At 43.3% G+C, this 66,913-nt stretch overlaps 6 protein-coding genes and 1 pseudogene across 6 annotated transcripts; 4 read left to right on the top strand and 3 right to left on the bottom strand.

Annotated features, from left to right (window-relative positions):
* Nucleotides 1–7,819: 7,819 nt before the first annotated feature.
* On the bottom strand, nt 7,820–10,310 carry LOC137144863 (olfactory receptor 2G3-like). The gene is made up of 2 exons (XM_067535349.1): nt 10,227–10,310; nt 7,820–8,794 (listed from the first exon to the last, which is right to left on the bottom strand). Exons 1-2 carry the CDS (start codon nt 10,308–10,310, stop codon nt 7,820–7,822), a joined length of 1,059 nt encoding a protein of 352 aa, XP_067391450.1.
* A 9,269-nt stretch (nt 10,311–19,579) lies between these two features.
* LOC137144890 (olfactory receptor 10A2-like) lies at nt 19,580–20,536 on the top strand. The gene has a single exon (XM_067535373.1). The coding sequence runs from the start codon at nt 19,580–19,582 to the stop codon at nt 20,534–20,536; it is 957 nt and encodes a 318-aa protein (XP_067391474.1).
* A 6,312-nt stretch (nt 20,537–26,848) lies between these two features.
* On the top strand, nt 26,849–27,802 carry LOC137144889 (olfactory receptor 10A4-like). The gene has a single exon (XM_067535372.1). The coding sequence runs from the start codon at nt 26,849–26,851 to the stop codon at nt 27,800–27,802; it is 954 nt and encodes a 317-aa protein (XP_067391473.1).
* Nucleotides 27,803–41,424: 13,622 nt separating this feature from the next.
* On the top strand, nt 41,425–42,357 carry LOC137144862 (olfactory receptor 10C1-like). Its single transcript, XM_067535348.1, has one exon. The coding sequence runs from the start codon at nt 41,425–41,427 to the stop codon at nt 42,355–42,357; it is 933 nt and encodes a 310-aa protein (XP_067391449.1).
* A 4,953-nt stretch (nt 42,358–47,310) lies between these two features.
* On the top strand, nt 47,311–48,255 carry LOC137144861 (olfactory receptor 5AP2-like). The gene has a single exon (XM_067535347.1). It carries the CDS (start codon nt 47,314–47,316, stop codon nt 48,253–48,255), a length of 942 nt encoding a protein of 313 aa, XP_067391448.1. The 5' UTR covers nt 47,311–47,313.
* Nucleotides 48,256–53,202: 4,947 nt separating this feature from the next.
* Nucleotides 53,203–54,180, bottom strand: LOC137144860 (olfactory receptor 5AP2-like; annotated as a pseudogene).
* A 9,243-nt stretch (nt 54,181–63,423) lies between these two features.
* LOC137144859 (olfactory receptor 5AP2-like) lies at nt 63,424–64,401 on the bottom strand. Its single transcript, XM_067535346.1, has one exon. The coding sequence runs from the start codon at nt 64,399–64,401 to the stop codon at nt 63,424–63,426; it is 978 nt and encodes a 325-aa protein (XP_067391447.1).
* Nucleotides 64,402–66,913: the final 2,512 nt, after the last annotated feature.

The raw sequence follows: 66,913 nt of genomic DNA, 5'->3' as shown, positions 1-66,913 counted from the left end.
AAAATATTCCTATAAAAAGGAAAGATAGGAAGAATACAAGAGGCCAACATGGCTCCGTCAGGAGCTCTTTAATGACCTGAAAATCAGAAAGGAAGCCTATAAAAAGTGGAAACATGGACAAATTGCTAAGAAGGAGTACAAAAGAATAGTAGAATCACTTAGGGAGAAAACCAGAAAGTCTATGGTACAAAATGAGTTACACCTAGCAAAGGACATAAAAGGCAATAAGAAATGATTTTTTTAAATACCTTAGGAGCAAAACAAAGGAAAGTAATAGGTCTTCCACTTTGTGGGGAAAGCGGAGTGTTTAATGTCTATTTTGCTTCAGTCTTCACTAAAAAGGTTCAAGGCGACGAGATGTTGCGCACAATTAATATTAACAACAAAGGAGAAGGAACACAAGCCAAAATAGGGAAAGAACTATTAAAGCATAAGAAAATTAGGTGGGATTTTCAAAACTGCCTTGCGGGTTAGACACTGCAAAGCTTACAAAACTTTTTTGAAAGGCCCAGCCATCTTTTGGTTCTCGGTACTTTTGTAAACCTCAGTCTCAATTTTTTCCCAGTTTAATTTATATCACACTGAGCACATTTTGTATCTACTTTAATGTGATATTCACTTATTGTGTAGAACTCGCTGGCGTGGAAAAGCATGTAACAGGATAGGAATGAAAAGGTTTAGAGAATTATTTTGAATAATAAAACTAATGACCACAGCCATAGTAGCTAGGACAGAAAGGTCTAAGGGGAATAAATCCTTTTATTTCAGGTCATAACCAGACACTGGCAACAAGAAGTTATGCAGAAATTTTCATTATCAGAGTATTAATCCCGATTTGTGCATTACATGGATTTTATACTTTCTTAGGATAACAAAATTCATCAACTGAGGATGTAAAGGAATGAACAACCAAATGGAAACCTTGGAAAGTTTCTCCATCTTTAATTTATCTGATAACAACTGATAACATTGAGATTGCTAATACAAGGAGTTATGAAATTACATTTTAATATTCGCAGGCTAGCCTAGTGCTTAGTTACAGTGACCAGTTTCACACGTCTTTTTTATGCTCCTTAGATATGCCCATTTTCTCAGCCAACATGTGAGTCACACGGGTGATACATAAGTGTCTCATTTCTGGGGTCCGTAATGGGTGAAATACTAGCACTGTTGAAGTGCGTGAGCTCTCCCATGCAGTTCAACAGGGCCGAGATTTCACCTGCTATTTCCTACTTATTTCTGCTGTTTACTTTTGAAATCCACAATAAAACTCATAGAGGCATGGACGACGATGCTTACCTGAAATGGGGGTATATTTCAAACTTGGAATGCTGGTCTCTCTTTTCTCTGGGATTCAGGTTCCACTCTCTCCATCAACTATCAAATTTAAAGACTCACTAAAGAGAAATGCCGGTGCTAGAACCACAATCTGTCCTGGAACGTGTTCCTTCTCTGCTGTTACTGAAATGCAGATGCCTCCTTATGTGTATACCATTCACTAAAGAAGCTGGAGTCTCTCCTCATACCACTGAGCGACATTTGGAACAACTGAGCCAAGGGAATTGCTGGGTTTTCCCTACAGACAAAACAAATAACGATCCCGAAGCAATCAGCCTTCCCTCTCAAAGGACGTCTCTCTTCTGATACCTGATCTATTGGGTCATTGCTCAGTGTGATGCGTGTAAAGTCTGGTTCGTCTCAGCCTGACCTGTGGGGGGATTCTCTGGGGCAACATGCATGAGGTCAGAGATGCAGGCAAGGCAGAAAAAAAGGAGAAAGTAGCCATCACGTAAGGAGTCAAAGGGAAAGCAGACACGGGCTGGTCTACTCAACAAAGTGGCCTGCATGATGTAAATAAAGCGACCCAAGCGCTGCTGTAGACACCACTAGTTGATGAAAGAATTCTTCCATCTGCCTAGCTACCGCCTCTTGGAGCGGTGGATTTATGACAGCGACAGAAGAATTCCTTGCTTCGCTGTAATGAATGTCCATATGACAGTGGCGCAGCCGTGCCGCTGTCATGTTTCAACAGTAGCCGTACCCTAAGATGGCCCCACTCAAGACCTAGTGAGAATTCAGGAGTAGCTGCCATCTCTCTGCCCCTGTCTCAAATGAACTCATGCAGGAAATTGACAACAACCAAAACCACTCTCTCCTGCAAGGATCCGTGACAACCGAACCTGGGTTTGTGGGCTTGGGCCAGCTGATGGCTCCTTGTCACCAACAGGGGGCCATGGAGAGCTACAGTCAAGGAGCAATGCAGAGATTAGGCATGGCAGGAAGTACCGCCCTAATGGACTAGAGTGAGAGACCCCTGAGACCCTCGGATTGGCCCATGGTCACTATTTAACCCTGGAGAGTGGCCCAGTGAGAAGTCTAGGTAACCACACGGACTTGAGGCCTGCTTTGATTCCAGACCTCACCTTGATGTCTGATCTCCGGTCTCCGACTCTGACCCCTGCTCCTGTTCATCGATCCCAGCTCTAGCAACTGCTCGTTGACCGCCCCCTCATAGCCATCCTTGACCTGTGGATACAAGCCCTGCCATCACTAGTAGGCCAGGTCACCTCCACCCTGACCCTTTACAATATCACCCATGGGCGAACACTTATCACCAAGGGATCACTCCGTGTCCGATCTCTCAGTCCCCATCCTCAGAGAAAACCTGAGAAACTTTGAGAAAGAACAATGTGGAACAGAACAGATTTGGAAAATATAAAAAGGCATATCAACTGTTTTTAATACCAGGAAAAAGTATTACTGCTGCAGAGGAAAGTGATGGTTTGTCTCAAGAAGAAAGACTTACCATTTTTAATTTTCATGACATTACTTGGGACCATCTATTACAAAAGCAAGCTGGCCTGGGTGGCAAGATAGGCCGGGGTGCCCAAGGGGACAGTCTGTCACTACATGCTAAGGCTGTTATAATGCTTCAGGCATTCACATTTCATACTTGGTTGGTGAAATCTAATTCTAGAACATGCAGCCAGTTTCGGGTTTGTACCTTGGCTGGTAACCATCTGCCCGGAGGTTGGTACCCATGTTCATGTGGCGCTCCAGTCAGCTTGGCCCTGGGCTGGCCCACTATTGTGGGGGGCTGTCTCAGGTCACCCCCAACCAGAACAACCTCCAAGGTCATTTTGCAAAGCAGCTGAGGCTGGGCCAGGCTGCAGGGGCTGTGTCAGGTCACCCTGATGGGCAGAGGGGTGGTGTCCAGGGCGGATCTGGGCTAAAAAGGAGAAAGTGTGAGCGTGTCTCTCTTGTGCTCAGGGAACCAAGAGAGCTGAGGTGCCCAGCTGGGCCTGACCCCTCAGACGAGGCAGAGGACAGAGCCAGGACAGAGGATGAGTGAGGCAGAGGAGACAGTAAAACCTTCTAACCTCAGCCCAGGAGGTGAGTCAAGGACAGAACCGAAGTGTGCACAGGAGATTTGCTATAAACTGGCCCTAGGGCTCCAGGGAAATCAGTGGAGTTGCCCAGTCCAGGGTGTTATAGCCAGGCAGGCCTCTGTCTGGCCAGCTCAGGCAGAAGACTTGAACCCAGCCCTACAGCCAGTCCTGCACCAGTGCATGCCGCTGTTTGCAACCAGATGCCAAGGACATACCAGCGATGTACTGTGTCCTTGGAAAGCTGAGGTCTGACTCACCTTCAGCATCACTGCTCCCTTTGAGGGGGTGCTGGTCCATGACACGGCTCCTTGCGCTATGCTCATAACCATCGTAATAGAATGTATCCAAGGGGTATTTGGAGAAAGATTTTTAAGTTAAGAATAATAATCCCTAGCTCTTAGAGTGCATTTAATGGGCAGGTCTCAGACTGCACTGCAAAGCAGGTGTCATTAGCCCCATTTTACAGATGGGGAACCTGAGGCAGAGCCGAGGGAAGGGGCTTGCGCAAGGTCACCCAGCAGGCCAGTGCTCGCTCCACTAGGGCACATTGCCTCCTGTTGCCCCACCCTGTTCATCACTCTAAGTGTGGCAGCTTTTTCCCCCTAATTTAATATTGGGTTTCCTCTCCGGAAGGGGAATCAGTACAAACTCCTGGGGATGCTGCTGACAGTGGCTGATTTACAGAAGGTCTGACCCTATGTTTTCATGTTTGAAATACCAGATACCTGCCAAAAAGATTTTTTCTCAGCTATCTGTCACCCAAACACCTATATTAAAAAACCCAATAACTGAAGCAAAGGCACAAATAACACTCTCAAAAATGGGGCTGTGACCAGCAATTGAAAATGTCTGTTCACAAGGAAATAAGTGAGATGGTCAAAGACACCTCCAAAAAATGTTTGAAATGATTTCCTTTTTTCTACCATAAGGGTAATGTCAATGAACCCACAGCCATGACATCTGACGCTTCCAGGCAACGTCAGGTGTGGAAATGAGATCCTCATGCCCTAACTGTGTAAATCTTTTCTGGAACTCAAGAAAATCAGTATCAGCTATTAGGAGCAGAGAGGCTACAATAAAAAATGGGGAAGGCATAACCCCAACCAGTAGATGGCATCCTAAGGGTGCAAATTAAGGCTAAGTGGGACCACAGGCAAATCCCACATTGGGGCCTGACCCCCGTACTGTGACCCTCCCCCCATGTCATGGCTCCGCACCTAAAACGTAGGCCATGCTTACATATTGGGGGACTCTATCTCAGGAAGCACTGATTCAGAAAATGATTTGGGGGGTCACGGTGGATAATCAGATGAACATGATCACCCCAGTGAGACACTGGGGCCAAAAGGACTAATCTGATCTTGAGATGCATAAACAGGGAGATCTCGAGTAGCATTTGAGAGGTTCTTTTCTCTCTGTATTTGGCAGTGTTGCCAAATTCTGGTGTCCACCATTCAGGAAGCGTGTGGGTATAGCCACGAGAATGATTGTTTTTCTGTGCCAAGCAGTGGGATACCTCAATAAATGAAACAATGACCAGAGCTGTCTTTACAGGTGGTGGGTTTGTGCATCAATAGATATTTTCCTTGGTTGAAGGGTTAATGAAATATCAGGCTGTGATTTGAAAAGGGCTTAAGAGATTTAGGCACTGCCATCTTTCAATGTTCTGTGCTGCCCACTGAACCTTGCAAGCTCATATTTCTATGGTTTTATTATAACCATAGTCCTACAATTTTATTGTATCTTCCATCCTGGGAATTCCTTCTACCACTAGGGTGCAAAAGGCATTTTTCACCTGCTCTTCTTCCCTCATTGTGAGTACAGTATTTTGGGGGACCATAATGATGGTCTATATATTACCAAACATCATCGCACTGCGACAGCTGAACAACGTGTTCTCTGTCTTCGACACGGTCTTGATGCTTGCGGTCAAGCCTTTCATATACAGCCTGAGGAAGAAAGAGGCGAAGGAGGTCCTGAGAAAAATTGTCAGAAAATGTCTGCCTTTCACAAAACTCCAGAACGTGTTTCCTTAACTTTTGTTTCAGTTAGACTGAACCAGAGCTACAAATTCTCTCTCTGTCTCTAGTATGTGGCTAATCCTGGGAGAAAGTGCAGAGGCACCAAGGAGTTTTGAGAGCTGTCTGTCACTTTACAATGCTGCTCTTGACGTAGATCGTTCCCACTTAATTTTTTATGCTATTCCCTGCCCCACAGAGACATGTTTTGGTGGCATGGAATAAGTTTTTATTTAACCCTTTAATGTTACAGAGCAGAAGTGTCTTCTGTGGCTTGTGTATTTGTCGGTAAATGTATCAAAGGGTGGGATAAGGGTAGATCCAGTCCATGGTCAAAGATCCTTAACTACAGAGCAAAACTCAACTGCAGTTGACCTGTTGCCTCTTTGCTAGGTGAAAGCAGATTGCAGAGTCTTGTGAATGGGTTTTCTCTTCAAAGCAGGAGTTGGTGTTGTGGGAAGAGATACAGATACAGAAAAAGAAAACAAGAGAGTGAGAATCCACATTGTTTTAACCCAAGAAAAAAGGAAATCAATTAAATTAAATTAACCACATTGCTTGGAAATTTCACCCAGTATTTATTTTTTACATTTACATTTTCTGCTGTAACAAATACTAGGACTGGACTGGACTGACTTTCTTTCTATCTTTCTTTCTTTCTCTGACGAGATAACCATGTTATTACTAACTATATTTTCAACCTTCTAAAGATTTTCAAACTTCTTTATTTTTTTTGCATAAAATTGTCACCTGGCTGGGTCTCTCCCTCTCTCTTTACATACGCGTGTGGGTGTGTTTTCCTATGTTGAAAAGTAGGAAATCCAACAGCTCATAGGTGACTTTCTCCATGGAGCAGAAATGGTGCTTTGGAGTCAGGATGTTTTCTAATGTGATTTGTTTCTTTACCGAATAAACACAGGGCTGGTTTCCTTGAACAGAACTGGGTCACAAAATGCAGACAGGCATCTCCCTTTCCCAGAAACCTCAGCTAAAGCCCCACAGTCCTGTCCAAGAGGGAGTTCCCCAGCACCTCCTGTTTAACACGTTATTGCTTGCTCCTGCCGCAGGCTGGACCTGGCGGGACTCTTTCTCCAATCCTGCAGGCCTGTCCTCATGAGTGATTTAACACAGGTCTGAGATCCCGTGGCTCTGTCAACCTGGCCCCCTTTCAAGCCCTCCTGTGCAGTGGTGGTAATCAGACAGGTTAGCTTTTCTACAGGGCCGCTTATTCAAGCCATTGTTAGTGTATACACAGCTGTGTGCCGCAACACAACAACTGAGGACCACCAACCCTCCAACACCTTTCCACAGTCCCCAAGGACCCCCCAACACAACCGCCCTTTCTTGCCATCTACCCCTCAGTCCTAAAGTGATGTCCCACTGCACATAGTTTTGCTGAGCAGTCTGTCCCTACACACAGCTTCCAGCACCAGCAACTGCCCAGTATCTCCAGCCCGGCTCACTCAGGGCAGTTCTGTAGTCTGGGTCAGCTGGCCTAGCCAGGAATCCTTCTTTTTGTGCACCCCCGGGATGTCAGCAAAGGTGACATCAGGCAATGGAAAAGGAGGGGTGGCAATGAGGACTGGGCATCTAGGTGTGCCGGTGATAACCGGACTGGCGCTCTCCCTGCACTACGTTACAGGAGACCCCAGGCGTCTCTCCATGCCGGGCCAGGAGGCAGTACCCCCGGATGTGCCCCATCGCCCAGCAGAGTTAGCACCAATTCTCCCCCATGGAATAGGGGACCCAGTACTGGGCCCCTTGGTAGGGCACCAGAAACAACCCCTTGAGTGTCTCCCCAACACGCGCCACCAGCAGCAGCTGGAGCTGCACCTGCTGGTGGAAAGACAGGACATGGCAGAGGGCAGGGTCCTTGCAGCTAATGGAATGAGGCTGATGATGGACAGGGACTTCCCCAGGGTAGAGAGGAGTGGCAGACAGTCGGCATTGGGGAGGAAGGGTGGGACAGAGGTGACCACCACCCATACGCCCAGGTCCTCTAGAGGGACATAGATGCCCCCCACCGCCAGGCCCTTCTCCTCCTCAAAGAAGGACCAACCCCAACTAAATCATCCCAGCCAGGGCTTTGTCAAGCCGGGCCTTAAAAACCTCTGAGAATGGAGACTCCACCACCTCCCTAGGTGACCCATTCCAGTGCTTCACCACCCTCCTAGTGAAAAAGGTTTTCCTAATATCCAACCTAGACCTCCCCCACTGCAACTTGAGACCATTGCTCCTTGTTCTGTCATCTGCCACCACTGAGAACAGCCTAGCTCCATCCTTCCTGGAACCCCCTTTCAGGTAGTTAAAGGCTGCTATCAAATCCCCCCTCATTCTTCTCTTCTGCAGAATAAAGAAACCTCACCACAGCAGTGTTCAATCAAAATACCTGACATCAGAATCAGGCCCCAGCTAAGCAGTGGCTGGTTGCTTGCAGTTTGAGGTTAAAGACTTTTGAAATATCAGACTCCTCAGGGCTTTCTTGATATCTTTGCTTCTCAGGCTGTAGATGATGGGGTTCAGTGTTGGGGTCACCACAGAGTAAAAGAGGGCCAGGAATTTATCCCTTTCGGGGGCGTAGCTGGATGTGGGTCGCAGATACATGGCAGTGGCAGAGCCATAGAACAGCACGATGACAATGAGGTGGGACGAACAGGTGGAGAACGCTTTGTGTCTCTGCTGGGCTGATGTGATTTTCAGGATGGTGCAAATGATTTTACTGTAAGACACGAGGATCAGCGTAGAAGGGATGATCATGATTAAGAAGCCGGCAGCGAATAAAGCGATCTCATTCCTGGAGGTGTCTCCGCAGGCCAGGCTCAAGAGGGGAGTCACGTCACAGAAGAAATGGTTGATCCGGTTGTCCTCACAGAAGGTCTGGGTGACTATCAGTAAGGTCTGACCCAAGGAGAGCAGCAAACCACTGACCCATGAGCTGGCCACCAGCTGGACGCACCGTTGCTTGTTCATGACAGAGATATAGCGCAAGGGATTGCAGATGGCTGTGAAGCGGTCGTACGCCATGGCGGCAAGAAGGAAGCATTCAGTTGGACCCAGGGCAATAAGGAAATAAAGTTGAGCAGCACAGGCAGTGAATGAGATGGTTCTGTCCTCTGAAAGCAGGATCGCCAGCATCTTGGGGATGGTGACAGAGGTGTAGCAGATATCGACCAAAGACAGATTGGAGATGAAATAGTACATGGGGACGTGAAGGGCAGGGTTGATCTTAATTATTATGCCAATGAGGATATTCCCCATCAGAGATGTAATGTATAAAATTAAAATCACTGTGAAGAGCAAGGCCTGTAGCCTGGGATGGTTGGAAATGATCACAAAGACAAACTCAGTGGTTTGGTTTTTATCTCCCACATGCACAGGATTCTTCACCTGCAGAGATAACAAACAATGAGTGCAGAGGTGTGGTCATACCGCCAGACTGGATTAGAACCAAAGTCCATCTAATCCCGCATCCAGCCTTTGACAGTGGCTTGCACCAGACACTTCAGAGGAAAGTGTAATAAACTCTAAGGCAGAAAATCATGAAATAATCTGTTCAGAGGGAAATTTCTTCCTAACCTACCCATGAGTTAGCATTTGGCTCATACACTGAAACATTTATGGATTTACGGACTCTAACCAATCACAAATATCACAAATGAAATCAATGGAAAGATGTGGGGTCTGTCCTTATTTCCACTCTGGATCTACCTGTTGTAAATGGGGTGTTCTCATTGTGCATATCCATGTCTAATGGTTTTTGAATTCCTACTGAGCTTTTAATCACATGGATATAGAATCATAGAATAATATAAATATCATTATTTGAATCATTGATTGAATTGTCAGGGTTATAAAAAATACTAACAACAATTATACACTCGGTCAAGCTTCTGCATGACCCACCAAATAATGTACAGATTACAATCTGAGAACCACAGCTGTATAGATGGAAGAAGAAAATAAAAAAGGAGGAAAAAGAGGAGGAGGAAGAGAAGAATTCAGACTTATTTTCTTTCACAAATTGTGGAAGGGGTGGCACACAAAGAAAGTTCTGGGATTGTTCACCTATAAATTGTCTAAGTAAATAGGAGCTCAGATTATAATTCCTCAAAGAAGATCTCTTCAGCAGTCTAGGCACTTTTGATAAATGTTAAAGACAAAACACACACAAATATCTACTTATTCTATAGCCTGTCATCACCCACACCATTTACACTAATGATGCAGAGGGCTAAAGAACTGACAATGCTCCGCATATACAACCTTGATGGCCAACTCCCTCCTTCATTTTCATCGCCTTTCATCACTCAGCACACACTCCACTGTCTTGGGAAAATAGATTTGCCTCTGGCAGGGGGCCTAAAGATGTGACCAAGAGCTTAATCTGGCACGATGCTGAAAATCCAGGCCCTGACCTATCAAACACACACAACCTTCAAGTACCGGAATAGCCCCACTGACGTCAGAATGGAGTCCCAAGTGTGGGTAATGAGTTCTAAAGGCGAGGACATCTCAAGAAGAATTGTCTCTCTTGATTCAGCTTGATTTTTGTAAAATGTTTTTGAAAGTTGATATTAGTCCCAAATTTAAATTCTGAATTCTAAAAAAACGACCATCTCTATCCACAGCCCCCCGTGCAGTATTTGTTATCAACTGACTTCACCTCAGCTGGCCTGAGTTTTATATCTGAGGAAGACAGAAAACATTCTGACAAGAATTTGACCCGGAGAGCTACTGCAAACTGGAAACCCCATTATTGGTCATGATATCGAAAAAATTATGACCCTACAGCACTGAAGTCAGTGGGTATTTTGCTCACCGTGGAAAAAATGGTCAAGAATCGGATATCAATCAAAATGACACTGCTATTCCTTACATCGTATTCTGGTTCAAAGTTTGTCATATTTGTGTGACACAAAGAATACTGATGGGCACCAGTTTCTTGCATTAGTTTGCTAAAGTCATGCAGAAAATCCAGTGCATTTGGTAAAATTTACTCCTCTGGTTGCAGCTACCTGCTTTTATGATGTGGGCTGAGAATTACCTAATTGTACACATGTAGCAAAAAGGTGTTTGCTTGTCACACTAATGGCAAGAAAGCAATGCAAGGGGATGATTTTACTGTCAATTACACTGATCTCACAATTGAGATAGATAGATAGATAGATAGATAGATAGATAGATCACGACTTTAAGATAACATATTGAACACATTAGACTAATCTAGAAAGTGGTTAAATCACATTGCTTGAATATGAATTACTATAACTGATGACTTCATTTTTGATAATATAGATGCAATATGTTTTTGTAATTTACCCAGTTAGGCATACTGGTCCTATAGTTTCATATTATTACGGGATGGATTTCAGAAGGAAAATGAAATTTTATATATTTTGTTGCATGAACTTAGAAGCCAAAAGATTCTATCTGTCCGCCCCAGCATTCTTAATATTGTTTCTCTACCTCTCCATTCACTCATCAATCTATCCACCTCTCCATAGATATCTGCCATTATTAATATATTTATATCGAGAGAGGAGGGTTAATGAATGGTGGTAGATAGGTAGACAGATATGGACAAAAAACATAGAGATAGATATACCTGTGGAAAATCTCAATATTCAGTTTTCTGCTAATAATCCTTTCCCATAATAAGGTTAATTTATGGGATCTAAATATCTGGCCAAGGAATTTCCATGAAGTGCTTTGAACCAGACACGGCGGCTCTTTTTAACTTAGAGCTATGTTTAGTGATGTATTGGAGATATTTTTCACCTACCTTCTCAGTTTCCAAGAGGGTCAGCATCTCACTCTTTTACTGAAGGCAGCTCGTGCAAGCAGAATATACCTTCAGGTCTCTTTAATGACACCAAAGGGAAAATCCTTTAAATATACGTCTTTGAATATTCATCAGGGGAAGGTAACAATTCAGGCAGCTCAGATGATGAGTTACAGCACAGGGAGACACCGAGGGGAACAGCTTTCAAGTCTATTGCATGATGTCTGTTGCTGGGTTTTTTTGTGCAAAGATCCGGTGATACATGCACCGTTAACTTTATGCAGCATAGCAAGGAAAGTCACTGTTCTGTTACCCTGGGGATGACGACTGAAGGGATTAAGGGAAAGCATTCCACACTCCGATAGTGATCACTTGATCTAAGGGGAGAATTTGAAGAGCACAAATGGCACGTACGCTGTGTCTACACTGCAAAGAAAAAACCTGCCGTGCTGAGTCCCAGAGCCTGGGTCAGTTGACTTGGCATGGGCTGCGGGGATAAGAGCAGCCGTGCAGATGTTCCCACGTGGGCTGGACCCCGGGGTTTGAAACCCAGCAAGAGGGGAGGCTCTTGGACCCTGGCTTCACTCTGAACAGAAACATCAGCACAGTAGTAAGCCCAGTGACCATGAGTCAATTGTCCTGGGCTCTAACACTCATGCCCTGAGTGTTTCTTGGCCATGTAGACACACCCTATAACATATGTAGGGCTGGATTCACGAAGACTAGAGCAGTAGGAGGGGATCTCGGCTTTCTCACATATGTGCTCTAATCACCAGGCTATACAGTCACTCTCATAATGGCTCTGTCTCACCCAAGGATTCTTTCATTGCATATCAACTCAACAGCTTCAGCAGGAGAGAAGGACAGACTCCCTGTACCAGAACATCCCTCCCCAGCGTTTACCTGAGAACTGGCAGATATGAATTCAAATCTCTGCCGCCCTTCAGATGCAAAGTGGGTGGGGAACTGCAACCCTTGGTCTCCCACGTCCCAGGGGAGCACCCTGACACCCCGGCTGAAATTACAACAGTGCTTGTTTTCTTTTCCCTCCCAGCCACTGTCTGTTAAAATGTGGTCAAACCCCAGTCGAGGGTCCCAGCTGTAAACCCCAAGCAGAGCTCTCTCAGAGCCGTGGGACTTAGGACACCCCCTCTGCTCAGTACCTTCCACTGGTGAGCTTAGGGGCTCCCCGGCTGGCAGTCTGGCTGTGGTGTGTCCTATTCTACGAGGCCTACTTCCCTGTTCATTGTCTAGGGACCCCGAGCACCTAACTCAGGCTTTGTGGACCTCAGTGTTTTTTCTGAAAGTTAGATGTGGTGACACTGAGGGTAGATCTTTCCTCCTGATGATCACAAGGTCTAATTGGTGTCAGTGGACTGATTGTGGATGTCGCCATGACACTCTGTGGCAATCTTTTCCTGCAGAATATGAATTGGTAATTCACATTTGATTTTCGGTGCAGAATACAAGAAGTCATTGGCTATTCTCATTCATCTTGCCAATGCCAAAATGTCCTAAGAAATCTGGATGTGAGTTGTTGTCTACGCCGACTCTTGCACTGAAGACACCGAGGAGGAAAAGTTGCTCAGTGGATGGTATTCTTTTGACGACTTGATACAAAGAGTCGTAAAATAAATCCTTCTCCTCGGGGCTAGATTTGATGTTGGTGCATAAGGGCTAATGATGTTCACAAAGCTGATGATCATCTGAAATTTAAGTGAGGTAATGCATTCTGACTTCCCAATGGGTGTTTCAAGGAGCTTTGCCCACTTACTTCTCACAGCAAAACCGACACCATGCAGATGATTTTCTTCACTGCTTTTACCATTCCAAAAGAAGGCATAATTGGCCTCTTAGAGAGAATCAGCATCTGCAAGTCTTGTTTCCTGAAGTGCGACAATGTCAATGTTGAGTATGTACAGCTCTTGGTCTATCAAAGGTGACCTCGGTATGCTGTTTGTGCAAAGTCGCCGCTGTCAGATCGATTTCTCTGGATCAACTAAGCGGTCAGTGAAGGCCCGCTCAGTAGATCCAGAAATCGACGTACTAAGACCATCTTCACAAGTGGCGTAGCGCTGCCTCAATGAGAACGCGGTTTCCGTCTGCGCAGTGCAGTGAAGACGCCATGCAGAGGGGAAGTACAGCAGTTGATGGGAGTTACGCAAGTTTTTTGCATAGCTTGCGTAACTCCTGTCGATTGCTGCCGAATCTCGGAGGTAAGAGTAGACAGGGTCTTAGAGCCATCTGAAAACTCCCAGCCTATGCTGCTGAAAAGTATGGTTTCTCCAAGCACCTCCCCCTGATGATGTGGGGAAAGCACTGGATGTGATATACCTTGACTTTACCAAAAATTTTGATATGGTCTCCTACAATATTCTTATCAGCAAGTTAAAGAAGTATGGGTTGGATGAATGGACTATATGATAGATAGAAAGCTGGCTAGATCATCGGGCTCAATGGCTAGTGATCAATGACTCGATGTCTAGTTGGCAGCCGTAATGAGTGGAGTGCCCCAGAGGTTGGTGCTGGGACCAGTTTTGTTCAACACTTTCATTAATGATCTGGAGGATGGGGTAGATTGCACCCACAGCAAGTTGTCAGATGAAACTAAACTGGGGTAGTGGTAGACATGCTGGAGGGCAAAGATAGGAAACAGAGTGATCTAGACAAATTAGAGGACTGGGCCAAAATAAATCTGATGGGAGTCCTGCACGTAGGGCGGAAGAATCCCATGCACTGCCACAGACTGGGGACCGACGGGCTAGGCAGCAGTTCTGCAGAAAAAAACCTGGGGGTAACAGTGGATAAGAAGCTGGATATGAGTCAGCAGTATGCCCTTACTGCCAAGAAGGCAAACGGCATATTGGGCTGCATTAGTAGGAGAATTGCCAGTGGATCGTGGGAAGTGATTATTCCCCACTATTCGGCACTGGTGAGGCCACATTTGGTATTGTGTCCAGTTTTGGGCCCCTGACTACAGAAAGGATGTTGACAAATTGGAAAGAGTTCAGCGGAGGGCAACAAAATGATTAGGGGGCTGAAGCACAGGACTTATGAGGAGAGGATGAGGGAACTAGGTTTGTTTAGTCTGCAGAAGAGAAGAATGAGGGGGGATTTCATAGCAGCCTTTAACTACCTGAAAGGGGGTTCCAGGAAGCATGGGGCTAGGCTGTTCTCGGTGGTGGCAGATGACGGAACAAGTAGCAACAGTCTCAAATTGCAGTGGGAGAGGTCTAGGTTGGACATTAGGAAAAAAAATGTCACTAGGAGGGTGGTGAAGCACTGGAATGGGTTACCTAGGAAGGTGGTGGAATCTCCATCTTTAGAGGTTTTTAAGCTGCGGCTTGACAAAACCCTGGCTGGGATTATTTAGCTGAGGTTAGTCCTGCTCTGAGCAGGGGGTTGGACTAGATGACCTCCTGAGGTCCCTTCCAACTCTATGATTCTGTGATTTAATAGCAGCTTTAACTACCTGATGGAGGGTTCCAGAGATAGGCTTTTCTCAGTGGTAGTAAATGACAGAACAAATAGCAATGATCTTCAGGTTTCAGTGGGGAAGGTTTAACTTGGATATTAAGAAAAAGTTTTTTTACTAGGAAGGTGGTGAAGCACTAGAATGGGTTACCTAGGGAGGTGATGGAATCTCCATCCTTAGAGATTTTTAAGGTGTGGCTTGACATAGCCCTGGATGGGATGATTTAGTTGGGATTGGTCCTGCTTTGAGCAGGAGATTGTACTAGATGACCTCCTGAGGTCCCTTTCAACCCTCATCTTCTATGATTCTATGAGCAATAGACCCCAAAAGCACGTGATCAAAAAGATATCATGAGGAAAGTCAAGAGTTGTTTGTGTTAATCTAGTAGTGACCTATGAAATACAGCAGTATCTTATTTAAGGTTTGGGTTGAGGTAATGAAAATAAAGCAAACATGGTTAATTGGGTACCAGGGGCAATAAATAAATAATTCTAAATGGTTTGTTTAAAAAGAACTGCTTAGTCCAGTTGCTGGGAAGAAATATGGCAAAATAAGTTAAGAAGAAAACATTGAAGGGAGAAGCCCAGTCATTAATCTTGTCTGGACTGGGGCAGAAGGCAGGATTCAGCCCTAACTGCCTCTTCTGAATTTAGCAAAGTTTCGAGCACCAGCAAGGACATCACTTCTTTCTTAAAGTGTATAAAAGACAAGGTTTGTGGAGGTTTCTTTGTCAGACCCACATCATGATTGGAAATGATCTCCCACGCTTGATACTGTTACGGGTTCTTGCCCAATGCTTATAACTCTATTTTTGCTAGGAGGTAGAATAATAGAATCATAGAAGATTAGGGTTGGACGGGACCCCAGGAGGTCATCTAGTCCTAACCCCTACTCAAAACAGGACCAACCCCAACTAAATCATCCCAACCAGGGCTGTGTCAAGCCAGGTCTTAAAAACCTCTAAAGATGGAGATTCCAGCACCTCCCTAGGTAACCCATTCCAGTGCTTAGCGTACAAGCTTGTATTTGCATTTTGGATGTAATCAAAACTGTGTGACCTTTGGATCAATCAATGAATACGTGTCTGGAAACTGAGTCAATGTTAACTTTAATAAATGCATTAGGAAATTTTTCCCAACAGGCTGCCTTGTGCTACTTTGCACAGGAGAGCCGTGAAATGTGCAGCTTCATCATTTCCTGAATGCTAAGGGCCTAACTCTGCAATTTCCCACACTCGGGAAGTTTATCTTTTGTTGTGGAATTGACAGTTACATCATCAGATGAGATCACCTACCATAAAAAACAGATTAAAAATTATATTTGAGTCACAAAAAACCCAGCTTCTTGGGATGGCCTTGTAGTGACCCCTGTTGCTAGTTAGGTTTACACTCTGAACGTGGGCAAAGGGAGACTATTGGGATTGCTGCCAATATTATATACCTCTCACAGGAGGTCTGGGTGTAGATATATGAGGGGGAAAACCATCTTATGTAGCTGCATAACAGGGATACAGTGGTAGAGCTTTGAACAGAACCAAGCCCCAAATGCTGAGAGTCCAGTGTCTCACCCCATGCTGCCTATCAACGTTTTCCTGGTCGCTAGATAGCGTGGCTCGAAGGTAGGACACGCGGTTCTGTTCTTGACTCAACCACTCACCTACTGGCTGACCTTGGAACAAGTCATTTCCCCTCTTTGGGCCTCTGTTTCACCAACCCCCACCCCACCTGTGTCTATCTTGCATATTTAGGCTTTAAACCTCTGAAGACTGCAAGCATCTCTTCCTATGCATCTTTACAGCACCTAGCACAATGGGACCCTAATCTTGGCGTCCTTCACCTTCACACTGATGTAAATCAGGAGCAAAGGAGTCAATGTACTGTTCTACAGTAGGTTAAATGAAAAGAAAATAAGGCCCCTGAAAAGACAAACAAAGTTATCTGCACATTTCCAAACTGACCAGCAGTGGGATTTGGGGTCTGTTCTTATCTCAATCCCTAGCACTTCATAGAAAACGAACTGAGTTCTGATCTCATTTTTTTTGTGGCAATCAGGAATAGTTAATGATTAAAAAGCAAGTTGAATGAACAATGGGTACTTAGTAGTGGTACATGCAAGCTCTACTGTGAGAGTTCCCTTGCATACGGAATCACGGTAGATCAATCTTATACTCACACGTTACTGAGATTGTAAGAGCTTTGGGGCAGGGACTGGCTTTTTGTTATTTGTTTATACAGTGTCTAGCACAATGGAGGCATGGTACATGATTGCAGCTTCTAGGTGCTACTGCAAAACAAATAATAGAACCATAGAAGATGAGGGCTGGAAGGGACCTCAGGAGGTCATCTCCTCCAATCCCCTGCTCAAAGCAGCACCAACCCTGACTAAATCATCATCCTCACCATGGAGCTACGGAACGGTTGGGAGATCAGCTCCCAGAGGGGACAGTGCAGAAAAATAATAAAATCTGCCCTCCTGCCTGATGGAGCCATGCATCTTTCAGAGTGTGAGCCGAGGTCACCGCCCTCCATTCCAGCTGGGAGGCAGTGCTCCTTGTTGCAGCTGGTTGGTGAGCATTGTGTAGAGACATGCGCACATTTCAGTAAGTACGAAACTCTCCAGTTTTAAGTGCGTGGCTCTTCTTCCAATTGTTTAATTCCACTTAGGAGCATTTAAGCATCAAGTCCTGCAACCGCTTACTTCAGAGGGCAGTACTTACTACCACAAGAAGCCTGCAGTGAGATTATTCATCCGCCCGCTCCCATAAAGATTTACTCTGTTGCATATGGGGAGGGTTATTCTGGAAAAAAAAGTGTCTTTGTTTTTATCTAAATTTTCAAAAGGGGGAAAAAAAATAAATATTTACTTTGATTTAGAATATGATCTGCTGTGTGCGTTTCGCATAATCATCTGCTTTGGACCCACTGCTGGCTGGGTAGGTGGATTGGTGTTGTTTCTGCTTTTCTCCCAGAGTTTGGGAAAACTTTTTCCACCTTGCTTTTGGTAGGACGTTTTTTATTATTCTTGATAGTTTGCGGAATCCACCTCTTGCTCTTGGCGCATAGGAGATGAAAGTGTCTCTCCATCACAATCTCTCTTCTGTGACATTGGCTGTATAATCACTGCCAGATCTGGGTGAATTTTTTATTTTTTAGATGAAACTTGTTTCCACTAAAAACTGTGTATTTGGGGCAAGCAAAATAGTTCATGAATTCCTGGTGAAATCAGCAAATTGTTGTAGCTGAAAAAAAATCCTGGAGAAGTGAAAACATTTTGTTTTGACATTTTCCACATGGCACGTTTTGATTTTTCACTTTGAAATGGCTTTTAATTTCCAATTTGGCTTCCATTTTGTGTTTTAAAAATGGTAAAGAAGACCTGTCAAAAACTAAATGAAATGTTTCATTTTGGGTGAAATGAAATGTTTTGTTTGACGTCAAATGATAGTTTTTGACTTTCATTTCACTGAAAAATTTGGAATTTTTTTGTGTTGTGTCAATCAATTATTTTTTCGATTTTTCATCATTATTCTCTGGGTTTAAACTTTCTTGTGCCTCCCAGTTTCCACTTCTAGTTTGTGATCTCCAAATCTGTATTTGCTAAGACTTTACACATCACTGTAGTGAAGTGTTGGTAAATGTGATCATTCCATGCACAGATCTGCTGTCAGTTCGCTTGCTGGTATTTTTGAGCTGTTCTTCCAGTGATTTATATATTGATCATTTAGTTCTGCACAGAACCAAGCACATTGTTGGTACTTAATAAATATATAACTAAAGAAGAAGAAGATCTACAGTAGCAGGTCATTTTCCCATAACAAAATTGCTCCTTTTTCAGTCATTTAAAGGGCAGAGTGCAGTTACAAAATTTTGATCTTAAGTTGGATTTGAATTTCAGACACCTCAAATATGGAGGTGGTAGGATCTCAAGTGTAGATTGAGACAGTATGATTTAGAGCTCATTTAAAAATTCCAACTTGATTACAGGACCAAATTTTAAATTTTGAGCTTTTTGCAGTTAAGGATTTGATTCACATCCTTTTCTATTCAGGTCAGTGGTAAATGCCCTTTAACTTATATCACTTACTGTGCATTGTATAATCCATGTTCTATTTGCTCTGGCCCAAATTACTGCAGATACTGATTGCCTCCATTTTTGGATGACCAATTTGGTACAATTTAGCTTGATTTTCAGACATCCTCCTTGATTACTTGTACTCTACACACCACTTTTAGGATACATCAGATGATTCTGGCCCATTTGACCTACACAGAAATTATAGAAACTCAGTGTGACTCAGACCCCCAGCTATTACATTTGCAAAGATACCGTGACAGAGTGAAGAGTCACACAAAATCACTGGTCACTTTTGCTCGTATGGGACTGCAGTAAAGTTAACATTACACAGAGCTGTCTGTTTAAAGGATGAATTTAAAAAAAGTCCACAGTCCACATGTATAGGCAGACCCACCTGAAAATTGGAGGGACAAGATTAGAACTAGTTGTAAATCTAGAGTCATTTGATTAAGATACTGCCGCGCCTATCCCAAATTGACCTCGTTTTAACGTTTGTCAGCTCTTTTTAATCACAAAACTGGGGGCAACAGCATTCATGGGTAAAAGACACATAAAACACACATCGCCGAACTGCGGGTGAACTGCTCTAAGATCCAGCATGGGGTACCCAGTAATTCAAACTTTATGACATATTCATTCGAGTTCTAAGAAGTGGAGCAGAGCATTGAGCATTAGGGAATTAGAGCCAGAAGTTGCAGCAAATTGTAAAAGGACAAAATTCTTAGCTTCCTAACATTCCCAGGAAGACTCAGATTGCCTGGAGAAATTGTACGACAGTGGAGGATGGTGCAGTGGGGGAAAGTATTCTGTGACAAACTATTGTTTCCTTTTCTTCTTCAGGATGAAAAATAGCCAAGAAATAAGAGTGGGAAGAAACATCACGCCAGTCACTGGATTCATTCTCCTAGGTTTTTCTAACATCCCCAGAATGCAACATTTCTTCTTTTCAGTGTTTCTGGTCACCTACATAGTCACCTTAGCTGGAAACCTTCTAATCATTGTCCTCACACTGGCTGACCCTGCCCTTCACATCCCCATGTATTTCTTCCTCAGAAACCTGTCCTTCCTGGAGATCTGCTATACATCAGTCAATGTCCCCAAGATGCTTGGGAATCTGCTCTCTGGGGATCAGACCATCTCTTTCATCAGCTGTGCTGTGCAAACTTATTTCACCTTTTTCCTTGGTGGCTCAGAGTGTCTTCTCCTGGCCTCCATGGCCTACGATCGCTATGTGGCAGTATGCAAGCCTCTGCATTACCCAGTGGTTATGAGCAGGAAGGTGTCCACTGGGCTGGCTGCCGGATCCTGGCTCAGTGGTCTCCTCATGTCCTTTGGTCACACCAGCATGGTGTTCACCCTCCCCTTCTGCCGATCCCATGACATTAACCATTTCTTCTGTGATATCCCCCCACTGCTGAAGATGGCCTGTGGGGACACCTCCCGCCATGAAACGGCCGTCTTCGTGATAGCTCTGCTGTTTGTCACCTTCCCCTTTGTGCTGATCCTCTTGTCCTACGTCTGTATCATTTCCGCCATCCTGAGGATGCCCTCAGGGGAGGGCAGAAGGAAGTCTTTCTCCACCTGCTCCTCGCACCTGCTGGTGGTAATGCTGTTCTATGGCTCCGCTTGCATTATGTATCTGAAGCCCAATTCATCCTACTCTGCAAATACAGACAAGTTCCTCTCTCTGTTTTACACTGTTATCACGCCCATGCTAAACCCCATCATCTACAGCCTGAGGAACAAAGAGGTGAAGGGCGCCTTCTGGAGAATGGTGGGGAGAAGAAGGTACCATTGAATAAAGGAAATTGATTTTTTGTAAATTTCTCTAGCTCAATTTTTTTTACCTTAAGGGCTATATATCTTATCTGGCCCCATTTCCCATGGTATCTAAGCACCTCACAATACTATATAGTGTTGGAACCCATTGAAAATGAAGCAGGAGAGGCAGAAAGAGGGAATGGATTAATTTCTGGAGATGCAGCATTGTATACATCACTGGAAGTCTCTCTTTCCCATGAATACTTACTCCATCCCAAGATTCAAGGAGATCCTATGGGTTGAAATGTGGCTGCACAGATTTTGTGAGTCAGTCTGGAACCTGGAAAGCCTGAGAGAACCACAGCATCCATCCATGTCCAGCAGGAAGGCTAAATATTCAGTTTTATATCCATTATTCCTCATTCCTCTCTCTTCTCTATTAGCAACGTGAGTCAAGAGTTAAGGTTGCACATACTGTATTTCCTAAGAAGTCAGAATTAAGGCTACCTATTCCTTATCACAGAATGGATTAGAGTTAAGGTTGCACATGCTCTATAATAGAAAATTTCAACCAGTCCGGGTTTATATGTTTTTATATTTGTTGTCAGTTGTTGGCTGCATGTGTGTTCTTCAGTGTATATGCTGTCCCAGCTCTACAGACAACCAATACAGCAAACCACAATTGGATTACCCAATAAAACCAGAGACCTATTTTAGTAACGAAGGCACCTGGCCAGATTTATTGCTGATGAAGCATGGTGAAAAGTGCCCTATACGTACCACAAGTACACTTAATACATGTATGCCCGTAACAATGGACCAACTCAGTAAACGGCGGGACTTTCCGTTTCTCACTCAGCCATACAAAAACACTCCCTTTAAGACCCTCTTTTATACACTGATACAAACAAGTTGCGTGTTGCCCCTCTGACATGTGTGGTTGCCACCCTCTGACGTGGTAAGATACCAACCTTTGTCTTGTACCGAATGGTTCAGTCAAAACATCTCTATCCATCATATTATTATTCTAAGTGGTCAGTAAGCCCTTGTTCTCTTTGGGCTATTGAGATGTTCTGGTACCTTTCTGGAATTTGCTTGCATAAGTGCTCTGTACCTAGTCTGCCAGAATTCAGGGCCAGACTTCTGCTAACTTTGCTTTATAAAGCGGGGCTTACCTATGGGTATGTCTACACTGCGGGTGCTGCATTGGGTTCCACGGATCGATACAGCAGGATCAATTGAGCGGGCAGTGGAGACCCACCCAGTCAATCCCAGAAGTGCTCTCCGGCTGATGCAGTAAATCCGGCCCCCCGACAAGAGTAATGCTGCGTCGACCAATGCAGTGCAGTGGAGACGCCGCAGTAAGGGAATGTTAGTAATTTGACCGGAGATATGCAAGTTTCAGTATGTAGCTTGCGTATCTCCCATCGACACCTCTGACAGTGTAAACCAGGCCTATTACTTTAGCTCACACCTCATATCTGGTCTGTTATACTAGGCCTCATGTCTCAGGTTCTCACTTTCTACTACAATATTATGTGTTTACCTTCTACCCAAAAACAGCAAAAGCAAAACAACAGTCTCAGAAAGAGTAACCATCTCCCATAATTCCCCTTTCCCACTGTTCTCTAGAACCAATTTTTATACATCAGGAGGACCACTTGGTCAAACAAGGAAAAAGTAACAATCTACTTCCTAGCAAAGAGAAAATTTCTCCCACAACTGCATGCAAAGGGCCCAAGACTGCAAGAAGCTGACTGTTCTGGCTTCCTATTGATCTAAATAGCCCTGACCTTTGATAAATTGGCCTAGACCCAAACCAAAACTCCAATATCTCAACATTCCTACCCATTAACTGCTTTGGAACCCTTTCCTGGGCTTTAAGCCACAATAAGTGAGGCAGTGTTCTTCATTCATTCCTCACGGTGAAACTGAGGATCTGGCCCCAGCAAAATCGGTGTTGTAAACCAGGGTAACTCTACTCGGGTCAATGGAGCTAAGTTCTCTCTCGTTCATCCCAGTGTAAATCAGGAGTAACTCCGTTGCAGTAAATGGGCCTGAGTCTGCTCTTACTCACTCTAATGTAAATCAGGAATAACTCTACAGGAGTCTGATTTGGGACTCACTCATCCCAGGGTAAATCAGGAGTAAGTACAATGAAATCAATGGACCTCATTCGTCTCCCGCTCACTTGGGTGTGAATCAGGAATAACTTAATTAACGTTAAAAGGCTTCTACCTTCCTTCATCCCAAAGTGAATCAATTCAATAACTCAAACGAAAGCAATAGTCCTGATTCTTTCCTCAGTTGCTCTGGTTTTTAATAAAGCTAAATCTGCTAAAGTCAGTGGCCTAGTTTATCTGTTATATCCATGCTGTACCTAGCATGAATCTTCTACTTCACCTTTCATATGACTTGCATAGGTAGCAATGATTACAAATTTCTATCTAGGTTTTATAGCCAGCACGTTGTCACAGCAGTGAGCTCGTGAATGTCCTTCAGCCTCCTGCAAAAGAATGAAGGGGACCCTCAGATATGATGTGCTCCATTGTTTGTGACTGTTGACCACAGTTGCATACAGATGTTTGCCTCATTTTCCATTTAAAGAGGGTTTGTCCACATCTTCCATGAGATGTCCTGATGGGATTCAATCTGCATCAGTCTTTCTTATATAAATCAAAATATGATGGTTCCCCGGCAGGGTTAATGAGGAGCTGTTCGTTTGGAGTGGTTGAAACACTCCATGTGGCTGTCCATTGAGCCTCAGCTGGGCTTTCCTAAATTGCACTGACGTTCTAATCATGTCAAGAGGCCATTCAAACAAGCAGGGATCATGGGGGTAAGAAAAACTTATGGCCTAGCCATTTTTCTCTAGATTCCCCTACACCAGGGTGTGGAATTCATCCTATGCAGGAGGTATACACCGCAGTCTGATTAAACTCCTTTAAAGGGCCCTTTGCACTGCTGGAATGGTGAAACAGGGCTGGAGTGAGACTAAAAGTATGTCCAAATTGAATTACCCTGATTTAAATCTGGTGTAAATGAGAGAAGACTCGTGCCTAATGAAAAGTACAAAAACCCTCCTGCCATCCCAAGTTTCGAACCTGACCTCAGTTTGCAATGTGGTTTGAAGACTGGTCTTATCTCATCCCTCCCACATCACACACACAAAGACAAGGCTAATTAATTCTAGATCTTGTTCACTTCGCGGCAATTGGTAACAGTTACTAATGAATTAAAACACTCTGCTACCAGATGCCTCCCACACTCTGCATTCAAGCAGAATAATCACAGAACTGCCTATTATGTCAATTCCTAGTCACAATACTAAATGCTTCAGTGACCGTCTCCCAAGGGATACAACGCAGATAAATAAAACACTCTCATCCTGCTAGATAGACACATGCACCCTTTGGAGTCAATGAAGATGTTCCAGATATAGGTATGGAATCTCTGGTCTACAGTGAAATTTGAAAGCATTCAATCTCTGTGTGGCTATAGCCTGATATTTCAGTAAGTACCACTCTGTAGTTAATTGCCTTCTTCCCATTTGTTAGTAGTGTGAGCATACATCTAAGAAGATTTGAAGGGTTCAATCCTGAAAATGTTTATGGGTGTGCCTATACAGGAGCAAGAGGTGAAATTTTCAGCTAGGGGAGACGTCTCCACTTTGATCAACCTAGTGCGCAAAAAATAGCAGTGTGGTGGCAGCTGCATGCTTGGCAGGATGGGCTCGCTTCCTGAGAAAGTACCTTGGGTTTCAGATGGGATAGCACTCTGGGTGGGTAGCTCATTTCAATGCTTCTGCAGCTATGGCTAAAATGTTATTTACAACTTGTTAGCTTTGTCACCGTTAGAGCAGGTACATCTACCCGAGCTGCAAATTACTGTAGTGTAGACATACTTCTAGGTATGCAACATTAGGGGTGTTCTTAACTCAGGCTAGCCTAAACCATAACTAACTTGGTTTAAAATAGCAGTGAAGACACAGCAACTTGGTATTTGACACAAGTTAGAAGCTTGAGTTAAATCCTATGGGGGAGCCTGGGGTAGGGTGACCAGATGTCCCGATTTTATAGGGACAGTCCTGATATTCAGGGCTTTTTCTTATATGGGCACCTTCACCCCATCCCAATGTTTCACATCTGCTATCTGGTCATCCTAACCTGGGGTTGGATTTGAATCGCTAACTCAAGTTAAAAATGGCTGTTGCATTATTTCTTGGAGTAGTCTATAAAACGCAAAGTTCCTCATGTGGATAGGTAACAATTCCATTTTGTGACATGTTTGTTTGTGTCCAACACCGGAATAAGAACAAAACATTCCTAACGCTTTCACTAAATGGAATTGTGTTGAAACAGCTGTTTTCAGAATGAAACGATCAGGTTTTGGATTCTGGTCCTGCTCTCTTATACCAGAGGTGACCAAAGTACCCTGTTCCTCAAAACCCAGGCTAATGTAAACTCTGTCAACATCTATATGCCAGTGTGAATTGGCTTTGACAAAACACCATGTTTTGATTACATTTCATTTAGTAAAGAATGCTCCGACCAGCTCTAGTTTGTCAAATTATGCCCCATAATGTAAGTTACTCACAAGCATAAATGGTGTCAGGATTGGGCTCAAAAACTGGGCCATAGCATGGCATTATTAATTATTCTTATTATTATTTACCAGGCATGAGAAGCAGCATTTTTCTCATTGAAATCATTGGCAGAGACCTGCTAAAAACAGATTCTGTCTGAAACATCCTGAAAACATTTACTTACGTAGCTTAATTCATATCAGCAGCCTTTGGAAACCAGGGCCAGATTTTCAAAGATACCCAGATATCTCCGATAACGAGTGTAGGTAACATTATTTAAGCATTTGCAGGGACAAAAATACAAGTCAGAACCTGATTAGAGTATGGCATCTACACAGCTCTGTGTTAAAGTTGTCTGAGTGCTCTAATTGTATTTCCATGCCTTCGCATATTTGGATTCGTTTTAAATGTCATCTCAATTTCCTAGGTTTGCAATGCTTTTTTGCAGGGAGGAGAGATAATTATAATATATTAGTGATGTTTGTTACACTTAAAGTGGCACCTCCATATTATATTATTATTCTTTAAAATATTTGTTTTTGAAATAGTGAGAAAATCTGCACCATCATTCATATTTTTACCCTTTCACCTCCTTTTATTCCATGGGAAAAAAGAGGGTTACTTAAATATCTTCAGAAAGTGATAGAAAATAAATCTTTTCTCTATTAACCTATTTTTTGCCCCCACTGGAAAAAACTGGGGAAAAAACAGATTAATAAAAGAAAAGGTGGGGGGAGTAGTTGGTTTGGGTTTTTTTTGCTTTTCTCTTCAGGAAAGATGTGAAAAAAGCTTTAAAATGGGAGGGTAAATATTTTTCCCTACCACTTTCTCTACTTTCAATTTCCCTCAGCTTTCTAACTGAAAAAAAAGAAAAAGAAAAGTAAAAATACACAGAAAAAAGAGGGTGAGAAATATGGAAATTTGAAATGAATATTTTTGCATAGAAAAACAAGGTAGGTGAAGAATTTTGAATGAAGTGAAAACTGCGTATTTTATTTCTAATGTATTTGGAGGGGAAATAAGTGAAACCCCAGTGGATGAAAGCCACACTTTTTTCCCTAGATTTCTTTTTTTATACATCTCCTTGAATAGTTGGTAGATTCTCTCTCTTTTCTTCCTCTTTTTGGCATTCCAAGTAACTTGTCATCATGTGTAGGATTCTGGAAAGAATTACTGAACATCTTCACATACATTTTTCATGAGAGAGTAAAGTTTATGATTATGATTATTGCTGTTGGTGTTGATTTCATTATAATACAATACTAATAACTATTATATACTCAGAGGATAAATTGTCCCAGCAACTTTACAAGTCATAAAAGGAACAAAGAATCATCTACTCAGTTGGTGTAAATTGAAATCAATAAACCAAGTTCCTATTTCATGCAAAATCAGCCATAGTTCCATTGGAGTCAATGGGGCCAGATCCCCAGTTGGTGTAAATCAGAGTAGCTCCATTGGAGTCAATGGGGCACATCCGCAGCTGGCGTAAAGTAGCCATGGCTCCTTTTGAGTCAATGAGAGAGATGACTAGTTGGTGTACATCAGCATTGTCATTCAACTCAATTCACAGCAGCTGAGTATCTGGGCCATTTAAAAGCATGCACAGTTCATGACCTAGTCAATAGGAAAGGGAGAGTCAGGAAGAACCGAATCAAAACCAAGGACTCAAACTTCGGAGTGTTTAAAACATGAACTGGAATTCAGATCAGTATTTTTTAACGTTTTGCCCTCTGGGGTTGTTTCCTCCTTTTTTCCTGCAGGATGGAGTATGAAAAAGGAATGGCAGGAGGAAACCACACAATACAGACCAAGTTCATTCTCTTGGGATTTTCCAACCTTCCCAGACTGCAGCACTTACTATTCTCTGTGTTTCTATCTATCTACTTGATCACCATGATCGGAAATCTCCTCATCATTCTCCTCACGTTGGCTGACCCCGCCCTTCACATCCCCATGTATTTCTTCCTCAGGAACCTGTCATTCCTGGAGATCTGCTATACATCAGTTACTGTCCCTAAAATGTTGGCCAACCTCCTCTCGGAAGATCAGACCATCACTTTCACTGGCTGTGCTGTGCAAACATATTTCTCTTTTTTCCTTGGTGGGTCAGAGTGTCTTCTCCTGGCTTCCATGGCCTATGATCGATACGTGGCAGTATGCAAGCCTCTGCATTACCCAGTGGTTATGAGCAGGAAGGTGTCCACTGGGCTGGCTGCCGGATCCTGGCTCAGTGGTCTCCTCATGTCCTTTGGTCACACCAGCATGGTGTTCACCCTCCCCTTCTGCCGATCCCATGACATTAACCATTTCTTCTGTGATATCCCCCCACTGCTGAAGATGGCCTGTGGGGACACCTCCCGCCATGAAACGGCCGTCTTCGTGATGGCTCTGCTGTTTGTCACCTTCCCCTTTGTGCTGATCCTCATGTCCTACGTCTGTATCATCTCCGCCATCCTGAGGATGCCCTCGGGGGAGGGCAGAAGGAAGTCTTTCTCCACCTGCTCCTCGCACCTGCTGGTGGTAATGCTGTTTTATGGCTCCGCTTGCATTATGTATCTGAAGCCCAATTCATCCTACTCTGCAGACACAGACAAGTTCCTCTCTCTGTTTTACACTGTCATCACGCCCATGCTAAACCCCATCATCTACAGCCTGAGGAACAAAGAGGTGAAGAGCGCCTTCTGGAGAATCTTGGGGAGAAAAAGGTTTTATTGAATCATAGAAATGTAGGCCTGGAAAGGACCTTGATAGATCATCTAGTCCAGTCCCCTGCACTGAGACAGGACTAAGCATTATCTAGACCATCCCTGACACGTGTGTCTCTAACCTGTTCTTAAAAACCTCCCAAGATGGAGATTCCACAACCTCCCTAGATAACTTGTTCCAGTGCTTAACTACCCTTGCAATCAGGAAGTTTTTCCTAGTGTCCGACCTCGATCTCCCTTGCTGCAATTTAAGCACATTACATCTTGTCCTGTGCTCAGTGATTAAGAAGAACAATTTATTACCCCTTTCTTTATAAAAACCTTTTACATACTTGAAGACTATTATCATGTCACCCATCCATCCTCTCTTCTGCAGATTAAACAAACCCAGTTTTTTCAATCTTTCCTTTCAGGCTGTATTTTCTAGAACTGTAATAATTTTTGTTGCTCTCCTCTGGATTTTCTCCAATTTTCCACATCTTTCTTGAAGTGTGGTGCCCAAAACTGGACACAATACTCCAGGTGAGGCCTTATCAGTGCTCAGTGGAGTGAAAAAATAAGTTCTTCTGTCTTGCTTACATCACTCTTGCTAATACATCCTAGAATGACGTTTGCTTTTTTTTGCGACAGTATTACATAAATAAATTTATTGTATATGTGTCTGGCTCAATTCCTTCTCTTTAGAAATGAAACACATTAAGGACCAGCTTCTGACCTCATGTAAATTAGTTTAATTCTGAAGCAATACCACAAAAGTCAATGTAGTTATTAGAGCTGGGTGGGAAATCCTTTTCCCATCCGAAAAAAGTTTTTGAGATTTAAAAAAAAAAATCCATCCTAAATTGGGATGAAAAATTGAAACCACAAAATTTTTGTGAACTGATAACAATAATATTAAAAAAATTGTGTTAGTTGAAACATTTCATTTTAATAACTTCAAAAATGTGTGTTTTGATTTTGACCTTTTGATTTTTTTAAACTATTTTTTTGGTTTAAATTAACTAAATTTTCTAAATGAGAAAAAAAAATAATTTTGAAGCAGAAAATGTAGCTTTTTGTTTTAAAAAATGTGAAAATGGGACATTCTGACAATGTTTAAACTTTATTTTCAACTTCATTTTGAATCAGGAGGTCAGTCAAAACTAGCCCTTCCCTGAAAACAATTTTAGTTTTAACAAATAGGCATCTTCAGAAAGAAATTTTGACAGATTCCTGATCAGTTCTAGGAGTTATGCTAGGGTAAATTCGGAGGGACAGTAATAACAGAAATGCACTTGAAAGTCTCCCCACAGGCTTTAGATAAAGGCTGTAGGGAGACTTTCAGGTGCTTTCCTGTAACTGGGAAAGTCAAGTCAAGTTAATGTCACTGCTTCAAGGGCTCTTTCATTATTTATACTTACTGGAACAACTTCAACATGAGAGATTGAAAGGCCCTGTTGTCTGGATATTGACCATAAAGGTCCAAAGACCTAACAGTGTTTATAAAATCTTTCACTGTCCAACATCAAACAGTAATAGACAAGTTTGGGGTTATTTTTAAACAGAGGCCTCGGTTTTACTTGTTATGTGGCAAGCCCCCAAAAGTATTCATTCAAATTGAAAGTTTCTTGATTAAACATGAGAAAGAACAAGATATTAAAACTTGCATTTACATTGAAATTGTGGTTGAGTCAGAACTACCAGCAGATGGAGGAAAGTGATTATTCCCCTCTATTCGGCATGGGTGAGGCCTCATTTGGAGTATTGGGCCCAGTTTTGGGCTCCCAACTACAGAAAGGATGTGGACAAATTGGAGAGAGTCCAGTGGAGGGCAACAAAAATGATTAGGGGCTGGAGCACATGACTTAGGAGGAGAGACTGCGGGAACTAGGCTTGTTTAGTCCTAAGTGGCAAAGCCGTAAGAGAGGAATGAGGGGGGATTTGATGGCAGCCTTTAACTATCAGAAAGGGGGTTCCTGGGAGGATGGACCTAGGCTGTTTTCAGTGGTAGTAGATGACAGAACAAGGAGCAGTGGTCTCATGCTGCAGTGGGGAAGGTGTAGGTTGGATATTAGGAAAAAGTTGTTCACTAGAAGGGTGGTGAAGCAGTGAAATGTGTTATCTAGGGAGGTGGTGGAATCTCCATCCTTAGAGGTTTTTAAGCTGAGGCTTGACAAAGCCCTGAGTGGGATGGTTTAGTTGGGGTTGGGCCTGTTTTGAGCAGGGGGTTGAACTAGATGACTTCCTGAGGTCCATTCCAATCCTAGTCTTCTATGATTCTATGAAAGTCTTTCTCCTTTTGGATTCAAAATATCAGTGTTCCTTATTTTCAGAACAACATTTCTTTGATGAAAAGGAAAAGTTTAACTTTACTACCAGTACTGACGTGAAAAGCATTCACTGAATCTCTTCTTAACAGACAGAAACAAGGTGGAGGAGAAATGGGATGGAATAGAAGGGTGAAATGTGGCTTTTGTTGATGTTTTTTGTGACACAGGACCTCTAGTTAGTTACAAATGGATGCTTTGGACAACAAGTTGCCCACGACATCTGCTACTTAGACCCATTTTAGTTGCGATCTAGTCAGGGCCACCAACTTGTTCGATCTTTTCTCTTTAGACAAGGCAGGTTTGGATGGATGCAAAATGTTTTATGTCAGGATTCAATTAAAAGCCAAGAGAATGAGACATGATAAGAGGAAACAAACAGTGGGGCAGAAAATAACACAAGGGAAGGGAATACAGTACAGGATCTCACATGCCTTTGTGGTGCTGGTAATTAGACACCCCCACTGGTGGGCTGAGGACTAATTATCATGATAATGTGACGACTTTCAGCACCCACAGCTGAAAACAAAGGCCAACCAGCTTTCCTCTCAGGAAGAAAGCCCTTTGGATGAGTCGAGATGAACCAGATGAAGTGGGATGCAGAGTGGAATGGAGATGATAGAGAGAAGTGAACTAACAACTTTATTTTTTCAGTCTTTTTTCAAGAAATCCCCAAAAGGAGAGAAACGGGTGGCATAGTTCATTACTTTGCCGCCGCATAATTTTGTCTGCCAGTTTTGGTCTATGAACTTCTGGCTCCACGTCATCTGTTTTTAGCAAACATAATTTCAGTAGTCCTCGGATTATAAGTCCATGGCCTTTTTGATTTAGACCCTGTCTACACTTACCTCCGAGATTCAGCAGCAGTCAACGGGAGTTACGCAATCTACGAAAAAATGTGCGTAACTTCCATCGACTTCTCTGCTTCTCTTCTGCATGCCGTCTTCACTGCACTGCGCCAACGGGAACCGCGTTCCTGTTGATGCAGCACTATGCCACTTGTGAAGGTGGTCTTAGTATGTCAAATTCTGGATTGACTGATTCACTGATCGCTCAGTCGATCCAGAGACATCGATCTGACAGTGTCGACTTTGCCACCATCAGTGTAGCCGTAGCCTCAGACTAATCCAGTTTTTCTGTCTCGTTCTCTTGCACCTGTTTATAACATTCAGAGTCATAAACAACTTGACCTTTTTTCAATAGTCATTGTAATATCTTATGAACTTTCACATAGTTTTTACATCAGAATTCACAATAAAGGTATATTTTGTAGGCTTAATAGTCACAACCAGCCCCCAGTAGGGTATTCTGTAGTCCTGTGGCTAGGTCACTTTTCTTGAGTCACTGAAGTTCAAACCCCTGCTTCCCATTAGGCAGAGGGGAACATGAACACAGGTCTCCCATATCTCAGGTTAGTGCTCTAAACATGGGCTAAACGTTATGCACATGGCATGCTCTATCCAGTTTGTGAATCTAGCTCTTCGTTTCCTTGGCTTTTATGCAAAAAGGTGCCAAAACAATATTGTTTTGGGTTGAATGAAATATTTTGCCAACTTTTAAAAGTTGCATTAAGTTTTCAAACTTTTGACATAAACCACTTTTTTTTTTAATTGGAGTTGCCAGGGAACTGAAAAATTGGCTATTCACCCCATTCGATTTATTATCTCTTGATCCTTTCATGTTGTTTTCTTTGTCCTTTCTTGCCTTCTCCTTCTTAATCTTATCCCTGCCTTTCCAGGAATACATTACTTGTCCTTATCTGTTGGTCCTTGATTTCCTGTAATGGCCTAGATGTCATAGGGGACCAGCCACCAAGTGGAGGTATCAAGCACAAAAAACTAGGCCTCATTGTTACTAAGGTGGGTCACCAAGTCCGTAAAGAAGAAGAAATAAGGATTCCAGCCACCCTTTGGAATCAGATTGCCCCAAGAAAAGATACATTTTAATTGAATCAAAACTTTATTTTCCACCAAAAAGAAAAATGTTTTCAGCCTGTCCTAATCATGAGTCAAATTATCTGCAGACTTCCTCTGGTTTTTGACCAGTATAACTCCAATGACTTCTCTGGAGTTTCTAATGAACTCTGGGTTTCTCCCCAACTTTCTTACTGTGCCTCAACTGGCAAAAGTTGAAAATAGTCAGACAACGGTGTAAAAAACTATTTTCTTCCACTTTCTGTCTGCGTCTGTTTCTCAACAGCTAGCTGGAAAATAATCAGTGTGTAAAAAGTGTGACTCTCGATAAGAAAGCAACACTTTTGGCTTCAAAAGTAACACTTTCTACTCTTAACCCTGTTTCTCACATTTTCTTATAATTTCTCACTAGTTTTCAGTTGGGAATTAGTGAAAAAATGATTAAAACCCAACCTATTTTTCTCCATTTATTTAAATTTTCCACAGGAAAACAGGAAATTCCAAATGGAAAACTTTTGAAGGGGGATTTTTCTAGAGAAGATAGTGCTCAGTGTGAGTAAGGGTGGAGAATCTGGCCCTAGAACTGAGATTTTCAAAGGAATTTGAGACAGTTAAGCAACCATTGCCAGTGAATTGGGTTTGGGTGCCTGACTCTTCAAATTCCTTTTTATTTGCAGTGTTGTGGTAGGTGGGAGGGTCCCAGGATATCAGCGAGACAAGGTGGGTGAGGTAATATCTATTTCTGGACCAACTTCTGTTGGTGAAAGAGACAAACTCTTTAGCTACACAGAACTCTTCTTCACATCTGGGAAAGGTACTAAGGGCTCATCTACACTTAAAATGCTACAGCTGCATCTTTGTAGCACATCAGCTTAGGCACTACCTATGCCAATAGGAGAATCCCTTCTGTCGGCACGGGTAATCCACCTCCCTGAACGGCAGTAGTTATGTCAACAGAAGAATTCTTCCATCAATTTAGCACTGTCTACATAAGGTCTTAGGTTGGTTTAACTACACCATGTAGGAGCGTGGAATTTTCACACCCCTGATGGATATAGTTAAACTGACCAACTTTTCTAGTGCAGATCAAGCCTCAGAGTTTCATAACTAAATACACAGATTGTTTAGCATAAGTAGTTAACTCATACTGTATGAGACCGTTAACTTGCCTGTGCGCATAGGACAAAAAAAGGGGGGTGAATGCATTACAGGTTGTAGTCATAAGCCAGAAGTTTTTTTTTGAAAACCCCCTCCTTTGTTTTCAGTACATCCCATGCAGAATTATTTGAAATTCCCCCATCTCATATCCTCCAGCACTGCCCGTCAGTGGGTCAGATTGTACAGGGTTCATACTATTCAACCTGGGGAGCAGTTACGCAGGTGAGCACACTCGTTGACTTCTTTGGGACTGTTTGCATCCACGATCATCCACATGAGTGGAATACGATGCTGTGCTGACATCTTCCCAAGTCCTCCTTACAAATATTCATCCTGTAATGTTATGTTGTTGACTCCAGCAGTGCTCCACCAAATGGACCCACTGAATTCTAACAATCCCCTCTGCACCCTGTTTGAAGTTGAAACTCTTTTTTATGATCATGGCAAAAACTTTTTAATAATGCCCAGTGAGACCCATTAAGATTCACATCCGTTCATTTTCACTACTCAGCAGAGCTTAATTTTGAAGGGATAAATAGACACAAGTTACAGATCAATAATATTATTATAATAAAAGCCCTATGGGTACAAGATCAAGTAGCTATCAAGATGCTTAGATGCCTAAGTGTTGTGCACCAGAGATACAGCTAAGGTGAATAGAAATGAATAATTTTTTCCCCAATATGTTGATCTCAGTTTGAAGCTGACTGCAAAGCTAAATTTGATATCTTCTATTGTCGTTTGCAATATTGTTGTGGCAGTATTTGTCCCAGGATATTAGAAAGACCAGGTGGGTGAGGTAATATTTTGTATTGGGTCAACTTCTATTGGTGACAGACAAGCTTTCGGGCTACACAGAGCTCTTTTTCAGGACTGGGATAGGTTATACAAAGTGTCAAAGCTAAATGCAAGGTGTAACAGATTGTTTAGCTTAAGTAGTTAACACATATTCAAAGAATCATTCAAGGTAAAGTGGCCCATTAACAGTTCTGCAGTCATAGGACAAGTAAGGGGGGTTAGTGTGTTGTAGATTTTTGTAATAAGCCTGAATCCAGTGTCTTTATTGAGACTATGGTTTTTAGTGTCTAGGAAACTAAGAATTTAAGCTTCCAGGCCTGTATTTTGAAGGTATTGTGAAGCTTTCCTTTGAGGATGAGGACTGAAATGTCAGATATGGAGTGATCGTTGTGTGAAAAGCGTTCTCTGATGGGTGATACGGTGTTTTTGTCTTTAGTGATTTAATCAACAGTGAGATGGCAAAATTTGCAGATGATACAAAAATACTCAGGTTAGTTAAGATCAAAGCTGACTGCCAAGGGATTTCACTAAACCGGGTGAGAAAATGGCAGAAGAAATTCAATGTTGATAAATGCCAAGTAATGCACTTTGGAAAAATAATCCCAACAATACTTTCAAAATGATGAGAGATACATTAGCTGTTACCCCTCAAGAAAGAGATCTTGGAGTCATTGTGGAGAGTTCTCTGAAAATATCCACTTCATGTGCGGTGTCAGTCAAAAAAGTTAACAGAATGTTGTGAATCATTAGGAAAGGGAAGGATATCATAATGCCACTATATAAATCCATGATATGCCCACATCTTGAATTCTCCATCTTGAAGTTCTGGTTGTCTCATGTCAAAAAAGATATATTAGAATTGAAAAAGGTGCAGAGAAGGGTAACAAAAAATTATTAGGGATATGGAACAGCTTCCATACAACAGATTTAAAAGACTGGGACTGGTCAGCTTAGAAAAGAGACGACTAAAGGGGGATATGATAGAGGTCTATAAAATCAAGAATGGTATGGAGAAAGTGACTAGGGAAGTGTTATTTACCGTGTCATATAACACAAGGACTGTGGATCACCCAATGAAGTTAAAAGGCAGTAGGTTTATACAAACAAAAGGAAGTACTTTTCCACGGAATGTGGAGTCATCCTGTGGAACTCATTGCCAGGGGATGTTGTGAAGCCAAAAATATAACTTGTTTAAAAAAAGAGTTGGATACATTCATGGAGGATAGATCCATCAAAGCTATTAACCGGGATGGTGAGTATTGCAACCCCATGCTCTGGTTGTCCATAAATCTCCAACTGCCAAAAGCTGAGAATGGAAGACAGGGGATGGCTCACTCAAAATTGTCCTATTCTGTTCATTCCCTCTGAAGGCCTTGAAGACAAAGCCTGATTTGTTTGGGGCTGGTCCTGCTTTGAGCAGGGGATCGGACTAGATGACCTCCTGTGGTCCCTTCCAACCCTAATCTTCTATGATTCTAAGAAGAATCGGGCATTGGTGATTGTCAGAGACAGACTATGGGGGTAAATGAAGCATTGCTCAGATTCAGTATGGGCATTCTTATCTTCTTATCTCTACCATTCTCGTGCATAGATTCATAGAGTCTAAGCCCAGAAGGGACCATTGTGATCATCTAGTCTGACCTCCTGTATAACACAGTATACTCATAAAATTTATGGATGACACCAAGCTGAGAGAGTTTGCTCGCACTTCAGAGCCCAGGATTATCATTCAAAATGTTCTTGACAAATTGCAGAATTGGTCTGAAATCAATAACATGAAACTGAATAAACAGAAGTTCAAAGTACTACACTTAGGAAGGAAAAATCAAATGCGCAAATTCAGATAAGGAAATAATTGGCCAAGGAGCAATACTGCAGAAAAGAATAGAATCATAGGGCTGGAATGGACCTCAAGAGGTCATCTGGTCCAGTCCTCTTCACTCAAGGCAGGACTAAGTAATATCTAGATCATCCCTGACAGGTGTTTGTCTAACCTGTTCTTAAAAATCTCCAATGATGGAGATTCCACAAAATCCTTAGGCAATTTATTCCAGTGTTTAACCACCCTGACAGTTAGGAAGTTTTTCCTAACGTCCAACCTAAACCTCTCTTGTTGCAGTTTAAGCCCATTGCTTCTTGTCCTGTCCTCAGTGGTTAAGAAGAACAATTTTTCTCCCTCCTCCTTGTAACAACCTTTTATGTACTTAAAATCTGTTATCATGTCCCCTCTCAGTCTTCTATTCTCAAGGCTAAACAAACCCAGTTATTTCAGTCTTACCTTATAGGTCATGTTTTTCAGACGTTTAATCATCTGGGGGTTTTCAGAACATCAGACACTGAACACGAACCAGCAATGTGAGGTTGTTGCGAAAAAGACAAATGTCATTTGGGGATGTATTAACAGGAGTGTCAGATGTAAGACACACAAAGTAAGTGTCGCTCTCTAGTAAGCATTGGTGAGTCCTTCGCTAGAGTACAGTGTCCAGTCTGGGGCTCCACACTTTAAGAAAGATGTGCACGAATCAGAAAAAGCCCAGAGGACAGCAACAAAAAGAAGAGGTGTAGAAGTCATGTTCTTTGAGGAAAGGTTGAAAGAATCAGACATATTGAATCTAAAGAAGAGAGGCTAAAGAGGGACATGATAATCTTCAAATATGTAAACGGTTTTTATAAAGAGACTGGTGATCATTTTTCTCCATGTCGATCCAGAGTAGTACAAGAAGGTGTCAGCTTAGTTTGAAGCAGGGGAGATTCAGGTTACATATCAGGAAAACATTTCTAACTCTAAGGAGAGTTAAGCACTGGAACAGGATACCTAGGTAGGTTGTGGAATCATTGCATCGTTGCAGGTTTGTAAGAATAGGTTGGGACAAACATCTGACAAAGATGGTTCTGCCTCAGTGTGGTGGGATGGACTAGATGACCTCTAGAAGTCCCTTCCAGCCCTATTTATATGATATTTTCATTGTTAGTCAATAGGAGTTTTGTCTTTGACTTTAATAGTTTTGGGATTTAGTCGGCGTGATAATACTTCTCATAATTAGGCCCGAGGTGTCTGAAGTTCTGCAGTTTCTGCAGTTCTGCAGAAAAGGACCTAGGGGTTACAGTGGATAAGAAACTGGATATGAGTCAGCAGTGTGCCCTGGTTGTCAAGAAGGCTAATAGCATATTGGGCTGCATTAGGAGGAGCATTGCCAGCAGGTCGCGGGAAGTGATTATTCCCTTCTATTCAGCATTGGTGAGGCCGCATTTAGAGTATTGTGTCCAGTTTTGGGCCCCCCACTACAAAAAGAATGTACACAAGTTGGAGAGAGTACAGCGGAGGGCAACAAAAATGGTTAGGGGGCTGGAGCACAGGACTTATGAGGAGACGCTAAGGGAACTGGGCTTGTTTAGTCTGCAAAAGAGAAGAATGAGGGGGGATTTGATAGCAGCCTTTAACTACCTGAAAGGGGGTTCCAGGGAAGATGGGGCTAGGCTGTTCTCGGTGGTGGCAGTTCAAGGAGCAATGGTCTCAAGTTGCAGATGGGGAGGTCTAGGTTGGAATTTGGAAAAAGTTTTTCACTAGGAGGGTGGCGAAGCACTGGAATGGGTTACCTAGAGAGGTGGTAGAATCTCCATCTTTAGAGGTTTTTAAGCAGAGGCTTGACAAAGCCCTGGCTGGGATGATATAGCTGAGGTTAATCCTGCTTTGAGCAGGGGTTGGACTAGATGACCTCCTGAGGTCCCTTCCAACTCTAATATTCTATGATTCTAAGTTGGGTGTTGGCCACCAATAAACATTACAACCGACTGAAGAAATTGCTCCTTTTATTGTTGTGAAGAATTTATTTGGTATTTACCTTATTGTTTTGGGTATTGTCTCATCTTAGACTTCGAACAGTGAAACCAATATCACCCCAGGTCAGAGAGGTATAAACAGAAGCTGCACAGTTATCTCAGCATGCATCTGTGTGGACCCACAAAAAGCTTATTGGTACATGGCAGTGTGGCTATAGCACTGGCCTGACACTCAGGTTCTAGTCTTGGGTTTGCCCTGGCTTACCTTGTACCAGTCTCTATGCCTTAGTTTCTGCATCTGTGAAATAGGGGAAGTTACTGATTTCCTTTGTAAAACATTTACGATCCATGGGTAGGCATGGAAAGGTTGGTTTTCTGTCGGTAAACATCAATTTCAATGTACACAGGCAAAGCAGTGAAAAATATTTCCATTGATAACAGTTCAACAGTTCAGGTAGGCAAAGTAAGAAAAAAACGCAGCTTGAAAACTTAGTTGAGTTTGACTTCAGGATATTTACTTTGGCTATTTTTACATATGATGTTGACAATTTGTGTTTTAACGGTTACACATTTTAATTTTTTTGAATCTATCTGCACCCCCCTTGTCTGATTTTTCCATAATTTCCCAAAACTGTGAAAATCTAAATTGATGAAAATAAAAAAAAATCTTAAAACATCTGTCAAATTTATAATAAATAAAATAAAAAACAAATTCTTCCAAGCCTATTTTTGGGTATCAGCTAGATGGAACCAATATCTTTATTTTACACCAGTAGCCGTTCAACAACAGAAACATGTGGGATTCTGCCTTAGGAAGCCTGGCGAAGTTGGGCATCCTGAAATACAAGTTACCCTTGCTCAGTTAATGTTATTAGCTACTTGCCGAAGGGCACACCAAAAGTTTCTAACTGAACAGGGAATTAAACTCAGATCAAATGATCTTCAATTCAGATTGTTAGCCACAAAAATAGTCTTCTTTTTCATTAAGATGGACCATATGGAGTGTACGGAAAGCCAAACACCTCACCTCGCCAGGGCAACACACTGACTGAAAAAAGGGGTGAAGTGAAGTTGCAAATGGGGTATAATTTTGGACTACTGCAAAAATGACATCTTTGAACTTGCTCCTACTAGTGTGGAGGAGAGGAAGCGTTTCAGGGATGCGGAAGAATATAATAACTCCTCTTAGTTAATCTGGATTTGTACCTTTATGATTACATTATTTTAAACGGAAGTACTCCTGATTCCCATCAGGGCTCTTAAAGCAGAATGTGACCCAGAGGTTATCTAATTAGACCAACTAAGGTAATAAGCTGTGATTTTCACAGCTGCCTAGGGGATTTAGATACTCAATTAGTAGGATTTGTGTGTTCAAATCATCTAGTCCTTTTTGAAAACACCATCCTCAATGTTTTGATGAAAGGCTGCAAAAATGAGATATAAATGTAAAAGCCCATTGGGGCAAATAGCAGAGAGAGAAGGCTAATGCAAATCAAGGTTCCTGGGATCTTTTCTCTATCGCTAACTTGTGTATTCTTAGGGAAACCAATTCAATTTGTTAATTCCTCTGAGAACCTTAACCTGTCTGTATAATGGAGAGAATAAAGCTTGCCAGCCTACCACGGGAAGTGATTATTTCCCTGTATTTGGCACTGGTGAGGCCTCATTTGGACTAGTGTCCAGTTTTGGGCCCCCCGTTACAGAAAGAATGTGGACAAATTGGAGAGAGTCCAGCGGAGGGCAACGAAAATGATGAGGGGGCTGGAGCACATGACTTATGAGGAGAGGCTGAGGGAACTGGGCTTGTTTAGTCTGCAGAAGAGAAGAATGAGGGGGGATTTGATAACAGCCTTTAACTACCAGAAAGAGGGTTCCAGGGAGGATGGAGCTAGGCTGTTCTCAGTGGTGGCAGTTGACAGAACTAGGAGCAACGGTCTCAAGTTGCAGTGGGGGAGGCCTAGGTTAGATATTAGCAAAAAACATTTTCCCTAGGAGGGTGGTGAAGCACTGGAATGGGTTACCTAGGGAGGTGGTGGAATCTCCATCCTGAGAGGTTTTTAAGGTGTGGCTTGGCAAAGCCCTGGCTGGGATGATTTAGTGAGGGTTGGTCCTGCTTTGAGCTCGGGGTCAGACTAGATGGCCTGCTGAGGTCCCTTCCAACTCTAATATTCTATGATTCTATGTCTCTACCTCACATGCATGATGTGAATCTTGATTAATTCGGATGAGATTGTGCCACCGTGACTTGCATTGAAACTAAGGTGGCTCCTGAATGTGAGTAATGATAAGAGACTCTTACCTTACAGGATAGGATTCTGAAAGGTCACATCTGAGGTAGGCACATAACTCCCATTAAAGTAAAAGAGGATCTGGGCATCAAACTCCCTTAAGATTCTTTGAAAATCCTGGTTGCTGAATGTCCCACCGATTTCACTGATCAAGTGCTGATTTGTACAGCTGGGAATCTGGCCCATTGATATCAATGGAGATACAGCTGATTTACACAAGTGGGGGGATTAGGCCCACTGACTCTAGTGAAGCCATGCTGATTCACACTGCCTGGGGATCTAGCCCATTCCTTTTTTTTCCCCTCCCTAAAGCATTGCTGTCTTTGTGCATGTCAAAAATGGGTTTAGCAAGTGACTACCACTTAACGAAAACCAAAAAATGCAAACACGTATTTCTCTTGTTCTACAGACTCAAACGCTTATTTGAGAGGCTGAAGAAAGCAATTACTGCTACAACATTGAAAAACACTGAAGGGGAAGAGGATGGAAAGTCTGCAACATCTGACTACATGGCTGACAGTGTAAAGTGTTCTTTAGAATATCTGTTGACCTGCTCAGATCATCTATATATAGAGAAACATCTGGAAATCCTCTATACTCTTCAGAATTATCTATCTATCTATCTATCTATCTATCTATCTATCCATCTATCATAGTATTTGTAATGCAACTATTAACATCTTGTCCAGGTGCACCAAACAAAATTAAGAGTTGCCACCCAATACCTATCTCCCATTGCTTTAGCTGCGGCTACATATTTACTTTTATTTTACTTCTTTTGTTCCTGCTGGTCATTTTTTCCTTCTTTACCCATCCTACAGAATATCATCTGGTGAACTGAAAATCACTGCAGTGTGTTTCTCAGAGATCCAAATATTTTGTGTGATGAGTCATGGCTCTTAGGTAGAGACACCATTGTTAAGGAGACATAAAATATTTTCATTTAGGACCAAAATCCAATGCTCCACAACTTATGGTAAAGGAGTAAATCCACCATCCCTGTAGTGGGCTGTAGTGGGCTGTCCTATTAGCTGGAGACATTTACTAGAAGAAGACATGTTTTACTTAATTTACTAGAATTAAGCCAGTTTATTATATGTAAATGGGTATTATTAATAAACAGTCATGATAGAATTTAAACACTTGATAATTCTAGGATACAATAATCATGGGGACCATATAAGTAGATAGATATTTCAGTGCAACTGTCATACTGAATAGATAGATAGATAGATAGATAGATAGATAGATAGATAGATAGATGAGGGGGTGTCTAGGGATGGATGGATGGATGGATGGATGAGGGGGTGTATAGGGATGGATAGATAGATAGATGATGAGTTGTATGAGAATAGATACATAGATAGATAGATAGATAGATAGATAGATATGGCTCTAGAGAACCACACTGCTGTGAGTGGATTCATACTCTTGGGGTTTTCTGAGTTTCATGACCTCCATCTTTTGCTCTTCACAGTGTTGTTGTCTCTCTATATCCTCACCTTGATGGCAAACACCCTGATTATTGTGATAATAAACGCCGATCACACCCTTCACACCCCCATGTATTTCTTCCTTACTCAGTTGTCCTGCTTGGAGGTCTGCTACATGTCAGTCATCATCCCAAAGATGCTGGAGAACATGCTGGTGGGAAAGTTGGGCATTTCTTTTGTTGGATGCGCCATGCAGATGTTCTTCTTTCTTTTCTTTGGGGTCGCGGAGTGCTTCCTCCTGGCTGCAATGGCATTTGATCGGTACGTGGCGATATGTAACCCCTTGCGCTATACGGCCATTATGAGCAGAAGTGTTTGCGGGAAACTGGTAGTGGGATCATATGCATGTGGGACTGTCGTGGGTCTGGTTCACACCATCATTACATTCAGCTCTCCATTCTGTGGCCTACTCATCAACCACTTCTTCTGTGAGATCCAGCCACTCCTAGAGCTGCTCTGTGGAGATACTTTCCTAAATGAGGTTCAGGTCATTGTGGTGGCCATGTTCGCCATCATGGTCCCATTCCTCCTGGTCCTTTTATCTTACGTCTGCATCCTGTCCACCATCCTCAAGATTCCATCAGCTGAGGGTCGTCTTAAAGCCTTTTCTACTTGTTCCTCACACCTAGCAGTGGTGACTCTCTTCTATGGCACCGGAAGCTTCACGTACTTACGACCCAAATCCACCTACTCTCCACCCATTGACAAACTGTTCTCCCTGTCTTATACCATTGTGACTCCATTTTTGAACCCCCTGATCTACAGCTTGAGGAATGAGGAGGTGAAAGGAGCCATAAGGAAACTGTGGAGGAAAATGCTTCATGCGTGAATATCAAGTAGAACTAGTCAAAATGTTCTATAGTCTGATGTTTTCATGGCATTTTTTTAGTTGTAAATTACAAATTTCCATGAAAATAAAATTTCAAAGAATTTTCATAAACATATTTGGGATTTGCACCAACTACAGTGGTGGTCACTTCCTCCCCCCTTCTCCATGATAGTACAGTTTCATTGAACCATTCGAACAGTTTTTTAAAATTTTGAAAAACCTTGAATTTCAACAGAATCCACTGAATTCTTGTTCTGCTTCTTGCTTCATTCTAATTTGTTTTTAACAATTTTAATGTAAACCATCTAATAAAGATGACTGGTTAGATTATGATTATTGCGTTCACAATGGAGTTACTCCTGATTTGGAATGGTCCCGATGGCTTCAACAAAGCTGCTCCTTATTTACACGGGTGTGAATGAGAGGAGAATTTGGCCTGAATTTTCACCATCCTACATGTATTTTATTATATTAATAGGGAAAATGAATATAAAGTTCTACTGGATTTTATTACATTAATTGAGAAAATGTAATTTCTGCTTGAGGCCACTATGCAGACTTTAGTAAAGATCCCAGGAAGCAGTTGGTTAATGACTTCGCGTTCCTCATCTGATTAGTGATATAGTAGTGTAAAGTACTAAAGGCTAGATTCCATACTCAGATGTACAGATGTCATTCCAGAGTTACTTCATTAAAACTAATGGAATTACTCTGATTTACACTGGTTTAACTGAAAGTAGAATCTGTCCCAATGGAGATCCACTAGATTTACACCTGCATAATTGAGATAATATCATCATCATTATTGCTGTAACAATTTTGTATATATTGCATCTGTTTTCCTTTGCTTAATTTCATTGTACATTAAAATAATAAAATATACAGTAGTAAAAATGCTAAAATATGTCTTATTTTGTTTACAACACTCTTACATTTTTATAAAGATCCCTAACTCAGATATTACCAGTGGGCTTTCTTTGGTTTAGGGAGAGTTGAGGATGGTTTGCTCATGACCCAAAGGACAGGGAGAACTTAAGAGCTGGTCAAAATTCTTTGGAGTCCAAAATATTAATTTTTCCATCAAATTACAAATTGCAATTAAAAATAAAAGAGAAAATATTTTGATCCATCTTTTCTCCTCTGTGCCACCCATTTTAGCAATGGTATATTATGACCATGATAATAAGAGATGGACTTATTCCATTCAGTGGTGAGAGTAATGGTGCTCTAACACAAGTGTATATACACACACAAATCAGTTACAGAATTAAGAAGTGGCACCCTTAGCCGAGAGCAATAGTAGGTTATTATCCTACATGTGAAGTAGCCAGTAGAAAGGGAAATATAATATTTAGCTAGCATTTACTTTGGTAGTGAGCAAGAATTGGGTGCTTAACTACACTTATGAAAATGTCCTCCTCAGTAAAAACAAAACAAAAAAATCATATCACCAAATTATCACTCCATATCCGACCTCTCAGTCTTCATCCTCAAAGGAAACCCATACAACATCTTCAAGATGAGCCTGGGAGCTTAAATTCATACCTTTTCAAGAGGCTAAAAATCAAAATGCTGGCTTTATGGCTTATTACAACAATCTGAGCAAGGAATACAGGAAATATCTCCTGTTCTCTAGTGTTCCAAATGATCAGCTAATAATATTTCCAAGCACTCATCCCATATTAAACCAAATTCTGGCTGTATGAGACGAATGGGGATTTTCTGCATGGACATGCTATTCCACAATTGCCTTCTGCAGTTTTGTTTGTAGAGCTGGTTGGAAACATTTTTTCCCCAGTGGAAAATTTTGTCTTTCTGGTGAAAAAACAGAAACTGAAATATTTTGGCTGAAAACCAAACCAGTTCTGTTCAGAAATGCGGCCATAGTGCCTCATGGGATTGGAGGCTCAGGTACTTTGTGCACCCATTCTAAGGCACGGGTTACATTCCCTGGACAGACTACATCTCCCACAATACACCATGGCCTCTCTCTTCTTGAGAGGAACTGGTGCAGCATGGCAGTTGGAGCTGAAAACTTAGAGAGGAATGGGGTCATAAGGCAGCTCAACTACAGCTCCCATGAGGCATCCTGGTAGCATTTCCAAATTAAAATATTTTTGGTTTCAACCATTTTTGGTGGGGGAGGGGAAGGAGAGGGGTGTTCCGGTTTTTGATGAAAAATCACATTTTTCCTTGGAAAGCGGGCACTTTTCATTAAAAAAAAAGTCATTGAATTTAAAACCCAATTTTCCATTGAAAATGAGTTTTGTAGGAAAGTTTTCGACCAACCCTACTTGAATGCATCTTCTTCTGAATCAGCTACGTTGTTCGAGACAGGATACTGGACAAGAAAGCACAGTGATTTCATGTAATAGGGTAATTCCTATGTTTAATATTCCTGGTAAACAGAGACATTTCCTTGAAGGTTATTCATTCTCCTCACTCCTTCAATTTCCATTCAGGTTAGAAGCTTGGCTCTCTTTAACACCATTGTTTGTATGGTCTAAAAATAAATATGCTATTAACTTTCCCTTCTGATTAATTTACAATGCCAATCAGCAGAGGTGCCTAGGGAGATTCACTTTCTCCCCTAAATGATAAATAATGACCCAGGAGAGACGTTCACTTTCTGGAAGCAGACAAATGACAGAAAAGCACCAGGCTAGGAAGTAAATCTGGTGCACTTGGTCCAGAACAACCAGGGCTGTTTACTGAAAGTTCAGACACACATGGGGAAGACAGCCAGAAGGGCACATTTCCTGATCCCCGAAATCCTGACGACGAGGACACACCAGAGACTCCAATTTGCCATTGCTCACCTCAGAGGTAAACTCATATTTTCTATCAGTTATAGAGGTGCCAAATGGCATCAGAGGACATCTTATCCAAACCCCTCTGTCCAATGCAAGATTTTTTGCCTTCAGGCTGGTACATAGTCTTGTGAAAGAAGTACAGCAGTGATATATAAGACCCTACCCTTAGAAGGATGCGGCAGATGTATGTGGGGCCCTCTCTTTTTCTGAATCTGTGCCAGCCACATTGGAGGTGGAAGAAGTTCTTGCTGGGGTGTGTTTGGGGGGGGGGGCGGTATATCCAATCATTATCATTCTAACCCATGTCTGGGGTTGAATTTGGACCAGTGCTATCCATTTGGGAAAAGGAAATAAACCTGATTATTAGGGTCTAGCGGGGTCTAGCACTACCGGAGTAAGATAAAGGGTGGGTTCAAGTCTGCCGCTGACCTGGTACAAGTTGTTTCTCCTTCAGGTGCCTTCTTTCTCCATCTCGCCTCTGTAGGCTGTAAGATCTTTGGGGGAGGGAGCAGTGTCTCTCCCTCTGTGTACATGTAGCACCCAGCACAATGGGATCCCGATCTCAGATGAAGCCACTAGGTGCTACAGTAATATAAATAATTCCTGGAGGCTGGCTCACGATATCCCTTTTCATGTTAAATAGCTCCATGACCAGTCCCATTGCAGCATGCGTGCAATGGTATCACAAGGCTGCTGGTGATGTTGGGGGGCAATTCTCCATTGCCCTGGGGTTCTCTTCTGGTTTATAGCATATAGTCCTAACAGCTCATGCTTCAGGGTTTCAACCAGCCGCCTGCAGGGGTCAGGAAGGGTTTCATTCCCTCTCCCCACAGCCGGGTGTTCTGTAAGTTTGTTTTTATTTCCTTCCTCTGAGCATCAGGGCTGGCCATGGCTGGAGATGGGACAAAGGACGAGGAGAGCCAGGGCTCTTAGGTGGCACTGGGCATCCTCTGTCTTGGGTGCTCACCTGGCTGGTTCTTGCTCACAAGCCCAGGAACTAACTGGTCACCGTATGTGGGGTGGGAAAGGAATTTTCCCCCAGCTCAGGTTTGCAGGGACCTTGGGGATTTGTCATCTTCCCCTGAAGCAGATAGGTGTGGATCAATTGCCAGGATTATCTGGGTGTATTTTGCTTAATCATTTCCCTGACATGGCAGGAGCCTCAGGCACTGGTGCACCTCGGCCCCTCCTATTCTCTGCCCATGGCACAGCTTCGGCTAATCTCCTGGGGGCTGTCATACTTTGGTCCCATGCAGCTGTTCGGTTTAGTGTGCGGGTGCTGAGTGGTGCCGGGGAATTGATTTGGTGGTCCCCTCTGCCTTAAACTCTATGACTTTATGTGTTTTTAAAGGTCATTGCAATTATCCCCATTTTACAGAGGAGAAAACTGAGGCACTGAGAGGGGGATTGGCTTATTCAATGTCACACAGAATCAAGAATAAACTTCACAGATCCTGATTCCCCCCACAGTGGTGCTCCATCATTGGGATGTAATGCAACCTGAGAAGATACATCCAGAGCTGCGTGAACCACCAATTTTTTCAGTTCCCTGGCCAACCTGGAAAATGAAAACCAAAAACTGTTTTCGGTCACACAAAATGTTTCACGTGACCAACATAAAACGTTGTGTTTTCTTTTCAAGCTTGGGTTTATTTGACCTTTTTTAAAATGAAATGAGAATGCAAATTTAAACAGGAAGTCATTTTGAATAAAAAAATTGAAAGGTTTTCTTTCAAAAATGTCAAAACAAAACCTTTCAACATTTTGGGGGTTTCTCTGTTTGTTTTCAATCAAAGCAATCTGGCAAAGTTGATATGAAATTACAGAATGTTTCAGTTGCCCCTGATCTGAAATTTCCCTGGTCTGAAATTTTCAGTGAGAAATATCCCCAGCTGTAGATATCTTTCTCCTCATTGATAAGGGTTTTGGTTGCTGTAATCTACAGACATATTCAGGGTGCCAGAAAGAAAAGGTTGCGTGACTCCAGCAGAGATAGCAGGCTACCTCCTTAGATTGTCCAAGAAAGGTCCCCACACTTAGCCTGGTTGGTATTCAAATATTAATGGAATTTAAGTACCATTCTACTAGCAGACAAATGTATCACCCTGATATCATCTCTGTTCAATTTCCCCTAGTTAAAACTATGGCAAACACAGAACAGGGAAACCAAACGTCCATCACAGAATTCATCCTCCTGGGATTTGGGAATCTCCCTCAACTGCAGACCCATCTTTTCCTACTGTTTCTAGTGATCTACATCGTGACCGTGGCCGGGAACACCCTCATCGTTGTGCTAGTTGTGACTGATCAACGTCTTCACATCCCCATGTACTTCTTCCTGGGGAACTTGTCCTGCTTGGAGATCTGCTACACCTCCACCATCCTGCCCAGGATGCTGGCCAGCCTCCTGACTGGGGACAGAACCATTTCTGTCCGTGGCTGTATTGTGCAGTTTTATTTCTTTGCTTCTCTGGTGGGTTCTGAGTGTTGTCTCTTGTCTACGATGTCTTATGATCGGTATTTAGCAATATGCAAGCCACTGCATTATGCAGTCCGTATGAGTGGCAGGTTCTGCTTCTACCTAGTGGCTGGCTCTTGGATGAATGGCTTCATAGCAATTACTCTAATCATATTCTTAATGTCACAATTAACATTCTGCGGCCCCCGGGAAATTGACCACTTCTTTTGTGATCTCACCCCAGTGATGAAACTGTCCTGCAGTGACAGCCGCTTGATGGAACTTGTGACCTTCATATTCTCATCCTTATTCACTCTGCCCCTGTTTGTATTTACCCTGGCATCTTACATGTGCATTATCATCACCATCCTGAGAATCCCTTCCAGCACTGGGCGCCAAAAAGCATTTTCCACCTGCTCCTCTCATCTCATTGTTGTTGCCATTTTCTATGGGTCCCTGATCATTGTGTATCTGTTACCAAGAACCAGCACCATGAGATCCCTGAACAAAGTGTTCTCTCTCTTCTACACAATTCTGACTCCTATGGCCAATCCCTTCATATACAGCCTGAGAAACAAAGAGGTCAAGGGGGCCCTGAGAAAAGCAATCAGGAACCTGCTGCTATGACAGAGGGCAAACTCCTGCCAACTCCCAGATAAATCTTATTGAAATAAGTTTAATTTCATTGTCTAAACATGCAATTGTTTATTTGTTATTGTGGGATTTTATGTGACTTCTCTAGGACACTTGGCTAATGCAAACCTTGGGAAACGTTAGGGACTTCAAACAAAGTGAACTTTTAAAATTAAGTGGTCAGGGCATGTGCTAATGCACATTGTTTGAAGTGTCTGGCTATGCCAAATCTAAATTCTTTGAAGATTTGCCCCTGGGCGGGGACCCATTGTCTGGCTGATTACCTATTTGCAGTCTCTTTAAAGACACCAAATTGGAAAAAAAGACTCACTCACAGATTCATGGAGCTTCTTCTTCTGAGCCAAAGGTGTTATGAACTTGAAACCACGGGAAAATTCCTGGGTGGGGTTTGAAGACTAATCGCCGGCCAGAACCCCGGTTAGAATTAGCTCTGCTTGATGTGAAGGTTCTTTTATTGCTTGCAATATATTTTCTGTAATGCTTTCACCTTCAGAAAAAAATGAGCTTGCTTATAAAGATCTGTGTGGTAATTTACCTGTGGTCATTGAACTGTTCTTAATAGAAGGCACAACAGGCCTGATTATGCAGACTGTCTTTTGCTGGGGAGATCATAGGGTAGGCAGGGAGTGGTGCAGCCTGGAATCACTCTGGTCAGGAGGGAGAGAGAGGCCGGGGTCCAACCAAGAGAGGCAACGGCTGGGTAGCTGGGAGCCTGGAGTGGACCTTAAAGGGGGACTGCAGGTGCTGTTGCCTTGATAGCTGGGTGCCTGGAGTGGACCTTAAAGGGGGACTGCAGGTGCTGTTGCCTTGACCTGCGACAGCTTTTTCACAATAAATTCAGAGGTTGCAAGATATTGGTGTGCAGGGCAAAATGAAATGGACAATCTCTGACACAATCACGAAGCACGATCCTACAAACCCTCTCCCTTGTTAGTCCTTACCCAGGAAGTGGTTCTAATGAAATCCACGAGACAGCATGTGTGAATAGGACGGGTCATACCCCCCTTCCACTGAAATCAACGGCAATTTCTCTCCCTGGGATATGAATGTGCTCAGCACCTCTCAGAAGTTGTCCTCTCTGTTGCACACCAGGTTTTCAGACTGACTGTCTCTAACCATCTATTTTTCCACCCAAATACCACCGATTCTAGGCGGTGGACTTGCCATTGTATGGTGGTTACAGAACTGTATTAGACTTCTTTGGAAAAGGCATGCTTTAATCCAGACTCTGAGAAAAAATATGGCCTGGGTATACCGGAGTTTAGACTAGATTATCCTGGATTATATATCAATTCATCTAGTATAGCACAATGAATTTCTTTCTTTCTTTCTTTCTTTCTTTCTAATCTATCTATCTATCTATCTATCTATCTATCTATCATATAGAGCCCATTGCAGCAATATCTAGATGTTGCCATTATAAAAAGAGACGGAGGCATAATTTAGGAAAAAACAAGGCTGAACAGATGTGAAAAAGATAAAAACCGTTTTGGGACTAGGTCGTCAGCTGGTGTAGCTTCATTGAATCATAGAGTCATAGAAGATTAGGGTTGGAAGGGACCTCAGGAGGTCATCTAGTCCGAGCCCCTGCTCAAAGCAGGACCAACACCAACTGGTGTAAAATAATGAAGTCAATGGATTTCAAAGTAAACCGTGGGCCAGATCCCCAATTAGTGTAAAACAATGTAGTTTCACTGGAGTCAATGGGATCTGAACCCCAGCTGGCGTAAATCAGAGTAGCTTCATTGGTGTCAATAGGCCAGATCCTTAACTGGTGTAATTCAATTTGTTAGAAATAATCAAACAGGTTGTCCCGGGGGTGGATTGGGGAGACTGAACCCTTTATTGCCTGCTTGTTCCATCTTGACGCCGCGAGTGAGCAACAAAGGGGTTACTTTACAATTCTTTTATCCATACCAGTATGTAAATGTATACATTTTCAGCAACTCCCCATAGACCCTTATTTGGTTACATTGACACCTATAAAATGAATATTAACAACTACATGATGAATACAATTATACTCGCCCCTGTTTGTTGTTTACAGGATTACCATACAGAGTTCAGGCACATCACCTTAAAACCTATAAATTCTACACTAACATTCTTAGAAGTAAGGCATGCCAGGGGGAGAAGGTAGAGAATGCTTTCTTCCCACCAAGGCCTTACTCAGAAGTGGTGATAGTGATTTTATTAGCCTCATTCCCAGCACAGATGGCCAGGAAGGGAGGAAAAGAAGAAAAAGATAACAGACTATAACTAAAATTCACACCAATTAACAGAAAAAAGTTTTGCCCTTGCCATGACCCTGTTCCCTGTAGTTTAGGCCTGACTACTTGTCCAGTTCTTAACTCTTTACTCTCCTAAAGTTATAATTTAGTTTTATAAGTAGCCACCTCCTACCTCTCTTTGAATCTGTCTGAAATACATTTCCTTTAGTTTTACAGTTGAACTCAAGTGCTGGGAGTATTATAGGTAATCTAAGTAAAACTGGTTTCTTTTGGAAAAAATGTGGTATTTCTGTGGGATCTGGTGTTCAAGGGCTGGGTATCACAGGGGGACACTTTGATGGGACTTGGTGGTTGTTGTGCATCTCTTGTCAACCTGCAGGGCAAAGGCAGGGGTGGTGTAGCCCCAAGAACAGTTCCTGTGTGGCGGACTGGCATGGTTGTGAGGCAGCTAACACCTAGCTGGCACAGGAAAGAGTCCCCCCAAGGCTGGAGACAGGGGAGGAGCAAGAAGACTCACAGCCCAGGGAGCCCTGAGTAGCGCCACACCAAGTCTGTTCCCATAATGATTAGACACAAATCTTTGGAATACCTTTGATTAATTAAATCTATTTTTTTCTTGCAAATGTAGCCTTATGGGGAGCCGGGATCCCCTCAAGTCCCCTCCAAACCCAGCGTCAGGCCTTTATACTGTCTCACTCTCCCCCCCCCACCCCAGATGCCCAAAGGGGTTCTCGGAGCAGATGCCCAAAGGGGTTCTTGGAGCAAACAATCAACCAGGCAGATCAAGCTGGCAGGTGTGTCTCAGGGGTCCTGAGGGGAGCATCCATCATCCCCTCTCTGGGTGTGTGAAGGCGCGTCACCTTTACAGGATTGCACAGGTATTTTAAATGAATGGTACCAATATGGACACTGTAGGGAGCTGTAGTGAGGTGGAGTGGCCTCCCACTGAGCCAGAGAAGGAGGACCCATTCTCTGCTCCCTGGTGGGCGGAGACAGATTGGGCCCACCCCTCATTCTGGAAGCTAAGGGGTAGGACAGGATGTATAAAAGGCAGGACCACTAATTCAGTTGGTGCTAGACCAGGGAAGGAGGCAGATGTCCCCATCCTACTGAGGGCCCTGGACTCTGTTACTGAGCCAAGGAGCGCCCTGACCCCTGAGGAGGCCGTGATCAGGGAGAAGTGCCTAGAATTGCTGGCAGCCGAATACCCCAAGGAAACAGAGGACCCCTGGACTACAAAACCCGGCACCCCAACTCTGGTAGGAAGTAACCCAGGGAAACCAGACACTTATATGGTTCCACTGACCCAGTGTCAGACACCTCCACCACTGTCAGGGCCCAGGGCTGGGACCTGATGGAATAAGGTGAGCCTGGGTTCCTTTAACCCCTGCAGCCGCCCCACCTATAGGGTGGCTGCCTACCCCTTTTAGGATAAGGGGCCTGCCTTTGTTTGCCGACTGCCTGAGTCAAGACGTCAGGAGAAAGACTGTGTATACCTCTGTCCTGCCTGAGGATCATAGAATCAAAGAAGAATCATAGAAGATTAGGTCTGGAAGGGACCTCAGGAAGTCATCTAGTCTGACCCCCTGATCAAAGCAGGACCAACCCCAACTAAATCATCCCAGCCAGGACTTTGTCTTAAAAACCTCTAAGGATGGAGAATCCACCACCTCCCTAAATAACCCATTCCAGTGCTTCTCCACCCTCCTACAGAATTTTTTTTTCCTAATATCCAACCTAGACCTCCCCTACTGCAACTTGAGATCACTGCTGCTTGTTCTGTCATCTGCCACCACTGAGAACAGCTTAGCTGCATCCTCCCTGGAAACCCCCTTAAGATAGTTGAAGGCTGCTATCAAATCCCCCCTTACTCTTTGCTTCTGCAGACTAAATAAGCCCAGTTTCCTCAACTTCTCGTCATAAATCATGTGCCCCAGCCTCCTGATAATTTTTGTTGCCCTCTGCTGGACTCTCTCCAATTTGTCCACATACTTCCTGTAATGGGGGCCCCACAACTAGATACAATACTCTAGAGGTGGCCTCTCCAGTGCCAAAGGTAGAGAATAATCACTGCCCTTGATCTGCTGGTAATGGTCCCATTAATGCAGTCCAATATTCCGTTAGCCTTCAAATCAGAGCTACCTAGATTGCTTTGCTGCCTGGCCTCAGGTCCCGGCACTTGATTTTCTAATTTCCTGATAGTGCGTGGTTCCCCAGGCACTTAGTGAGGTGGAGTTTCCTCCCTCTGAACTCCCACTGTGAGTTACCTCCCACAGAGGGGAAAGGACAACTGCTAATCCACTACAGGAGTGTGTTTTATTCTGGTTTTAAGATCACTCGGGATAAAGCAAATGAGAAGCAAAGCATTTTACATTTCTGAAATGTAATATACTTAACTGTTTTATTCTCAGAAACCAAATAAGATGTTGGAAAATTCATCCACACTCGGAGGATAAGTAGTGTAAATTTGGGGCTAATACACTGAGATCTTCACACGTTAAAGTAGGAGCAGGGATCAGTGCAAAATGCATCATAGTCTGGCAACACCCAGACCCTTCCCTTGATTCAGGAAGTACTGATCATGCTAGTCTTGGCTTTAGCAGTCACACCAAGATAAGTTAGGGCTATTCACACGCGTCAGACATTGCACGTTCATATACCAATGATTGCCCAATTAAATATATCAATGTCAGTTTGAAATATCTGCATTCTTATAAAAGACAAACAGTCTAAATACAGCTTTCCGGAAGGCTTCCTTTACCTCCTTGTTTCTCATGCTGTAAATAAGGGGGTTGACCAATGGGGTTAGGGCTCCATAGACAACAGAGAGCACTTTCTTTAGGTCCCTGAGAACATCCAAGTCTGATAGCATATACACAGCGACTAGAGTCCCATAGAAAATAGTCACCACGATGAGGTGAGAGGAGCAGGTGGAAAATGCCTTTTGCCTCCCAGTAGTGGAAGGGATTCTCAGGATGGTGGCGATGATACAAACCTAGGATGCCAGGGTCACTAGAAATGGAGGAAAGGTGAATATGGAGGAATGTATGAAAGCAGTAACTTCCACGATATGGGTGTCACTGCAGGACAGTTTTATTATTGGGCTAAAATCACAAAAGAAATGGTCAATTTCGTTGGGGCCACAGAATGATAATTGTGACATCATATATATTATGATGGCAATGGACATAAATCCACTGATCCAAGACCACGCGACTAGCTGGAGGCAGAACCTGCTGTTCAAAAGGACTGCATAGTGCAGCGGTTTCAGTATTGCCAAATACCGGTCATAGGCCATCACAGATAAGATAGAACATTCTGTGGTTAACAGAGAACCAAAGAAATACAACTGTGTGATGCAACCCCTAACAGAAATGGTTCTGTCCCCAGTCAGGAGACTGGTCAGCATCCTGGGCAAGAGTGATGAAGTGTAGCAGGTCTCCAAGCAGGACAGGTTCCCCAGGAAGAAGTACATGGGGGTGTGAAGGTGCCGATCAGCCACAACTAGCGCGAAGATGAGGATGTTCCCGGCCATGGTCACCAGATAGATCACTAGAAACAGCAGGAAGAGAAAGATCTGCAAATGAGGGAGATTTCCAAATCCCAGTAGAATGAATTCTGTGATGAATGTTTCATTTCCCTGCCTTTTTCTTTCCATGGGATTCATCTAAGGAAAATACATTAAAAACATCCAATGTAAAGCGTTGCTTCCATTTCAAAACAGTCATACTTTTAATTCTGACTTCCCACTGCTAGTTGCAATGTCAATGGTTGAGTCAAGACTCTTCATGGCAGAGACATTCTCGGGAAAATTTTTGAACATGTCTACTTTAAATCACATTGGAAACATCATTATTGTCTGGTATCTCTATGGCTAAATGCATCTCACCTTCTGCCTCCTGAACATCCTTGTGTATTACTTTTGCCACAGTGTCTGTATTATCAGTGGAGCCTAAGAGAATTAAATGCCACTTGCTTGGTTTCAGATGAAAATACCAGTCATCTCCCTTTTACCCATATTTACACCGCAGAATCCAGCAGATTACAACAGAGTGGACACTAGAATTCGATCCCAGAGATGTGGGTTTTATTGCTATCTCATCCACTCCATGTCCTTGTTCTTGTCACTTCCTCTACCAGGCCCTTGTTCCCTCCTCAATAAAAGAGATGATGATGATACCAGTTACCTTTTATTAACGTAAGTTGAGATTTGTGAAAAAACAGTTCTCTACAAATGTTCAGTTGATCTTGTGTAAAATGGAGATGATACTTAAGACAGTTTGCAAAGTTGCACCAAGGGTGATGTTTTGGTGTGCATCTGTTATAGACCACCAGACCAGGAGAATGGAGTAGATGAGGCTTTCTTTAAACAACGAGTGAAAGTCTCCGGATCAAAGGACCTGGTTCTCATGGGGGACTTCAATCACCCTGACATCTGCTGGGAGAAGAGCACAGACAATCCAGGACATTTGTGGAGAAAGTTGGGGACAACTTCCTGGTGCAACTGCTGGAAGAACCTACTCCTCTCCACCGTGCTCCTCTTTACCTGCTACTCCCAAACAGGGAAGATTTGGTAGGGGAATTAGAAGCGGGTGGCAACCTAAGGAGCAATGACCATGAGATGGTCGAGTTCAGGATTCTGACAAAAAGAAGAAAGGAGAACAGCAGGATATGGACCATGGACTTCAGAAAAGAAGACTTTGACTCCCTCAGGGAGCTGATGGCCAGGATCCCATGGGAGGCTAATATGAGGCGAAAAGGGGACCAAGAGAGCTGGCTGTATTTTAAAGAAACTTTCTTGAGGGCTCAGGAAAAACCATCCAGATGTGCAGAAAAAATAGCAAATATAGTCAGTGCCCAGCTTGGCTTAGCAGAGAAATCTTTTGGTGATCTTAGACACAAAAAGGAAGCTTACAAGAAGTGGGAGCTTGATCAGATGACTAGGGAGGAGTATAAAATATTACTCGAGCATGCAGGAGTGAAATCAGGGAGGTCAAAGCACAATTGGAGTTGCAGCTAGCAAAGGACGTAAAGGATAACAAGAAGAGTTTCTACAAGTATATTAGCAGCAAGAGGAAGATTAGGGAAAGTGTGGGCCCCTTACAGAACATGGGAGGCAACCTAGTGACAGAGGTTGTGGGAAAAGCTGAAGTACTCAATGTTTTTTTGCCTCTGTCTTCATAGACAAAGTCAGCTCCCAGACTACTGCACTGTGCAGCACAGAATGGGGAGGAGGTGAGCAGCCCTCAGTGCTGAAAGAACAGGTTCAGGACTATTTAGAAAGGCTGGACATGCACAGGTCCATGGGGCTGGATGCAATGCATCCAAGAGTGATGAGGAAGTTAGCAGATGTGATTTCAGAGCCACTGGGGATTACCTCTGAAAACTCGTGGCGATGGGGGAGGTCCCAGATGACTGGAAAAAAGCAAGTATAGAGCCCATCTTCAAAAAGGGAAGAAGGAGGAAATGGGGAATTACAGATCAGTCAGCCTTACATCAGTCCTCAGAAAAATCATGGAGCAGGTCCTCAAGGAATCCATTTTGGGGCAATTGAAAGAGTAGAAGGTGATCAGGAACAGTCAGCATGGATTCACGATTGCCTTCTATGATGAGATGACTGGCTCAGTGGATGTGAGGAAAGCGGTGGATGTGATATATCTTGACTTTCAAAAACCTTTGATACAATCTCCCACAATATTCTTATCAGAAAGTTAATGAAGTATGGGTTGGATGAATGGAATATAAGATGGAATGGAAGCTGGCTAGATCATCAGGCTCAGAAGATAGTGATCAATGCCTCGATGTTTAGCTTGCAACTGGTAACAAGCGGAGTGCCCCAGGGGTTGGTCCTGGGGCCAGTTTTGTTCAACACCTTCATTAATGATCTGAAAGATGGGGAGCATTGCACCTTCAGCAAGTTTGCAGATGAAACTAAACTGGGGGAGTGGTAGATAGGATGGAGGGTAGGGATAGGATACAGAATGACCTAGACAAATTGGAGGATTGGGGAAAAAGAAATCTGATGAGTTTCAAAAAGGACAAGTACAGAGTCCTGCCCTTAGGACGGAAGAATCCCATGCACTGCTACAGACTGGGGATGGATTGAGTAGGCAGTGGTTCTGCAGAAAAGGACCTGGGGGTTACAATGGATAAGAACCTGGATAAGAGTCAGCAGTGTGCCCTGGTTGCCAAGAAGACTAGTAGCATATTGGGCTGCATTAATATGAGCATTGCCAGCAGATTGAGGGAAGTGATTATTCCCCTCTATTCAGCATTGGTGAGGCCGCATTTGGAGTATAGTGTCCAGTTTTGGGCCCCCCACTACAAAAAAGATGTGGACAAGTTGGAGAGAGTCCAGTGGAGGGCAACAAAAATGATTATGGAGCTGGAGCACAAGATTTATGAGGCGAGATTGAGGGAATTAGGCTTGTTTAGTCTGCAAAAGAGAAGAATGAGGGGGGATTTGATAGCAGTGTTTAACTACCTGAAATGGGGCTCCTGGGAGGATGGAGCTAGGTTCTTCTCAATGGTAGTAGATGATAGAACAAGGAAAAATGGTTTCAAGTTGCAGTGGGGGAGGTCTAGGTTGGATATGAGGAAAAAGTTTTTCCCTACTAGGGTGGTGAAGCACTGGAATGGGTTACCTAGGGAAGTGTTGGAATCTCCATCCTTAGAGGTTTTTAAGGTGTGGCTTGACAAAGTCCTGGCTGGGATGGTTTAGTTGGGGTTGGTCCTGCTCTGAGCAGGGGGTTGGACTAGATGACCTCCTGAGGTCCCTTCCAACTCTAATAGTCTATTATTCTATAACAGAATACCCCAAGTGTATAGGGACAACATCAGAAAGGCTAAGGCACAAAGTGAGTTACACGTAGCAAGAGACATAAAAGGCAATAAGACGAGGAATTATGAGAACATTAGAAGAAAGACGAAGGACAGTGTATGTCCTCTTTTTAGCAGGGAAGAAGAACTAATAATGGATGACATCAAGAAGGCTGACAAATCCACACAACCAGCACACACATTAGCCCAAAGCATCTCTCCAAATGAGTGCCTGTTGAGTCAGTGTGAAGTGATGGAAACAGCCACGAGAAGAACTAAGAGCTCTTTTTGTTTAGAATATCACCAGCTTCATTTATCACTGTGCTTCACTCTTGGCTAAGTTCTCAGCCAGTTTCAGGCTTTTTAACACAGATGAGCGACGCTTGTGAGACAGCACAGGCTTTTAGGAGTTAGTGAAGAAATAAGCACATTGTCTGGAGCGATAGAAGCTTGCCTGGTACAGTGACTTTGCTGACCTGGCAGCTAAACGGCAGCTAACATTTTAGAGAAGAGGGACTTCAGAGAAATTTGGAAAAAAATAGCTCTAACTTTTTAAAATCCTTTGATTAATCCCTAATGGATGGATGGAATATGAAATGTCACCCTCCCCTCTGTTCTCCACTTCATTCCGGGGGGGAGGGAGGGAATCAACAAAATACAAATAAATAAATGCATACATCCATAAATAAATATAAAAGAAATGTACACACTTGAGTACATTACAGTTGTTAACATTGAAATAATTAAGGTTTAGATGTTTAAGGAGGTAATTAGCAAACAATTCCCCTCTCACTTACCCTGGTATAAATCAGGAATAACTGAATGGAGAACAACAGAGATGTGCTCTTATAAAATTAAGATGAGAGGAGAATGACACCAAAAGCAAAGTGTCTTCATATTCCTCTTCAATTTTTAATGTCGCTATACAAATTCTTGCTTAACGCACAAACACAGACTCAGACTGTCACTTTCACTCCAGGATTCCCCGTGTGCTCTGCTGCAATCACCTATATCTGCTTTGGTGACCACATGGGAATTCTCCCCAAAGACTCTGCAGGGATGTTCCCAGCCAAACCAAGCCACCCTTAGTAACAAATGATGATGTCAGACTTCCAGAATGAGGCAAGGTTTTTCTGCTACATCTGCAACAGGGATATAGAATAGACAGCTTCAATCCACAGGGGCTGGAAGAGCTGAGGGGCAGTCACTTGGTCATCAGACAAAGAGGCAGAGAGGCGCAGAATGATTGTAATTTGCCAGATGTTGCTTTGCAGTGATTGCACCGTGGGACGGTGTCATGTTGCTGTAATGTCATGGTGTGGCACTATGAGGACACAAAAGTTATGAAATAGTAGCCAGCATGTTGAGCATGGTTCTAGGTGACTTTCCACCTGAAGCCAATCCACTTCTGCCGTGTCTCCAGTATTTTTGATGGAGTTGGACCATTATTATCTCTTCTTTTCTTTCATATTTCAGGATCCCCCTCACCCTTCCTGCATCCTGGAGAGAAAGGAGATGTTTCCTTTCTATTCCCTCCACCTCTCACCCCTTCCTGGGGTGCAATCCACCTGCTATATGAATAGTTCAAAGACTGTTGTACACTGTGGCAGAGAGGAAGAACAGGAGCCCTGGATGGGATCAAGGAGGAGCTGTTCTGTTTCCTCAGCACCCCCTGTCCTTTCTCATATACCACACTCAGTAATAGGGACTGGTCCTCTTTACTAGCCAGTCGTTACTCTGTCTCAGTTTTGCCATAGCCTGGAAAAAAACCTCTTCAATATGTGCTCCCTATGACATCCCTCTAAAAATCAATGGCAAACCTTGGGGGACTTACTGAATTCTTACTCAGGCAAAATCCCCCCGGTTAGTAGACAACTCATATGAGTCAGGGTGCATGCATAGGATTCACACAATCGAATTTTGCCCCCATGTCCTAATCCATTTCCCGCACACTTAATGTAAATACATTTATAGCACAGATTTGACATCACTCCGCTCTATAAACTTGTCCCATAGCTGAGTACAACTGGAATTGCCATGTGTGTTGCAACCACGCTGGCTTCCGTCTCTTCGCTTTGGTGTATCAGTAAGATGTCGGTTTGATACTCTAATGTATGTATCATTTATGTGCACAAGATCCTGTTTCTTTCTAATATTAGAACCAAACAAATACAGCAGTGTGCCACTAAAACGATGTTATTCTTTTAGATCAAGTCGTAAAGGCCTAAGCTTTTGTTACGCGTAATTCAGAATTCAATATTTTCTGCAGCTAGTTGGCTAGCCAGCCAGCTAGTATCTATCTACCCCATATGCACATCTATTTTATATGGTAGGGTTATAACATTTTCAGATGACACCAACTGAAGTGGGTTGCAAGTCCTTGGAAGGATAGGTTTTGCATTCCAACCAATGTGACAAAATTGGAGAATTGGTGTGCAACCTACAAGATGAAACTCAATAATGGTAAGTGTGAAGTACTTCACTTTGGAAAGAAAAATCAAATGAACAACAACAAAATGGGGACTAACTGACCAGGCAGTATAAAGAAGGGACTGAAAGATGAGGACTTTGGGTTTGGTTCTATAATCATCCTCCAAGAGCATCGGTGCACGTCAGCAGATGCCTGCTCCCTCCCTCCTGTCTTAGCCACCTGGCTAGCGGACTAACATGAGCAGCAAAGGCTGGTAACTATACTTCATCTTTGTAGAACTTTGTGTGTGTATGTGTTTGTGGGTGAAAGTGTGCAGGCACATAGCAACACACCAGGTATTAGCTAAACCAAATAAGCACATTCCTGACCTGAGAGGATGGTAGAGGAAGACCCAGAGTTCTCAAATAACAGTGTAAACACATTCCTAGGAGATGGTACATAGACGACAGGCCCCCTGTAAGATAAGGAGGGAAATACAGGATAAGGCATGAGGATGTTTTGTTCCAACTGGCAAGTACAAAGTACAGGATAGTCAACGCAGTACTACGCCACTTGAGGGGGTGGTTTTACTGCGTCTACTTCTGGATCAATTAAGCGGGTCTTCACTGACTTTGCTGCCGTCAGTGTAGACGTACCATTAGTAGTCTTCACAACGTTGCAGCAGCACTGTGTGGCACTAACAACACTGCACTTTTAGAAGGACATGGATGAACTTGGCAGGCTGTGGATAGGAAGGACCGAATGGTAGAATGTTAGTTAACAGAAACAAGGTTTGCCCTTGCCATGACCCTGTTCCCTGTAGTTTAGGAATGACTACTTGTCCAGTTTTTAACTCTTAACTCTCCTATAGTTATAATTTGGTTTAATAAGTAGCCATTTTTTCCCACCTCCTACCTCTCTTTGAATCTTTCTGAAATACGTTTCCTTTAGTTTTACAGTTGAACTCAAGTGCTGGGAGTATTATAGGTAATCTAAGTAAAACTGGTTTCTTTTGGAAAAAATGTAGTATTTCTGTGGATACCTAGTGTTCAAGGGCTGGGTATCACAGGGGAACACTTTGATGGGACTTGGTGGTTGTAGTGTATCACTTGTCAACCTGCAGGGCAAAGGCAGGGGTGGTGTAGCCCCGAGAATAGTTCCTGTGTGGCGGACTGGCATGGCTGTGAGTCAGCTAACACCTAGCTGGCACAGGAAAGAGTCCCCCCAATGCTGGAGACAGGGAAGGAGCAAGAAGACTCACAGCCCAGGGAGCCCTGAGTAGCGCCACACCAGATCTGTTCCCATAATGATTAGACACAAATCTTTGGAATACCTTTGATTAATTAAATCTATTTTTTTCTTGCAAATGTAGCCTTATGGGGAGCCGGGATCCCCTCAAGTCCCCTCCAAACCCAGCGTCAGGCCTTTATACTGTCTCACTCTCCCCCCCACCCCAGGCCTCGGCAGATGCCCAAAGGGGTTCTTGGAGCAAACAATCAAAAGGAGAGTCCTCTCCCCTCTTTCTGCCCTTAAGAGGGAGGGGAGTCTGTGGGAGAATAAAAAGAGGTAAAAGTGATGTGGAACTCAGGCAGTGCTCTTGGGTCAACTCCTTGGGCTCAGCCTAAGTGTGGTCAACCCCCAGCCTCTCCTTGTGGGTCATGCAGCTTTGGGAGGGGTGAGGTTTGTTGCTGTCTCCCTCTCGGCAGGCCTGTCTTGGCTGTCGGAGGTGGCCCTCTGCCTGTTCACCGCCCCTTCCTGTGGCAGGTGTTCCCTTTTAAACTCCCCCCCAGGCAGGGCAAGCTGGCAGGTGTGTCTCAGGGATGTTGAACAGGCCCTGAGGGGAGTATCCGTCATCCCCTCTCCCGGTGTGTGAAGACGCGTCACCTTCACAGGCTTGTACAGGTATTTTAAATGCGTGGTACCAATATGGACACTGTGGGGAGCTGTGGTGAGGTGGAGTGGCCTCCCACTGAGCCAGAGGGGGAGGACCCATTCTCTGCTCCCTGGTAGGCGGAGACAGGTTGGCCCCGCCCCTCATTCTGGAAGCTGAGGGGTAGGACAGGATGTATAAAAGGCTGGACCTCTAATTCAGTTGGTGCTGGGCCAGGGAAGGAGGCAGATTTCCCCATCCTACTGAGGGCCCTGGACTCTCCTACTAAGCCAAGGAGTGCCCTGACCCCCGAGGAGGCCGTGATCAGAGAGAAGTGCCTAGAATTGCTGGCAGCTGAATACCCCAAGGAAACAGAAGAATCCTGGACTACAGAACTGAGCACCACAACTCTGGTAGGAAGTAGCCCAGGGAAACCAGATACTGATCTGGTTCCACTGACCCAGCTGTCAGGGCCCAAGGCTGGGACCTGGTGGGGTAAGGTGAGCCTGGGTTCCTTTACCCCCTGCAGCCGCCCCACCCATGGGGTGGATGCCTACCCCTTTTAGGATCAGAGGCCTGCCTTTGTTTGCCAACTGCTTGAGTCAAGACGCCAGGCAAAAGACTGTGTATATGTCTGCCCTGCCTGAGGATCATAGAATCAAAGAAGAATCATAGAAGATTAGGTCTGGAAGGGACCTCAGGAAATCATCTAGTTCAACCGCCTGTTCAAAGCAGGACCAACCCCAACTTAATCATCCCAGCCAGGGCTTTGTCTTAAAAACCTCTAAGGATGGAGATTCCAACACCTCCCTAAGTAACCCATTCCAGTGCTTCACCATCCTCCTAGTGAAAAACATTTTCCTAATATCCATCCTAGACCTCCCGACCACTGCTCCTTGTTCTGTCATCTACTACCACTGAAAACAGCCTAGCTCCATCCTCCCTGGAAACCCCTTTCAGGTAGTTGAAGGCTGCTATCAAATCCCCCCTCCCTCTTTGCTTCTGCAGACTAAATAAACCCAGTTTCCTCAGCTTCTCGTCATAAGTCATGTGCCCCAGCCTCCTGATAATTTTTGTTGCCCTCTGCTGGACTCTCTCCAATTTGTCCACATACTTCCTGTAATGGGGTCCCCAAAACTAGACATGATATTCTAGAGGTGGCCTCTCCAGTGCCAAAGGTAGGGAATAATCACTTCCCTTGATCTGCTGGCAATGGTCCCATTAATGCAGTCCAATATTCCATTAGCCTTCTAATCAGAGCTACTGCTATTGCTTTGCTGCCTGTCCTTGGGTCCTGGCACTTGATTTTCTAATTTTCTGATAGTGCATGGTTCCCCAGGCACTTAGTGAGGTGGAGTTTCCTTCCTCTGAACTCCCACTGTGAGTTACCACCCACAGAGGGGAAAAGATGACCGCTAATCCACTACAGGAATCTGTTTTATTCTGGTTTTAAGATCACTCGGAATAAAGCAAATGAGAAGCAACACATTTTACATTTCTGAAATGTAATATACTTAATTGTTTTATTCTCAGAAACCAAATAAGATGTTGGAAAATTCATCCACACACACAGGATACATAGTATAAATTTGAGGCCAATACACTGAGTTCTTCACACATTAAAGTAAGAGCAGGGATCAGTGCAAAATGTGTCATAGTCTGGCAACACTCAGACCCTTCCCTTGATTCCGGAAGTACTAATCATACTAGTCTTGGGTTTAGCAGTCACACCAAGATAAGTTAGGGCTATTCACATGAGTCAGACTTTGCACGTTCATATACCAATGATTGCCCAATTAAATATATGAATGTCAGTTGGAAATGTCTGCATTCTTATAAAAGACAAACAGTCTAAAGACAGCTTTCCTGAAGGCTTCCTTTACTTCCTTGTTTCTTATGCTGTAAATAAGGGGGTTGACCAATGGGGTAAAGACTACATAGACAACAGAGAGCACTTTCTTTAGGTCCCTGAGAACATCCGAGTCTGATAGCATATACACAGCGACTAGAGTCCCATAGAAAATAGTCACCACGATGAGGTGAGAGGAGCAGGTGGAAAATGCCTTTTGCCTCCCAGTGGTGGAAGGGATTCTCAGGATGGTGGCGATGATACAAACGTAGGATGCCAGGGTCACTAGAAATGGAGGAAAGGTGAATATGGAGGAATGTATGAAAGCAGTAACTTCCACGATATGGGTGTCACTGCAGGACAGTTTTATTATTGGGCTAAAATCACAAAAGAAATGGTCAATTTCGTTGGGGCCACAGAATGTTAATTGTGACATCATAAATATTATGATGGCAATGGACATAAATCCACTGATCCAAGACCACGCAACTAGCCGGAGGCAGAACCTGCTGTTCAAAAGGACTGCATAGTGCAGTGGTTTCAGTATTGCCAAATACCGGTCATAGGCCATCACAGATAAGATAGAACATTCTGTGGTTAACAGAGAACCAAAAAAATAGAACTGTGTGATGCAACCCCTAACAGAAATGGTTCTGTCCCCAGTCAGGAGACTGGTCAGCATCCTGGGCAAGAGTGATGAAGTGTAGCAGGTCTCCAAGCAGGACAGGTTCCCCAGGAAGATGTACATGGGGGTGTGAAGGTGCCGATCAGCCACAACTAGCGTGAAGATGAGGATGTTCCCGGCCATGGTCACCAGATAGATCACTAGAAACAGCAGGAAGAGAAAGATCTGCAAATGAGGGAGATTTCCAAATCCCAGTAGAACGAATTCTGTGATGAACGTTTCATTTCCCTGCTTTTTTCTTTCCATAGGATTCATCTAAGGAAAATACATTAAAAATATCCAATGTAAAGCATTGCTTCCATTTCAAAACAGTCAGACTTTTAATTCTGACTTCCCACTGCTACTTGCAATGTCAATGGTTGAGTCAAGGCTCTTCATGGCAGAGACATTCTCGGGAAAATTTTTGAACGTGCCTACTTTAAATCACATTGGAAACATCATTATTGTCTGGTATCTCTATGGCTAAATGCATCTCACCTTCTGCCTCCTGAACATCCTTGTGTATTACTTTAACCACAATGTCTGAGATAATCAGTGGAGCCTAAGAGAATTAAATGCCACTTGCTTGGCTTCAGATGAAAATACCAGTCATCTCCCTTTTACCAATATTTACCCCACAGAATCCAGCAGATTCCAACAGAGTGGACACTAGAATTCGATCCCAGAGATGTGGGTTTTATTGCTATCTCATCCACTCCATGTCCTTGTTCTTGTCACCTCCTCTACCAGGCCCTTGTTCCCTCCTCAATAAAAGAGATGATGATGATACCAGTTACCTTTTATTAACGTAAGTTGAGATTTGTGAAAAAACAGTTCTCTACAAATGTTCAGTTGCTCATGTGTAAAATGGAGATGATACTTAAGACAGTTTGCAAAGTTGCACCAAGGGTGAAGTTTTGGTGTGCATCTGTTATAGACCACCAGACCAGGAGAATGGAGTAGATGAGGCTTTCTTTAAACAACGAGTGAAATTCTCCGGATAACACGACCTGGTTCTCATGGGGGACTTCAATCACCCTGACAACTGCTGGGACAAGAGCACAGACAATCCAGGACATTTGTGGAGAATGTTGGGGACAACTTCCTGGTGCAACTGCTGGAAGAACCTACTCCTCTCCACCGTGCTCCTCTTTACCTGCTACTCACAATCAGGGAAGATTTGGTAGGGAAATTAGAAGCGGGTGGCAACCTAAGCAGCAATGACCATGAGATGGTTGAGTTCAGGATTCTGACAAAAAGAAGAAAGGAGAACAGCAGGATACGGACCATGGACTTCAGAAAAGAAGACTTTGACTCCCTCAGGGAGCTGATGGCCAGGATCCCATGGGATGCTAATATGGCTGTATTTTAAAGAAACTTTCTTGAGGGCTCAGGAAAAACCATCCCGATGTGCAGAAAAAATAGCAAATATAGTCAGTGCCCAGCTTGGCTTAGCAGAGAAATCTTTTGGTGATCTTAGACACAAAAAGGAAGCTTACAAGAAGTCGAAGCTTGATCAGATGACTAGGGAGGAGCATAAAAATATTACTCGAGCATGCAGGAGTGAAATCAGGAAGGTCAAAGCACAATTGGAGTTGCAGCTAGCAAAGGACGTGAAGGATAACAAGAAGAGTTTCTACAAGTATATTAGCAACAAGAGGAAGATTAGGGAAAGTGTGGGCCCCTTACAGAACATGGGAGGCAACCTAGTGACAGAGGTTGTGGGAAAAGCTGAAGTACTCAATATTTTTTTGCCTCTGTCTTCATAGACAAAGTCAGCTCCCAGACTACTGCACTGTGCAGCACAGAATGGGGAGGAGGTGAGCAGCCCTCAGTGCTGAAAGAACAGGTTCAGGACCATTTAGAAAGGCTGGACATGCACAGGTCCATGGGGCTGGATGCAATGCATCCAAGAGTGATGAGGAAGTTAGCAGATGTGATTTCAGAGCCACTGGGGATTACCTCTGAAAACTCGTGGCAATGGGGGAGGTCCCAGATGACTGGAAAAAGGCAAGTATAGAGCCCATCTTCAAAAAGGGAAGAAGGAGGAAATGGGGAATTACAGATCAGTCAGCCTTACATCAATCCTCAGAAAAATCATGGAGCAGGTCCTCAAGGAATCCATTTTGAGGCAATTGAAAGAGTAGAAGGTGATCAGGAACAGTCAGCATGGATTCACGATTGCCTTCTATGATGAGATGACTGGCTCAGTGGATGTGAGGAAAGCGGTGGATGTGATATATCTTGACTTTCAAAAACCTTTGATACAATCTCCCACAATATTCTTATCAGAAAGTTAATGAAGTATGGGTTGGATGAATGGAATATAAGATGGAATGGAAGCTGGCTAGATCATCAGGCTCAGAAGATAGTGATCAATGCCTCGATGTTTAGCTTGCAACTGGTAACAAGCGGAGTGCCCCAGGGGTTGGTCCTGGGGCCAGTTTTGTTCAACACCTTCATTAATGATCTGAAAGATGGGGAGCATTGCACCTTCAGCAAGTTTGCAGATGACACTAAACTGGGGGAGTAGTAGATAGGATGGAGGGTAGGGATAGGATACAGAATGACCTAGACAAATTGGAGGATTGGGGAAAAAGAAATCTGATGAGTTTCAAAAAGGACAAGTACAGAGTCCTGCCCTTAGGACGGGAGAATCCCCTGCACTGCTACAGACTGGGGATGGATTGAATAGGCAGCGGTTCTGCAGAAAAGGACCTGGGGGTTACAATGGATAAGAACCTGGATAAGAGTCAGCAGTGTGCCCTGGTTGCCAAGAAGACTAGTA

This window comes from Emydura macquarii, unplaced genomic scaffold (genome assembly GCF_026122565.2).
Source record: "Emydura macquarii macquarii isolate MOO-44397 ecotype Brisbane River unplaced genomic scaffold, CSIRO-AGI_Emac_v2 contig_3487, whole genome shotgun sequence".
NCBI classification, from domain to species: Eukaryota; Metazoa; Chordata; order Testudines; family Chelidae; genus Emydura; species Emydura macquarii.
This window is presented reverse-complemented; position numbering and strand designations above follow the sequence as displayed.

What these genes read in the sequence shown, in the direction of transcription:
- LOC137144863 (XM_067535349.1), bottom strand. Translation starts at nt 10,310, where the DNA reads ATGACAAACTTTGAACCAGAATACGATGTAAGGAATAGCAGTGTCATT. An exon ending in TCTTGACCATTTTTTCCACG is followed by an intron (nt 8,795 to 10,226) that starts GTGAGCAAAATA and finishes TTATCTCTGCAG; the next exon opens with GTGAAGAATCCTGTGCATGT.
- LOC137144890 (XM_067535373.1), top strand. Translation starts at nt 19,580, where the DNA reads ATGAAAAATAGCCAAGAAATAAGAGTGGGAAGAAACATCACGCCAGTC.
- LOC137144889 (XM_067535372.1), top strand. Translation starts at nt 26,849, where the DNA reads ATGGAGTATGAAAAAGGAATGGCAGGAGGAAACCACACAATACAGACC.
- LOC137144862 (XM_067535348.1), top strand. Translation starts at nt 41,425, where the DNA reads ATGGCTCTAGAGAACCACACTGCTGTGAGTGGATTCATACTCTTGGGG.
- LOC137144861 (XM_067535347.1), top strand. Translation starts at nt 47,314, where the DNA reads ATGGCAAACACAGAACAGGGAAACCAAACGTCCATCACAGAATTCATC.
- LOC137144859 (XM_067535346.1), bottom strand. Translation starts at nt 64,401, where the DNA reads ATGAATCCTATGGAAAGAAAAAAGCAGGGAAATGAAACGTTCATCACA.